The sequence below is a fragment of the Ranitomeya imitator genome, chromosome 8 (genome assembly GCF_032444005.1).
Source record: "Ranitomeya imitator isolate aRanImi1 chromosome 8, aRanImi1.pri, whole genome shotgun sequence".
In the NCBI taxonomy this organism is placed as follows: Eukaryota; Metazoa; Chordata; class Amphibia; order Anura; family Dendrobatidae; genus Ranitomeya; species Ranitomeya imitator.
The window spans coordinates 8,485,333-8,557,214 of NC_091289.1; the positions used below are offsets into that span (position 1 = coordinate 8,485,333).

Sequence of the window (71,882 nt, forward strand, 5' to 3'; positions counted from 1 at the left end):
GTACTCCAGAGCTGCACTCACTATTCTGCTGGTGCATTCACTGTGTACATACAGACACATGTTGCCCCTCTTTTCACGCCTCCTGATATCTGCTCTTCCGCCTTCGTTTAGATCTGGCATCGGTCATCAGAGCTGATATTCCCGCCGGTGGCTGGCGTGGGGTGCGATGTTGCTGCTCTGCCTGTGAGGGCGCTACAGATAAAACAAAAGCCTGATAAAGGCTTCATTGCCAAACCAGAATCATGGGAGCCCAATTAAAGGGCCAGTACACCTAAAATAGTCAGCAGCGTATATATAACTATGGAAGATAAGGGGGTAAATGTCTGAGAAGTGAGGAGAGAATCCAGGACTGTCCGTGCTGATGGGGGACACTGTGCAGGAGGTGAAGCTGCAATATAAGACCCCAGACTGGCAGCCATATTATAATGCCTAATGGGGGGAGGGGTGGAGATAGCAGACGCCAATCCATAACATGGAAGGTATAAAATAATGTTCTGATTGTGATGAATACTGCAGGCGGCACGAATGATCTTCTGTTGACTTGGGGAGACTACATTTCATTTTACATCAAAGGAGAAATCACAGAGACACAAGTGATGACATCACATGAGAAAAGCAATGACATCACAAGGACCAAAGCGATGACATCACAAAATGAAAAGTGATGACATCAGAAGGTGTAAAGCAAAGTATCCACAAAAATAAAAATCAATGCGTCAATCATGGATATAATCTGATGCAATCTTTATTCCATTTATAATAAAGCCGCCGTTCCTCATCTCATCCCAATACGATGGTCGTTTCCAGGTCCCTACTGCCCAACACCAAATGCTACAGTTACAGAATTTATGTAGGTTTTTAGGGAGAGAGTTTAGGATTTTGGTTGCACCCCACCTTCCCTTTATCCCTCCACCCATTGGGTGCCTATAAGTATCTGCAGCAGATTGTTGCTACACTGGCGCCCCCTGCTGGACACATCTGTAATGATCCCACTCAGAGGCCAATTCACCGTTTTTCTGTTTTAAGTCGCTTTTCTGTTGTTCTAGTAACATTTGTTGCATTATTTTACTCCAATTCTTAAAAAACGGTGAACTCTGACTATTGTGCATTGTTAAAGGTGTTCTTTCATTTATGTTTTTTTTAGATAAAAAAAAAAGTCGCACAATCCTTAAAGTGTCGCCTGCTAGTCCTTTGCTGCACAAAAAAAAGAAAATTGTTTGTTTGCAGCAGAATTCTGTTCTAAAATTGCATTAAAGGTCAAAACATGTTTGCACAACTTACGGCACGGCACTAAAACATGCGCTAAATTTGTTAACAGCGCACCCTTCATTATGGCAAATAGATGTAAAACGCGTCGTGTGGAATCGAGGCCAAAAGTCATAAAAGGAAAATCACAAATTTGAAGATACAGGATGCACGAACTGCGCAAATGTTCATCTAACAGTTCAAAAAGTTACAAATGAGGAATTAAACAAAATACATCGGGATAAGGAAAACTACGGCCGTAATGAAAAGAAGAGAAATGACAAAAACAAGCAACAATAGCTTAGAAATGGCGCAAACTAAATAATGAAAAAAATGCATGTGTGTATATACAGTGTGTGTGTATATATATATATATATATATATATATATATATTCTATGTATCACTCCGCCATTGCCCCAGATAAGTGCAGCTATGAGGAATCATCACTTTCCCTCTGTTGTTTGCTTGCAGCGTAGTGGAGCGTTCACACATTACTGAAACTGCAGAACATGAAGGCTTTGTCTGCGAGCGAGTGCAGCCTCCTAGGCGAGTGCAGCCTCCTAGGCGAGTGCAGCCTCCTAGGCGAAGCAATTTATTGGTTCCATGCAAGGCAATGGCTTCTGGACTTCATCATGAATATCTAACTCTCACATAACTGAGCAACCGAGATTATGGAGACGGCGCGGAGAGAAGACTCTGCGCTCCAGGCCGTATACGTGGCATGACAGGTCCTTCTCCCTGTATCTGTACTGGACGTGCGCTACAGGGATCATTTCCACCGTCTGACGCTGGAAAAACAGAATAAAGAGGAAATAAATTCTGTTATTTCTCATTGGAAAAATGTAACTAATTATAAAAGGTCTGTGCAGTAATAATAGGGTTATAATGGATCATGGAGGAAACAGGGGTCTGGCGACATCTTGTGGCCACTCTTCAGTAATGCAGCTTATGAAAAATTGTAGAGCAGCTCAGCAGACAGTATCACACAGGAGAGGCTTAGATACACGGCTCAGAAGACGGTATCACACAGGATAGGATTAGATACACACCTCAGCAGACAGTATCACACAGGATAGGAATAGATACACGGCTCAGAAGACAGTATCACACAGGATAGGATTAGATACACAGCTCAGCAGACAGTATCACACAGGATAGGATTAGATACACAGCTCAGCAGTCAGTATCACACAGGATAGGAATAGATACACGGCTCAGAAGACAGTATCACACAGGAGAGGATTAGATACACGGCTCAGACGCAAGTATCACACAGGAGAGGATTAGATACACAGCTCAGCAGTCAGTATCACACAGGAGAGGATTAGATACACAGCTCAGCAGACAGTATCACACAGGATAGGATTGGATACACGGCTCAGCAGTCAGTATCACACAGGATAGGATTAGATACACGGCTCAGCAGACAGTATCACACAGGAGAGGATTAGATACACGGCTCAGCAGACAGTATCACACAGGAGAGGATTAGATACACGGCTCAGCAGTCAGTATCACACAGGAGAGGATTAGATACACGGCTCAGCAGACAGTATCACACAGGAGAGGATTAGATACACAGCTCAGCAGTCAGTATCACACAGGAGAGGATTAGATACACGGCTCAGCAGACAGTATCACACAGGAGAGGATTAGATACATAGCTCAGCAGTCAGTATCACACAGGAGAGGATTAGATACACAGCTCAGCAGACAGTATCACACAGGAGAGGATTAGATACACGGCTCAGCAGACAGTATCACACAGGAGAGGATTAGATACATAGCTCAGCAGTCAGTATCACACAGGATAGGATTAGATACACGGCTCAGCTCAGTATCACACAGGATAGGATTAGATACACGGCTCAGCAGACAGTATCACACAGGAGAGGATTAGATACACAGCTCAGCAGACAGTGTCAGACAGGAGAGGATTAGATACACAGCTCAGCAGTCAGTATCACACAAGATAGGATTGGATACACGGCTCAGCAGTCAGTATCACACAGGATAGGATTAGATACACGGCTCAGCAGACAGTATCACACAGGAGAGGATTAGATACACAGCTCAGCAGTCAGTATCACACAGGAGAGGATTGGATACACAGCTCAGCAGACAGTGTCAGACAGGAGAGGATTAGATACATGGCTCAGCAGACAGTATCACACAGGAGAGGATTAGATACACAGCTCATCAGACAGTATCACACAGGATAGGATTGGATACACAGCTCAGCAGACAGTGTCAGACAGGAGAGGATTAGATACACGGCTCAGCAGTCAGTATCTCACAGGAGAGGATTAGATACACAGCTCAGCAGACAGTGTCAGACAGGAGAGGATTAGATACACAGCTCAGCAGTCAGTATCACACAGGATAGGATTGGATACACGGCTCAGCAGTCAGTATCACACAGGATAGGATTAGATACACGGCTCAGCAGACAGTATCACACAGGATAGGATTGGATACACAGCTCAGCAGTCAGTATCACACAGGATAGGATTAGATACACAGCTCAGCAGACAGTATCACACAGGATAGGATTAGATACACAGCTCAGCAGACAGTGTCAGACAGGAGAGGATTAGATACACAGCTCAGCAGTCAGTATCACATAGGAGAGGATTAGATACACAGCTCAGCAGACAGTATCACACAGGATAGGATTAGATACACGGCTCAGCAGACAGTATCACACAGGAGAGGATTAAATACACGGCTCAGCAGACAGTATCACACAGGAGAGGATTAGATACACGGCTCTGCAGTCAGTGTCAGACAGGAGAGGATTAGATACACAGCTCAGCAGTCAGTATCACACAGGAGAGGATTAGATACACGGCTCAGCAGACAGTATCACACAGGAGAGGATTAGATACACGGCTCAGCAGACAGTATCACACAGGAGAGGATTAGATACACGGCTCAGCAGACAGTATCACACAGGAGAGGATTAGATACACGGCTCTGCAGTCAGTATCACACAGGATAGGATTGGATACATGGCTCAGCAGACAGTATCACACAGGAGAGGATTAGATACACGGCTCAGCAGACAGTATCACACAGGAGAGGATTAGATACACAGCTCAGCAGTCAGTATCACACAGGAGAGGATTAGATACACAGCTCAGCAGACAGTATCACACAGGAGAGGATTAGATACACGGCTCAGCAGTTAGTATCACACAGGAGAGGATTAGATACACGGCTCAGCAGTCAGTATCACACAGGAGAGGATTAGATACATGGCTCAGCAGACAGTATCACACAGGAGAGGATTAGATACACAGCTCAGCAGTCAGTATCACACAGGAGAGGATTAGATACACGGCTCAGCAGTCAGTATCACACAGGAGAGGATTAGATACACAGCTCAGCAGTCAGTATCACACAGGAGAGGATTAGATACATAGCTCAGCAGACAGTATCACACAGGAGAGGATTAGATACACGGCTCAGCAGTCAGTATCACACAGGAGAGGATTAGATACACGGCTCAGCAGACAGTATCACACATGATAGGATTAGATACACGGCTCAGCAGACAGTATCACACATGATAGGATTAGATACACAGCTCAGCAGACAGTATCACATAGGATAGGATTAGATACACAGCTCAGCAGTCAGTATCACACAGGAGAGGATTAGATACACAGCTCAGCAGTCAGTATCACACAGGAGAGGATTAGATACACGGCTCAGCAGTCAGTATCACACAGGAGAGGATTAGATACACGGCTCAGCAGTCAGTATCACACAGGAGAGGATTAGATACATAGCTTAACAGACAGTAACACATTTTCTGATTGTATTTCTGATTCTGATGAATACATTGAATTTTCGCTTCGTTCTCTGAGTAAATAATGAGGACGCAGATAACATTCCTACAATCCAGCAATTGCTGTGATTAACTCATTGAATTCCGGTTGTACTCGCGCAGTGTGGAAGTCAGACCCAGCGACTGTACAATAACTTCTATATTAATGCTACAATACTCACAATATAACATTACTACTGTGCTCTACGGTAATCTTGTGCTACATTGTTACTACTACCATATTACTACTGAATAATGTAATCATACTTTTATTACTTTATTATTATTGGCACAGCACTAGTCCGCTAATACTACTGCAGTGTTAGTGCTCCTGTTCGCACACTGCTTAGGCTGCGGTCAGTTTCTGCGCTGCACATTACCATGATATTATTACTGTTGATTACTGCTGCAGTACTGGAGTTGTACAAGGTTTCATGATTCCCCCACCAGACCATTGCGGCTACATTAATACCGCACCATGATTACTACATGGCATCAGGAGGGTCTTTACCTGCCTCAGGACGCGGCACGAGGGGCCACAAGTCTTCTGGTGTTCTTGGATCAATCTCCCGGAAGCGCCAGAGATCTCAGGGACGTCCGTGAATCCGGCTAAAGGCTGAACCTGCAATAATGACAAGAATAAGAAAGACAGAAACCCCTTTCTGCGAGTGTTGTACCTCTGCTGCTCCTCCTGTCACTCAGCTTTTCCAGACTCCTGCAGCAAAGCGCGAGCAGGGGGATGAAGAAGAAAACTTTCCCAGAAGTGGATGTTAGTACGAAAAGGCTGCAGAACAGACTATGGGACTGAGATTTACTTCTGAGTCTCCAGCATCCTGCAAACCTTTCATCATCTCTACAGAAGGCGCCGCAGCCTCGTTCCCCGTCATTTAGGCCATAAAGGTTTGTAGCAGAAAAGAATCACAGGCCTCGACGGGAGAACAGTTTCTGACTTTAGCACGAGAAGCCAAAATATTTGCCAAAAGACTATGAATGAATTGGGTGCATCTAATTGGAGCCACCCACAATGGATACATAATTCCTGGGCGAGGAATCAATATTTACATATAATCTACAGAATTAATCTCATCCTTATAGAAGTATCGAATTCTTGTTAAGTAACCCCGGAGTATGTATCTAATCACATAAATCTCTGCATCAGCTACGTACTCCAGGTATACAAGAAATTCAAAAGAATGTATCTAATCAACAGCTGCGTATCTATCTCACGAGTATGTATCTAATTAGCACAGATATGAATTGTTTACGATTTTCAATTCTAAATATTTTAGGATTTTCAGCTCATTTGTATCTAATCCACATGAATTCCATTGATGGAATCTCTTCCGTCACTATGTATCTAGCTGACAGGCAGGCTTCTCACTTTAATGTGTTGTACGTTTCTAATCCAATACTATGTATCTAATTCCACTTCTTACCGTCAAATCATCATCCGTCGTTATCGCCTCCCCCGTCACCTTCTGCAGGAGGACGAGCGGCAAACTGATCTCCTGCTCCAGTGGATCCGAGACGACCTGGGATCGCAGAGTCTTCCTGAGAGAGAGAATGGGAAAGAGCAAGAAAAGTGATGACGGGAGAATCCGTGAAAACTCAGCTCTGAGCTCACATCTTCCCGCAGCTCCTGCTGGTTCAGTGTCCGTAAAGAGCAAATATGCTGCACACAGTCGTCTCCAATCTGCTGCAAAACTGCAACTCCTATCATGTGATGGTGAGGGCATGCTGGGAGTTGTAGTTTTGTAGATGTTGGGGAGCAACAGAAAGCTGATAACCTTTCGAAACACAAACTATAACAGATGAATGCAGCGAAAACCTCCATCAGTAAACTTATTAGCAAGGTGCAATCCTCCCGCCTAGTATATATAGAGTATGGCATGTAAAAGTTTGGGCACCTGCTAAAAATGACTGTTCCTGTTATTGTGAACAGCTGAGCAAGTTGAAGATGAAATGATCTCAAAAGGCCTAAAGTTAAAGAAGCCCCATTTCCTTAGTATTTTAGGCACCCCCCAAAATATTGTCATTTTTTTACATTTTAAAAATTACAAAAAGCAAAATGGGCCGATGCAGAAGTTTGGGCACAAACACACAAACAAAAATACACCGCTCACCATTTCACCGCCAGCTGCTGGTAAAAAAAGAGTCGCCCTTCTCCTTTACATAAGCCACATATTTTTCGACCTCGTCCAGAACATTTGCTGCATCTAAATGGTTAAAAAAAAGTCACAAATTCATAATGGAATTGAGTCCCCCCCTGTCCATCACCGCAACCCTCACTGCTTTCCCCGATTAATTTATAGCACTACAGATATCACCAGAGAAAGAAAGGAAGATACAAATCATAAAAAAAGAGCAAAAGGAGGAAAAACAGTATTATAGCAGTTTATTCTTGTACATAGGAGCAGTATTATAGTAGTTATATTCTTGTACATAGGAGCAGTATTATAGTAGTTTATTCTTGTACATAGGAGCAGTATTATAGCAGTTTATTCTTGTACATAGGAGCAGTATTATAGTAGTTATATTCTTGTAGATAGGAGCAGTATTATAGTAGTTATATTCTTGTATATAGGAGCAGTATTATAGTAGTTATATTCTTGTATATAGGAGCAGTATTATAGTAGTTATATTCTTGTACATAGAAGCAGTATTATAGTAGTTATATTCTTGTACATAGGGGCAGTATTATAGTAGTTATATTCCTGTACATAGGGGCAGTATTATAGTAGTTATATTCTTGTATATAGGAGCAGTATTATAGTAGTTATATTCTTGTACATAGGTGGCAGTATTATAGCAGTTATATTCTTGTACATAGGGGCAGTATTATAGCAATTATATTCTTGTATATAGGATCAGTATTATAGCAGTTATATTCTTATACATGGGGCAGTATTATAGTAGTTATATTCTTGTACATAGAGGCAGTATTATAGTAGTTATATTCTTGTATATAGGGGCAGTATTATAGTAGTTATATTCTTGTATATAGGAGCAGTATTATAATAGTTATATTCTTGTACATAGGAGCAGTATTATAGTAGTTATATTCTTGTACATAGGAGGCAGTATTATAGTAGTTATATTCTTGTACATAGGAGCAGTATTATAGTAGTTATATTCTTGTACATAGGAGCAGTATTATAGTAGTTATATTCTTGTACATAGGGGCAGTATTATAGTAGTTATATTCTTGTACATAGGAGCAGTATTATAATAGTTATATTCTTATACATAGGGGCAGTATTATAGTAGTTATATTCTTGTACATAGGGGGCAGTATTATAGCAGTTATATTCTTGTACATTGGAGCAGTATTATAGTAGTTATATTCTTATACATAGGGGCAGTATTATAGTAGTTATATTCTTGTACATAGGAGCAGTATTATAGTAGATATATTATTGTACATAGGAGCAGTATTATAGTAGTTATATTCTTGTACATAGGAGCAGTATTATAATAGTTATATTCTTGTACATAGGGGCAGTATTATAGTAGTTATATTCTTGTACATAGGAGCAGTATTATAGTAGTTATATTCTTGTACATAGGGAGCAGTATTATAGTAGTTATATTCTTGTACATAGGGAGCAGTATTATAGTAGTTATATTCTTGTACATAGGGAGCAGTATTATAGTAGTTATATTCTTGTACATAGGGTCAGTATTATAGTAGTTATATTCTTATACATAGGGGAAGAATTATAGTAGTTATATTCTTGTATATAGAGGCAGTATTATAGTAGTTATATTCTTGTACATAGGAGCAGTTTTATAGTAGTTATATTCTTGTACATAGGGGCAGTATTATAGTAGTTATATTCTTGTACATAGGAGCAGAATTATAGTAGTTATATTCTTGTACATAGGGGCAGTATTATAGTAGTTATATTCTTGTACATAGGAGCAGTATTATAGTAGTTATATTCTTGTACATAGGGGCAGTATTATAATAGTTATATTCTTGTACATAGGAGCAGTATTATAATAGTTATATTCTTGTACATAGGAGCAGTATTATAATAGTTATATTCTTGTACATAGGGGCAGTATTATAATAGTTATATTCTTGTACATAGGAGCAGTATTATAGTAGTTATATTCTTGTACATAGGAGCAGTATTATAGTAGTTATATTCTTGTACATAGGAGCAGTATTATAGTAGTTATATTCCTGTACATAGGAGCAGTATTATAGTAGTTATATTCTTGTACATAGGGGCAGTATTATAGTAGTTATATTCTTGTACATAGGAGCAGTATTATAATAGTTATATTCTTGTACATAGGAGCAGTATTATAGTAGTTATATTCTTGTACATAGGAGCAGTATTATAGTAGTTATATTCTTGTACATAGGAGCAGTATTATAATAGTTATATTCTTGTACATAGGGGCAGTATTATAGTAGTTATATTCTTGTACATAGGAGCAGTTTTATAGTAGTTATATTCTTGTACATAGGAGCAGTATTATAGTAGTTATATTCTTGTACATAGGAGCAGTATTATAATAGTTATATTCTTGTACATAGGGGCAGTATTATAGTAGTTATATTCTTGTACATAGGAGCAGAATTATAGTAGTTATATTCTTGTACATAGAGGCAGTATTATAGTAGTTATATTCTTGTACATAGGAGCAGTATTATAGTAGTTATATTCTTGTACATAGGGGCAGTATTATAGTAGTTATATTCTTGTACATAGGAGCAGTATTATAATAGTTATATTCTTGTACATAGGAGCAGTATTATAGTAGTTATATTCTTGTACATAGGAGCAGTATTATAGTAGTTATATTCTTGTACATAGGAGCAGTATTATAGTAGTTATATTCTTGTACATAGGAGCAGTATTATAGTAGTTATATTCTTGTATATAGGGACAGTATTATAGTAGTTATATTCTTGTACATAGGGGCAGTATTATAGTAGTTATATTGTTGTACATAGGAGCAGTATTATAGTAGTTATATTCTTGTACATAGGGGCAGTATTATAGTAGTTATATTCTTGTACATAGGAGCAGTATTATAATAGTTATATTCTTGTACATAGGAGCAGTATTATAGTAGTTATATTCTTATACATAGGGAGCAGTATTATAGTAGTTATATTCTTGTACATAGGAGCAGTATTATAGTAGTTATATTATTGTATATAGAGGCAGTATTATAGTAGTTATATTCTTGTACATAGGAGCAGTTTTATAGTAGTTATATTCTTGTACATAGGGGCAGTATTATAGTAGTTATATTCTTGTATATAGGAAGCAGTATTATAGTAGTTATATTCTTGTACATAGGAGCAGTATTATAGTAGTTATATTCTTGTACATAGGGGCAGTATTATAGTAGTTATATTCTTATACATAGGAGCAGTATTATAGTAGCTTTATTCTTGCACATAGGGGCAGTATTATAGTAGTTATATTATTGTACATAGGAGCAGTATTATAATAGTTATATTCTTGTACATAGGGGCAGTATTATAGTAGTTATATTCTTATACATAGGGGCAGTATTATAGTAGTTATATTCTTGTACATAGGGAGCAGTATTATAGTAGTTATATTCTTGTACATGATAGGGAGCAGTATTATAATAGTTATATTCTTGTACATAGGAGCAGTATTATAATAGTTATATTCTTGTACATAGGAGCAGTATTATAGTAGTTATATTCTTGTACATAGGGGCAGTATTATAGTAGTTATATTCTTGTACATAGGGAGCAGTATTATAGTAGTTATATTCTTGTACATAGGGAGCAGTATTATAATAGTTATATTCTTGTACATAGGAGCAGTATTATAGTAGTTATATTCTTGTACATAGGGAGCAGTATTATAATAGTTATATTCTTGTACATAGGAGCAGTATTATAGTAGTTATATTCTTGTACATAGGGGCAGTATTATAGTAGTTATATTCTTGTACATAGGGAGCAGTATTATAATAGTTATATTCTTGTACATAGGAGCAGTATTATAGTAGTTATATTCTTGTACATAGGGGCAGTATTATAGTAGTTAGATTCTTGTACATAGGGAGCAGTATTATAGTAGTTATATTCTTGTACATAGGGGCAGTATTATAGTAGTTATGTTCTTGTACATAGGGGCAGTATTATAGTAGTTAGATTCTTGTACATAGGGAGCAGTATTATAGTAGTTATATTCTTGTACATAGGGAGCAGTATTATAGTAGTTATATTCTTGTATATAGGAGTAGTATTATAGTAGTTATATTCTTGTACATAGGAGCAGTATTATAGTAGTTATATTCTTGTATATAGGAGTAGTATTATAGTAGTTATATTCTTGTACATAGGAGCAGTATTATAGTAGTTATATTCTTGTACATAGGGGCAGTATTATAGTAGTTATATTCTTGTACATAGGGGCAGTATTATAGTAGTTATATTCTTGTACATAGGGAGCAGTATTATAATAGTTATATTCTTGTACATAGGAGCAGTATTATAGTAGTTATATTCTTGTACATAGGGGCAGTATTATAGTAGTTAGATTCTTGTACATAGGGAGCAGTATTATAGTAGTTATATTCCTGTACATAGGGGCAGTATTATAGTAGTTATGTTCTTGTACATAGGAGCAGTATTATAATAGTTATATTCTTGTACATAGGAGCAGTATTATAGTAGTTATATTCTTGTACATAGGGGCAGTATTATAGTAGTTAGATTCTTGTACATAGGGAGCAGTATTATAGTAGTTATATTCTTGTACATAGGGAGCAGTATTATAGTAGTTATATTCTTGTATATAGGAGTAGTATTATAGTAGTTATATTCTTGTACATAGGAGCAGTATTATAGTAGTTATATTCTTGTATATAGGAGTAGTATTATAGTAGTTATATTCTTGTACATAGGAGCAGTATTATAGTAGTTATATTCTTGTACATAGGGGCAGTATTATAGTAGTTATATTCTTGTACATAGGGAGCAGTATTATAGTAGTTATATTCTTGTACATAGGGAGCAGTATTATAATAGTTATATTCTTGTACATAGGAGCAGTATTATAGTAGTTATATTCTTGTACATAGGGGCAGTATTATAGTAGTTAGATTCTTGTACATAGGGAGCAGTATTATAGTAGTTATATTCCTGTACATAGGGGCAGTATTATAGTAGTTATGTTCTTGTACATAGGAGCAGTATTATAGTAGTTATATTCCTGTACATAGGGGCAGTATTATAGTAGTTATGTTCTTGTACAATACTCTGTAATTACTCCATCATTCACCTTTTTCTGCCACTCCCTGAACACGCTGGACACCTCTTGTTTCTGGATTTTTGGCGGCTGCTGCAGGAACATCGACATCTGAACTGTGGAGGAATTGAGAGCTTTTATAAGATAATCAATAAAAATAGAAATAAAAGTGCTAACATTTTGGACCTTACCTGTCCCGATCCCCCACATCTTGAGCATTTACAGCGTCCACGACCTCCACATTTGTGACATGTCTGCAACAATTTATCACAAAGTCACAGATTCAACGTTTAGAACCAATAATTCTTAAAGGGCCCATTGGAATCTTCCTTTCCCCATTTGTTACACGGTATCATTATTCCACACATCCCCCAATAGTCACACGTCACTTTCTGACTATACAGTTAGGGATCCTGCTGTTTCTGTCTTTATAGTGTTTTTTGTTACAGGAAATAAATTATAACTTTTGTATTCTGACATCATCGATGACACGAGCGGCTTTAATGGAAAACTTGTAATTCATTATATATAGAAATACTCAGCACAACGTCCGTTCACCTTTATTTCTCCAGATCGAGGAAGCGGAAGTTTCTTTGACCCTTCATGAAACATTTTTGGGGCACAGACATCAATATCCCAGAGCTGCGGGACGAGTTCTCTGTGTGGAGCGTCGATCCGCTGACCTGCAGGTGTAAGGACTGTGAAATGTAACCTGCGCCTGCAACATGTGCGCGACATAATCACGGCTGGCGCTAGGAGCACGCACCGGTGTACGGCCTGCAGAGCTTCTCGATGTGTCTGGTCTCAGCGAACGTCTCCAGTCTGTACTGAAATAAGGGGAAATAGAACCGATCAACTAATGGAAGGAGAGGTCCAAGGCTGTGTGCACACCTTCCGGATTTTTCACTTTTTTTTGCTATAAAAATGCGCTAAAAATGCATAAAAAACGGATACATATGCATCCTATCATTTATAATGCATTCCGCAATTTTTTTTGCACATGTTGCGCTTTTTTTTTCCGTGAAAAAATCGCATCGCGGTAAAAAACGTACCATGTTCATTAATTTTGCGGATTTTTTGTGGATTTCCCACTATATTATTGCATTGGGAACCTCCGAAAAAATCCGCAAAAAATCTGCAAAAAAAACGTGCAAAAAAACACATGCGGATTTCTTACAGAAAATGTCCAGTTTTGTACAGGAAATTTCTGCAAGAAATCCTGACCTGTGCACATAACCTAAGAGGTCCATACACATCCAGAGCTGCATGTTTATGCTCTACTCACAACCAGAGCTGCATGTTTATGCTCTACTCACAACCAGAGCTGCATATTTATGCTCTACTCACATCCAGAGCTGCATGTTTATGCTCTACTCACAACCAGAGCTGCATGTTTATGCTCTACTCACATCCAGAGCTGCATGTTTATGCTCTACTCACAACCAGAGCTGCATGTTTATGCTCTACTCACATCCAGAGCTGCATGCTCATGCTCTACTCACATCCAGAGCTGCATGTTTATGCTCTACTCACATCCCAAGCTGCATGTTTATGCTCTAGTCACATCCCTAGCTGCATGTTTATGCTCTAGTCACATCACGAGCTGCATATTTATGCTCTGGATGTGACTGGAGGATCACTGTTGTTTTGCTGATTTTGGACTCACTCTGTAGACCGGCATTTGTGTTAACCTCTCGACCACCGGCTCTTCTCTTCTGGGTCTGCAGCAGCAGAATGAGGACCAGACATATTTCCGCACAGCGTCCCTCGCTGCTTCCTTTGGGATCAACACGACATTTCTAGATAAGAAGGAGACAGGTCGTCGGGTTCTGGATTCGGAAGAGACTAAGTAATCGTGAGGGACCAGATAGAGGACAACCAAGGAGACCCTCACCTGTAATCCTGGCGGTCTCTGGGAGATGTGTCACGTGGGGCACAAGAGTCACTAAAGTCAGAGGTTCCTATAGAAAGAGAACATAGAAGATCAATGTCAGACTCCGGGCCACGACATAGCGACATGAACGGATTCACCTCTGCCTCTATATAATGATACACCGGGAAGGTCAGTAACTGAATAATCAGGAGTGGCTTCTATCTGGGCATAGAAAACTAGTGTATAGCTCCAAACATAGACATATAGGAAGTGCGGCCCACCGGGGAATTCTCCTGTTACCCTATGGGCCAGTCCGAGTCTGTATAAGACAACTAGGATATGGGAGGATATGAGAGGATAGCTGTGCACAATTTCCACTCTGCTGAATAGGCTGAGATGTAGATCCAGGTAGGATATGACAGAAAAGTGGTGGTCGCAGTCTATTCAGCAACGCGGAAATTGTCCACAGATATCCTCTGACCTTTATGCTAAACGGTCACTTGCTGACCCGTGGATCGGTTGATACCCATAATCTGTGCCTTAATAACGAATACATCAGGTTACTGTAATCTGATAACAACTACACTGTGTCTATCGGATAAGACCATATTTGCGCTATTTTCTCAAGGACTGAGATGTATGATTTACAGAGAATTATCGATTCTACGCAGACAGGATCTTATCATGTATCTCTGTATCCAGGGAGCTCCCCCTAGTGGTGACTGCAGACAGGATCTTATCATGTATCTCTGTATACAGGGAGCTCCCCCTAGTGGTGACTGCAGACAGGATCTTATCATGTATCTCTGTATACAGGGAGCTCCCCCTAGTGGTGACTGCAGACAGGATATTATCATGTATCTCTGTATACAGGGAGCTCCCCCTAGTGGTGGCTGCAGACAGGATCTTATCATATATCTCTATATACAGGGAGCTCCCCCTAGTGGTGGCTGCAGACAGGATCTTATCATGTATCTCTGTATACAGGGAGCTCCCCCTAGTGGTGGCTGCAGACAGGATCTTATCATGTGTCTCTGTATACAGGGAGCTCCCCCTAGTGGTGGCTGCAGACAGGATCTTATCATGTATCTCTATATACAGCGAGCTCCCCCTAGTGGTGGCTGCAGACAGGATCTTATGTATCTCTGTATACAGGGAGCTCCCCCTAGTGGTGGCTGCAGACAGGATCTTATCATGTATCTCTGTATACAGGGAGCTCCCCCTAGTGGTGGCTGCAGACAGGATCTTATGTATCTCTGTATACAGGGAGCTCCCCCTAGTGGTGGCTGCAGACAGAATCTTATCATGTATCTCTGTATACAGGGAGCTCCCCCTAGTGGTGGCTGCAGACAGGATCTTATCATGTATCTCTGTATACAGGGAGCTCCCCCTAGTGGTGGCTGCAGACAGGATCTTATCATGTATCTCTGTATACAGGAAGCTCCCCCTAGTGGTGGCTGCAGACAGGATCTTATGTATCTCTGTATACAGGGAGCTCCCCCTAGTGGTGGCTGCAGACAGAATCTTATCATGTATCTCTGTATACAGGGAGCTCCCCCTAGTGGTGGCTGCAGACAGGATCTTATCATGTATCTCTGTATACAGGGAGCTCCCCCTAGTGGTGGCTGCAGACAGGATCTTATCATGTATCTCTATATACAGCGAGCTCCCCCTAGTGGTGGCTGCAGACAGGATCTTATGTATCTCTGTATACAGGGAGCTCCCCCTAGTGGTGGCTGCAGACAGGATTTTATCATGTATCTCTGTATACAGGGAGCTCCCCCTAGTGGTGGCTGCAGACAGGATCTTATGTATCTCTGTATACAGGGAGCTCCCCCTAGTGGTGGCTGCAGACAGAATCTTATCATGTATCTCTATATACAGGGAGCTCCCCCTAGTGGTGGCTGCAGACAGGATCTTATCATGTATCTCTGTATACAGGGAGCTCCCCCTAGTGGTGGCTGCAGACAGGATCTTATCATGTATCTCTGTATACAGGGAGCTCCCCCTAGTGGTGGCTGCAGACAGGATCTTATCATGTATCTCTATATACAGGGAGCTCCCCCTAGTGGTGGCTGCAGACAGGATCTTATCATGTATCTCTGTATACAGGGAGCTTCCCCTAGTGGTGGCTGTAGACAGGATCTTATCATGTATCTCTGTATACAGGGAGCTCCCCCTAGTGGTGGCTGCAGACAGTATCTTATGTATCTCTGTATACAGGGAGCTCCCCCTAGTGGTGGCTGCAGACAGGATCTTATCATGTGTCTCTGTATACAGGGAGCTCCCCCTAGTGGTGACTGCAGACAGGATCTTATCATGTATCTCTGTATACAGGGAGCTCCCCCTAGTGGTGGCTGCAGACAGGATCTTATCATGTATCTCTGTATACAGGGAGCTCCCCCTAGTGGTGGCTGCAGACAGGATCTTATCATGTATCTCTGTATACAGGGAGCTCCCCCTAGTGGTGACTGCAGACAGGATCTTATCATGTATCTCTGTATACAGGGAGCTCGCCCTAATGGTGGCTGCAGACAGGATCTTATCATGTATCTCTGTATACAGGGAGCTCCCCCTAGTGGGGGCTGCAGACACAATCTGATCCTGTATCTCTGTATACAGGGAGCTCCCCCTAGTGGTGGCTGCAGACAGGATCTTATCATGTATCTCTGTATACAGGGAGCTCCCCCTAGTGGTGGCTGCAGACAGGATCTTATCATGTATCTCTGTATACAATGAGCTCCCCCTAGTGGTGACTGCAGACAGGATCTTATCATGTATCTCTATATACAGGGAGCTCCCCCTAGTGATTGCTGCAGACAGGATCTTATCATGTATCTCTGTATACAGGGAGCTCCCCCTAGTGGTGACTGCAGACAGGATCTTATCATGTATCTCTGTATACAGGGAGCTCCCCCTAGTGGTGACTGCAGACAGGATCTTATCATGTATCTCTGTATACAGGGAGCTCCCTCTAGTGGTGGCTGCAGACAGGATCTTATCATGTATCTCTGTATACAGGGAGCTCCCCCTAGTGGTGGCTGCAGACAGGCTCTTATCATGTATCTGTATACAGGGAACTCCCCCTAGTGGTGGCTGCAGACAGGATCTTATCATGTATCTCTATATACAGGGAGCTCCCCTTAGTGGTGGCTGCAGACAGGATCTTATGTATCTCTGTATACAGGGAGCTCCCCCTAGTGGTGGCTGCAGACAGGATCTTATCATGTATCTCTATATACAGGGAGCTCCCCCTAGTGGTGACTGCAGACAGGATCTTATCATGTATCTCTGTATACAGGGAGCTCCCCCTAGTGGTGGCTGCAGACAGCATCTTATCATGTATCTCTATATACAGGGCGCTCCCCCTAGTGGTGGCTGCAGTCAGGATCTTATCATGTACCTCTGTATACAGGGAGCTCCCCCTAGTGGTGACTGCAGACAGGATCTTATCATGTATCTCTGTATACAGGGAGCTCCCCCTAGTGGTGTCTGCAGACAGGATCATATCATGTATCTCTGTATACAGGGAGCTCCCCCTAGTGGTGACTGCAGACAGGATCATATCATGTATCTCTGTATATAGGGAGCTCCCCCTAGTGGTGGCTGCAGACAGGATCTTATCATGTACCTCTGTATACAGGGAGCTCCCCCCAGTGGTGGGTGCAGACAGGAACTTATCATGTATCTCTGTATACAGGGAGCTCCCCCTAGTGGTGACTGCAGACAGGATCATATCATGTATCTCTGTATATAGGGAGCTCCCCCTAGTGGTGGCTGCAGACAGGATCTTATCATGTATCTCTGTATACAGGGAGCTCCCCCTAGTGGTGACTGTAGACAGGATCTTATCATGTATCTCTGTATGCAGGGAGCTCCCCCTAGTGGTGACTGTAGACAGGATCTTATCATGTATCTTTGTATACAGGGAGCTCCCCCTAGTGGTGACTGTAGACAGGATATTATCATGTATCTCTGTATACCCTAGTGGTGGCTGCAGACAGGATCTTATCATGTATCTCTGTATACAGGGAGCTCCCCCTAGTGGTGGCTGCAGACAGGATCTTATCATGTATCTCTATATACAGCGAGCTCCCCCTAGTGGTGGCTGCAGACAGGATCTTATGTATCTCTGTATACAGGGAGCTCCCCCTAGTGGTGGCTGCAGACAGGATTTTATCATGTATCTCTGTATACAGGGAGCTCCCCCTAGTGGTGGCTGCAGACAGGATCTTATGTATCTCTGTATACAGGGAGCTCCCCCTAGTGGTGGCTGCAGACAGAATCTTATCATGTATCTCTGTATACAGGGAGCTCCCCCTAGTGGTGGCTGCAGACAGGATCTTATCATGTATCTCTGTATACAGGGAGCTCCTCCTAGTGGTGGCTGCAGACAGGATCTTATCATGTATCTCTGTATACAGGGAGCTCCCCCTAGTGGTGGCTGCAGACAGGATCTTATCATGTATCTCTATATACAGGGAGCTCCCCCTAGTGGTGGCTGCAGACAGGATCTTATCATGTATCTCTGTATACAGGGAGCTTCCCCTAGTGGTGGCTGTAGACAGGATCTTATCATGTATCTCTGTATACAGGGAGCTCCCCCTAGTGGTGGCTGCAGACAGTATCTTATGTATCTCTGTATACAGGGAGCTCCCCCTAGTGGTGGCTGCAGACAGGATCTTATCATGTGTCTCTGTATACAGGGAGCTCCCCCTAGTGGTGACTGCAGACAGGATCTTATCATGTATCTCTGTATACAGGGAGCTCCCCCTAGTGGTGGCTGCAGACAGGATCTTATCATGTATCTCTGTATACAGGGAGCTCCCCCTAGTGGTGGCTGCAGACAGGATCTTATCATGTATCTCTGTATACAGGGAGCTCCCCCTAGTGGTGACTGCAGACAGGATCTTATCATGTATCTCTGTATACAGGGAGCTCCCCCTAATGGTGGCTGCAGAGAGGATCTTATCATGTATCTCTGTATACAGGGAGCTCCCCCTAGTGGGGGCTGCAGACACAATCTGATCCTGTATCTCTGTATACAGGGAGCTCCCCCTAGTGGTGGCTGCAGACAGGATCTTATCATGTATCTCTGTATACAGGGAGCTCCCCCTAGTGGTGGCTGCAGACAGGATCTTATCATGTATCTCTGTATACAATGAGCTCCCCCTAGTGGTGACTGCAGACAGGATCTTATCATGTATCTCTATATACAGGGAGCTCCCCCTAGTGGTGACTGCAGACAGGATCTTATCATGTATCTCTGTATACAGGGAGCTCCCCCTAGTGGTGACTGCAGACAGGATCTTATCATGTATCTCTGTATACAGGGAGCTCCCCCTAGTGGTGACTGCAGACAGGATCTTATCATGTATCTCTGTATACAGGGAGCTCCCTCTAGTGGTGGCTGCAGACAGGATCTTATCATGTATCTCTGTATACAGGGAGCTCCCCCTAGTGGTGGCTGCAGACAGGCTCTTATCATGTATCTGTATACAGGGAACTCCCCCTAGTGGTGGCTGCAGACAGGATCTTATCATGTATCTCTATATACAGGGAGCTCCCCTTAGTGGTGGCTGCAGACAGGATCTTATGTATCTCTGTATACAGGGAGCTCCCCCTAGTGGTGGCTGCAGACAGGATCTTATCATGTATCTCTATATACAGGGAGCTCCCCCTAGTGGTGACTGCAGACAGGATCTTATCATGTATCTCTGTATACAGGGAGCTCCCCCTAGTGGTGGCTGCAGACAGCATCTTATCATGTATCTCTATATACAGGGCGCTCCCCCTAGTGGTGGCTGCAGTCAGGATCTTATCATGTACCTCTGTATACAGGGAGCTCCCCCCAGTGGTGGGTGCAGACAGGAACTTATCATGTATCTCTGTATACAGGGAGCTCCCCCTAGTGGTGACTGCAGACAGGATCATATCATGTATCTCTGTATATAGGGAGCTCCCCCTAGTGGTGGCTGCAGACAGGATCTTATCATGTATCTCTGTATACAGGGAGCTCCCCCTAGTGGTGACTGTAGACAGGATCTTATCATGTATCTCTGTATGCAGGGAGCTCCCCCTAGTGGTGACTGTAGACAGGATCTTATCATGTATCTTTGTATACAGGGAGCTCCCCCTAGTGGTGACTGTAGACAGGATATTATCATGTATCTCTGTATACCCTAGTGGTGGCTGCAGACAGGATCTTATCATGTATCTCTGTGTACAGGGAGCTCCCCCTAGTGGTGACTGCAGACAGGATTTCATCATGTATCTCTATACAGGGAGCTCCCCCTAGTGGTGACTGCAGACAGGATCTTATCATGTATCTCTGTATACAGGGAGCTTCCCCTAGTGGTGGCTGCAGACAGGATCTCATCATGCATCTCTGTATACAGGGAGCTCCCCCTAGTGGTGACTGCAGACAGGATCTCATCATGTTTCTCTATACAGGGAGCTCCCCCTAGTGGTGGCTGCAGACAGGATCTTATCATGTATCTCTGTATACAGGGAGCTCCCCCTAGTGGTGGCTGCAGACAGGATCTTATCATGTATCTCTGTATACAGGGAGCTCCCCCTAGTGGTGGCTGCAGACAGGATCTTATCATGTATCTCTGTATACAGGGAGCTCCCCCTAGTGGTGGCTGCAGACAGGATCTTATCATGTATCTCTGTATACAGGGAGCTCCCCCTAGTGGTGGCTGCAGACAGGATCTTATGTATCTCTGTATACAGGGAGCTCCCCCTAGTGGTGGCTGCAGACAGGATCTTATGTATCTCTGTATACAGGGAGCTCCCCCTAGTGGTGACTGCAGACAGTTGTGTCACAGAACAGATGGGAAGCAGTTCAGTTCCGTATTCTTTCCCTCCATGGACCCCATAGCAGTCACATTTTATGGCTCTATAGTAAGTCAATATTCTTCTATGTAGCACAGGGATACAAGAGAATGTAGCTATAAGAGCTTTGCCCCCGTTACCCACCTTGCTCCATGCAGATGTTTCCGGGGTCACATCCAGGAGGTCAGTAACGGGTTGTCGGCTCCTGAGGCTGCGCCATTATTAGAACAAACACTGAGAGTTGTGGATCCTTCAGACATTGTGCGACACCACAGCCGGCTCCACAGGTAGCGCAGAGAGTCAGGTCATGTCCCGCTTGGAGCCTGGACACAGTGCTCGGGGGGAACCACGCGGCCGGCACCTCTATGGGGCATGCCCCGGGGATGGGGCGCAGTATTAAGGCCCCTTGGGACGGGCAGACAATGGCGTGTAAAATCTGCTCCGATTGTGATAAGAGGAGCGCGGCGCGGCCTCACGGAGATGGATTGTACTGCGCTAAATATAGGGCGGCTGAAGTAACCGCTCCATTGTTAGGGGGCGTCACTTACACTACAGCAATAGATAAGATCGAGGGGCCGGCAGGACCTGAGCGGCCGCTATTTATGTGTCTGGGAAAGCTGGGTATCGAATCCTGGGAAAGCTGGGACTTCTCTGCATTCATAGCGGTGTGACAACAGTAATATTAGCATTCAGCTTATAATTAGACAATTAATATTTTAGATCCAGATGTAGAAGTGTTCAGTATTTCCCTATGTATTATCAGGGCAAGCTGGGACTTGTAGTTCCACTGGAGAGCACTGGCCACACCGCACAAGTCTCCAGGGTCATCTGCACACAATGAAGCAGTGGGTGGCGGCACATGTTATTGTGCGGTGCTGGGTGTGGCGGTTGTATTGTGTCCATTACTTCTTGTTATGACAAATATTAAAAGTGAAGGAAACAAAACTAAACTAAGAAAATACTCAGGAAGCCCCGACCGCTCCGCCTCTGTCCCCCGCACTAATTATGGGGGCAATGCGTCCATGGCACAAGTGATGGCGCGCACTGTTTTCACACTATAGGTTGTGTACATTGTTACTTTATGGACAGATGTAGCAGAGCAGAGTTTGTCACTTGGCATTGTCAGCTGCACTTTCTCTCTTAAAAACTTGCATCTCATATTGAGGCGAGTGCGGGGCTTGTTTTGGCAGGATGAACAATGTTGCATGTGAACACAGCCCAATGGGGAACCAATGTAACACCACCTGCCACCTTGTGGTCATTGTCTAAACTACGGGCAAATTATATATTTATTTTTAATATAAACCCACATATAACAGGAAGAATACAAACTTTAATAATTATGTAATTTACCATTACAGAGAACAGTATAAAAACACATTTATAAAATTAAGCTTTTTAAGAACACAACTCTTTGCACACTTTCTCGGGTTGTGGATTTTCTCTTCTCTTTGCTCAGGTGAGTGAAAAATTATTTAACTATTAAGTTATTACAAAAGATGGTGTTTAGGGGGGTGTAACAACGTGATTGATCCAGGGAGGTCACATGACCGCGCAGCAGCACTTCTGGGGGTAATTCTGTGCAAACACCTTGTTTTCCATTCCATAAATAAAGTAGCTTAATTTCTTCCCTTTCCAGACATATTGCACCTTGGTGAGAGGAATTAATTCAACGCTCTGCCTCTGCCGGGAGGAAATAAAATATGTTGACTGTAGGAAGAGTACATTTTTATATTTAATTTATTTTTCATTAAATGAACTCAAAGAAGAAAAAAAAAAAAAATAGTAATTTGAGATCTGATACCAGTTACCACCACTAGGGGGCAATCTGTGTGCAGCTCTTTTTCATGTGCATAGGATTCAATTACAGCTGTGTAGTGCTCGCCCTCTAGTGGCAGAAACCAGTATCTGCATTTTTTTTTTTTTTTTCAAAATGGTCTTAAATTAAAGCAGAATGCAAGCTGGGAATTTTAGTTCTCAACAAAATATGATATTATGGGAATCATTTATGCAACAATATATAAAATAATCCCTTCCCTCAACAGGAAGCAGATACAGCGCGCTGACACATACCTGTCTAAGAACACGACACGAGGAGGAGAACTGCAGACGATGCTGCTCCAAAGCATTCTGGGAAGCCCAAATTATGGAGGAATCCGGGAAATCTGACAGTGGAGTCGCCTTTATGTGAATTAAAAAAGGAATTAAATCTAGTGTTAACATTTAATGTCCCGACCTTATACTGTTCCGCATACAGTACATCACTTCTGAAATCCTCTGTGCTCCTGATAACCCTGCCCCTTTCATCTGTGACATCCCATATGATAAGCATGCTCTGCTCCTGAAATACTCTGTGCTGCTTGTACCATCACTATGCAATTTTAAGTTAAGTCTGGATAGCTGACCGACAACTGCTCGACTGTATGGATCCTCTCTCCGTGCACAGCCTGGAAGAGATCCGCAGAGAATTCAGAGTGATGATCCGATATGAACTGATATTTATTATTTTTCCTGCAAAAGAAAAACAGATCTGATTAATGCAGGAAATATATAAGCAGCAGACAGATGAGCGGCGAGTGTCAGACCATGAAGAGTTAATCAGATTAGCTTCCAGTCTAGAATATAAATATTTATCTTTATAGTTTGCTACAATGTATCAGTGCGATCACAGAATTGTCTGGATACTATTGTAGCAAACCTTCAGGTGCAGGACCATTCACTCCTGACAGGTTTTCCTCCTCTACGGGTAAAGGCGAGTGCTCCCAACCCAGAAGGCTGAGATATTGAAAATGGTGAAGAAGTGAAGCGGTATAGCAGTGCCGCTATATTCTCTGTTATCAGCTCCTCACCAGGTGATGCTCAGCTGCAGGTAGGTCAGGACTTGGCCCTTCCCGGCACAGGTGACGCAGGTCTGGATGTTGCTGATGGTACACATCCTGCAGCTGCAGAATACACAAAAAACCTGATGTAGCCCAAGACCACAAAAAAAAAAAAAAGAGGGAGAAAGAGAGAACGGGAGAAAGGGAGAAAGACCCCAGAAGGGAAAATCTGCATGATTTCAATGGAAAATGCTTTGAAAACCAATCCGGAATCATTGTTTCACATCTCCGTTTCATGCGTTTTTGGCCGGTTCCGTCACTGTGCGCTTTTTTCGCCGCACAAAAAAAAAAAAAAAGTTCCTCCGGACGTTTTCTCCGTCTGCCGGAAATGACTATTTGGATGGATCCGGAAAAAAAACGGATGAAACGTGAGGCCATCAGGCACAATCCAGCGCTAATACAACTCTATGAGAAAAAAAAAACGGATCCTTTTTTTTTTTTTCCCAAAACTTGCCGGAATGTGCCTGAAACAAAAAACCTGATGTGTGAAAGTAGCCGAATAAGTCAGATTCCAATCATTGTGTGACTACAACTCCCAGCATGCTCCGATAGCCTTCAGCGGGCGCATGGATCGTCCCATCAGTCACCTCTCGGTCCCGACCCCGTAGCACTGCTGACACATCTCCATCTGCAGCCGTCTCCCGGTGCCGCTGCACCACATGCACTGGACCTGCAGGAACAGGAATATCACCGTACAGAAGAGCAGGGGGCTGCGGACCCCCAAGGCCTCACTTATAGTATTATATGATCATTACTACCACCCTATAACTGAACATCACAAAATACATCCAATGTCGCCCTTTTACTTACATAGTCCTCCAGTCACACCCAAAGCAGCATTCAAGCCTCTGCTGCATCCCCTGCACAGATTATACATTGCTAGGAATTGTGGGAGATTATCCCCTTAATTTACTGCTTTGTGCATTGCAGCAGCTCAGTTAAAGGGAGTGTCAGCACAAACAGAGCATGCACTAAGCACCCCCCCGCCTTGTAGAGGATATCACGCCCCTGTAAATACGGCGCCATCATTGCTCTGTAATTGCTGCCTTCTCTGCAGAATCTGACGTTTAAGCACCTATGCTAATAAGGTGCTTGGTGCACACTGGGTGTGGCCAAGAGGCTCAGCACACTGTTCCACCCACTGGTTTTGCATGTCCCCGCCTCCCTCACTGATGATTGACAGCGCTGGAGCTTTCTCTGCAGACAGAGCTCACTCCAGGCAAGTCTGCGCTGTCAGTCACTGGTGAAGGAGGCGGGACATGCACAACCAGTGGGTGGAGCCGCACACCGAGCCTCTTGGCCACACCCAGCCTCTTGGCCACACCCAGAGTGCACCAAGCACTGAATTAGCATCAGTTTCTGTAGATCGGAGGCAGCGATTAGAGCAATGATGGTGCGATATCTATAGGGTCGATATCCCCTACAGGGTCGAGAGCTTCGTCTATACAATCCTTTTGGGCCGACACTCCCTTTTGCGCCCACAGATTTTCCTGCGCCTGCTGTAACAATAGTTGGTGCAGCTCTGGATGTGAATGGAGGAGATTGCACCTGACTGCTACATGCGGCTTCTTGTCCCCTTCACAGGTCACCACTTCCCGGCATCTTCTCAGTGACTGGTCGGTCGGACTCACCCGGCCGCTCCCGTGACACTTCAGACACGTGTTTCGTCCCATCCCTTTACAATGTGAACACGTCTGGAAAAAAGGAAAAGAAGACGAGGAAAAGGTCAGGAAGAAATGAGGACCCCTGGACGGGGGCAACACGCGGGGTCCGGAGACATAGATAACGTGCATAGTGACCGGACTGTCCGTGCCCACCAGTGCCGCACAGTGACCGGACTGTCCGTGCCCACCAGTGCCGCACAGTGACCGGACTGTCCGTGCCCACCAGTGCCGCACAGTGACCGGACTGTCCGTGCCCACCAGTGCCGCACAGGGACTGGACTGTCCGTGCCCATCAGTGCCGCACAGTGGCCTGACTGTCCGTGCCCATCAGTGCCACACAGAGGCCGGACTGTCCGTGCCCATCAGTGCCGCACAGTGGCCTGACTGTCCGTGCCCATCAGTGCCACACAGAGGCCGGACTGTCCGTGCCCATCAGTGCCACACAGTGGCCTGACTGTCCGTGCCCATCAGTGCCGCACAGAGACCGGACTGTCCGTGCCCATCAGTGCCGCACAGAGACCGGACTGTCCGTGCCCATCAGTGCCGCACAGTGACCGGACTGTCCGTGCCCATCAGTGCCGCACAGTGACCGGACTGTCCGTGCCCATCAGTGCCGCCCGCCTCTCCTTCACTTTGGGCTATTGTCCCCTTTTATCAGCCAGTCGCTCCTGACTGCTTCTCCCAAGATCCAAAAAGTAGCCATACTGACAAGGTCCAATAATTAGCAGCTATGAACCGGCGGATTCTCCCAGGCGTCAGGGTTCTGCACGGACCCCGATTGCCAAACCTGCTGTACATGAGTGGGGTCATGGGGTGGCACAGGAATCTTTGTGAATCCACCCTACAGCGCGGGATCCCGTCTCCCGTCCTCCATAGTCGGCCTCTTATTAATGGTGGCGCTATACACAGAGATTCTGGACTAATGGGCGCCGGATTATCGGAATCTTATAGGTGTCCCACCCTCCCCCGGCTCGGTACCTTCACACAGGTCGTATTAGGAACCTTCATTGTCTGCGATCCATCCTTGAACATATCGGGGACAACAACCGGGATCTCCCAGGGCTGCAGGACCGATCCAGCATCGGGGGCGTCCACATGCTGACCTAGGGACCAACAGAGGGATCGGACATTTAATGACCATAATAAGCGTACCCCCAAAACCGACCCTAGAGAGTCATCAGCCGGGTCAGTACCCTTTATCCCCAAAGTGACACCGCCCCTTTAAAAGCAATTCCCTATTATAATAAGATTCCACTAATCTTCAGCCAATGAGGAGTGTTCTCATCTGTCATAGGCTCCGCCCATATTGCCATCGCCCCGCCTCTTGGGTAATCTCAGTAAATGTGGCCCCTGAGGGCCCTGCATAAGATCTGACCCCAGCGGCACTGACCCGAATATTGTTCCGTTTTCCAGACACTGATCCGCGACTCCGTGAAGGTCTCCAGGGAATACTGAAAACAAAAATCTATAGATGTGGACGTACAGTAACGAGATCTGATCATTGTCCTTATTTCTGTCCTTCCACATCTCTCAGAGCTGCAGTGTAAAGCATGGGGGAGGATAGACCATGTAAAGAGACATAAGACCACCCAAGACCCCAACATACAGAGCACCTAGAGGGGCTATGACTCCTGGCTGTGCACTGGGGGAGCAGAGCTGCAGGGTAAAGTATGGGGGAGGATAGAGAAGAAGTAGTGTGACCATGTAAAGAGACATAAGACCACCCAAGACCCCAACATACAGAGCACCTAGAGGGGCTATGACTCCTGGCTGTGCACTGGGGGAGCAGAGCTGCAGTGTAAAGCATGGGGGAGGATAGAGAAGAAGTAGTGTGACCATGTAAAGAGACATAAGACCACCCAAGACCCCAACATACAGAGCACCTAGAGGGGCTATGACTCCTGGCTGTGCACTGGGGGAGCAGAGCTGCAGTGTAAAGCATGGGGGAGGATAGAGAAGAAGTAGTGTGACCATGTAAAGAGACATAAGACCACCCAAGACCCCAACATACAGAGCACCTAGAGGGGCTATGACTCCTAGCTATGCACTGGGGGAGCAGAGCTGCAGTGTAAAGCATGGTGGAGGATAGAGAAGAAGTAGTGTGACCATGTAAAGAGACATAAGACCACCCAAGACCCCAACATACAGAGCACCTAGAGGGGCTATGACTCCTGGCTGTGCACTGGGGGAGCAGAGCTGCAGTGTAAAGCATGGGGGAGGATAGAGAAGAAGTAGTGTGACCATGTAAAGAGACATAAGACCACCCAAGACCCCAACATAAAGTGCAGCTAGGCCGGAGTCCTACAGGAGAAGAGCTGCAGGGTAAAGCATGGGGGAGGATAGAGAAGAAGTGTGACCATGTAAAGAGACATAAGACCACCCAAGACCCCAACATATAATGCAGCTCGGCCGGAGCCCTACAGGAGCAGAGCTGCAGGGTAAAGCATGGCGGAGAGCAGTCTGCGCCGCTCACCCTGTACGTGTTACATGGCCGCAGCTCCTCGGTCGTCATGTCTTCGGCCAGAGATCTCTCGTGGCAACATTTGCCGTTACCGTACTCCTGAAACGCTTGTTTGGCTGCAGCTTCGGTGATCAGCAGGGCCCTGCAGAGGAGGCAGCCATTGATCAGGGTTAAGAGGGTCTGTCCCTTTAATATCATTTAACCCTTGCAGGCCCCCAGGTCAGGTAACACGGGGCTTCTTACCTGCGGTCTGGATGTGTTGGGCAGGAGGTCTCTGCAGACCCCAGAGTTAGGTCTAAGGGAGAAGAAAGAGAACCTGAGAAATGAGGAGGATCTGGGGATTAACAGGTTAATTTATTATGAATTCACATTGCAGCCACATGAGAGAATCGCATATATAGCAAAATATAACAGAGGTCAACCTACAGCTCCAGGTGTGGGGAAAACTACTACTCCCAGCATGCTCCAATGGGAGACCCCGGCCTCAGGAGGCGACACAGACAGAAGAGGCCCCTGTGCAAGAACAATACATGGGCCCTCGGCGGCCTCCGACCCAGAGGGGGGGAGAGCGGCCCCAGACCCAGAGGGGGGGGGGGGATAGCGGCCTCAGACCCAGAGGGGGGGGGGGGGGGATAGCGGCCTCAGACCCAGAGGGGGAAATAGCGGCCCCAGACCCAGAGGGGGGGGAGATAGCGGCCTCAGACCCAGAGGGGGGGGGGGGGATAGCGGCCTCAGACCCAGAGGGGGAAATAGCTGCCCCAGACCCAGAGGAGGGAGAGCGGCCCCAGACCCAGAGGGGGGGGGGGGGGATAGCGGCCTCAGACCCAGAGGGGGAAATAGCGGCCCCAGACCCAGAGGGGGAGAGCGGCCCCAGACCCAGAGGGGGGGGGGGATAGCGGCCTCAGACCCAGAGGGGGGGGGGGATAGCGGCCTCAGACCCAGAGGGGGGGATAGCGGCCCCAGACCCAGAGGGGGGAGAGCGGCCCCAGACCCAGAGGGGGGGGGGATAGCGGCCTCAGACCCAGAGGGGGGGGGGGGATAGCGGCCTCAGACCCAGAGGGGGAAATAGCGGCCCCAGACCCAGAGGGGGGAGAGCGGCCCCAGACCCAGAGGGGGGAGAGCGGCCCCAGACCCAGAGGGGGGGGGGGATAGCGGCCTCAGACCCAGAGGGGGGGGATAGCGGCCCCAGACCCAGAGGGGGGATAGCGGCCTCAGACCCAGAGGGGGGGGGATAGCGGCCCCAGACCCAGAGGGGGGGGATAGCGGCCCCAGACCCAGAGGGGGGGGGATAGCGGCCCCAGACCCAGAGGGGGGGGGATAGCGGCCCCAGACCCAGAGGGGGGGGGGATAGCGGCCCCAGACCCAGAGGGGGGGGATAGCGGCCCCCCTAACCTCTTGGACCCCTGAGTGGCTGCACCAGTGGTCTGTCCGCCCCTCACATGTCAATTACATCCTGATGGTTTGTTACAATGTATCAGTCTGTCGTCCGGCTGTTTAGCGCACAGAGAATCCTCTAGACTGGATACAAATGTAGCAAACCCTGAGCTGTGATCGAGGAGGTCAGAGGGCAGGACGTGACTCGGGGATCCCTCATTCCCTGCACTACCTCCGCTTGGACCATTCCTTTAATTTAATGGCCTACGCCAGGGGTGTCAAACTGCATTCCTCAAGGGCCGCAAACAGGTCATGTTTTCAGGATTTCCTTAGCATTGAACAAGGTGCTGTAATCATTATGTGTGTAGGTGATTAAATTATCACCTGGCTGTGCAATACAAGGAAATCCTGAAAACATGACCTGTTTGCGGCCCTTGAGGAATGCAGTTTGACACCCCTGGCCTACGCCAAGACAAGACCCCCGACATGTACTCACCAGCAGTAATAGCCCCCGAGTATCCAGAACTAGGACCACTGCGGCAGCTTTGGTTAGCCCTTACTGGGACTGGCGGGCGGCTCGGGGCACCCACAGTTGTAACCGGTGGTCCGCGAATGGCTTTCATACCAACTGGTGGGTTGGATGAAGACCCCATCGTGCCCCAGCTCCCACTGATCACGGTTGGGCTTAGTGGATGATGCTGCTCGGTGCCAGGGTTCAATGACGCGAGGGGCAGAGCGGGTACAAGGCCACCCTGTGGGGCACGCGGGGAGGACAGATCAGCAGCGGAGCCCATGGATGGGGCAACCAGAACGTCGTCCGTCGGGGAGGATCTCGGAGTGCTCAAGTCAACGTCATCAAAATCCAGAGTGCAGCGAGAAGACGTCAGCGCCATCATCACCGATTCTGGGAAGCAAAGAGTTAACCCATAAAGTCAGATGATTCCAATAGACAATTACACTATAGCAATGCCATAAAGTGGCCAGGAACATTGGCTCCTCCATTGGAAGGAAACTACAACTCCCAGCATGCTGTGACCGCTGCAGGAATTGCGCAATCACAACAGATGGAGACCAAGACACTAATGTGTTAAATCAGCTGATAAGTAACGATCCCAGCGCAAAATAGTTACTCCAAAATGTAGTAGTCTGTACCCCGAGCACAGAGTGCAGGCCGCAACTGTAGCAAACCCTCAGCTGTGACGTCTACAAGTCTCGGGGAGGGAGAATCTGACCATACACGATTCATCAGATATATATATACTGCTCCGGCTGATGTGGGCTGTTGCTATGTGTTATCAGCCATAGTTGATACCTACAGGGAACTCCGAGGCAGGAACAGGACAGGAAGCGCAGAGGGAAATATTTCCCATAAATCAGATTTCCTCTAGTTACAAACTTGTGAGATCTACAGAAATGGAAACATTTGTATATTATTTTGTAACAAGGCAGAAATCTACATACCGTGTTCCCTCTGCAGACAGCTGACATTCGCTACAATGTGACAGAGATTAATCTTACCCCTGAAGTCAGACAATATTCACATCCCACTTACACTGGATCCACAGACAAAGCGACTGTGGGGGGCGGCGATCCCACCACAATGAGGGTCCACACCTGGTGCTGGAAGAAATCACAGGTGTAACCCTTCACCTGCCAGGACAGATCTTAACAAGGGCAATCATTCTGACCAGGTGACCATATTGGGCCTCTCATCTTAAAGGGGATGTCGACCGCAGGACGGCCACGTGCTACATGATAGCGTGGCCACAATAAAGTAAACAACATATCGATACCGCCCAACTTTTGCGGAAGAGAAAGAAGGACACATTTTGACTATTCCCCAATCTTCACACATTTAACATTTAAAATTGCATTTTTTACCTGCTTTTTTAGGCTCCATATAGAAGCCTCAAGAGAAGGGAAAAAAGCACCAAAACCGCAGCGTTCAGCGGCGTCTTTGGACCACAGGGGGGCGCAGTTTTCATGAAATCGCATCCGCTTTGCTTGGACAGGTAAACTGCAGAATTGCTGCGCAAAACAAGCAGCAGAAAAATCCGCAGCATTTACCCTACATGTGAACACGGCCTAATGTCCGAGCAAAGTGGCTGCGATTCCATGAAATCTCCGCTGCGTCTACAGTCGCTGCTGAACGCTGCGGTTTTGGTGCATCCTTTTCTCTGTAGGCTTCTATGTGGAACCTGAAAAAAAATACACAATAAAAACCATGTTGCATTTTTAAGTGCAAAATCCAAGATTTTCTGTACTATTAAAAAACATTAAAATGCGGCTTCACATCTGCACCAAAAACGCATCAAACATGGGGGACAAGACCGAAAAGAAATGCAGCAAGCGTAAAATAATCGGAGAAGATTGTTATTGTATCGTGTGGTGTGAAAAAACGCAGCATTCACGCTACGTGTGAACACAGTCTCAGCATTACATATTTATTACTTTTATTACTTTGTTTATGGGTTTAATGGAGAAAACAACAAATCACACCATTCATCTTACATTTACTGATCCCTGTAAATAATCTGACTGCTTTGTTGTGCGGCTCGTTGCGATTACAGGGACTCAAAATTTGTTATTTTCTGATTTGTGACGTTTATTTATTTTTTAAAAGTGCAGTAAATATGACATTATTGTTATTGCTTTTTTATCATTTTTTTTGTAATTTTAGATGAAGAAAATATCTTCCCTCTAGACTGAAGGGACATAGAAATACACTGCTATGTACAGATTTATCTCTGTGCATCAGTATTATCTGCCTGTGGACTCAAGTATCTACTATCCTCCCACTGATGTCAGTGTCAGGTCTGGCTGGTGGCTTTAGCTGCTGTCTGCAATGGTAGAAGTCATGGGCTCCATTCCCAGGGATACCGAAGCACAAGAAAAGAATTGTTTATTAGTGATGAGTGAATGTGATCAGATAAGGCTACTTTCACACTGGCGTTTTTTTTAATACGTCGCAATGCGTCGTTTAGGGGAAAAAACGCATCCTGCAAAGTTGTTTGCAGGATGCGTTTTTGCCCCATAGAGTAACATTACTGACGCATTGCAACGTATTGACACACGTCGCAACTGTCGTGCGACGGTTGCACCGTGTTGTGGCCGGGAGCAAAATACGTTAAATGTAACGTTTTTTGCTCCAGACGGATGACTTTTTCCGACCGCGCATGCACAGCCGGAACTCCGCCCCCACCTCCCCGCACCTTACAATGGGGCAGCGAATGCGTCAGAGAAATGCATCCGCTGCACTAGTTGTGCGGCGCTAACAACGCTAGCGTCAGAATCTCGGCCCGACGCAATGCGACGGGCCAAATTCCAACGCTAGTGTGAAAGTAGCCTAAGGTGTTATATGAGCATGCTCAGGTGCTAACCAAGGGCCTTCAGCATGCTAAAATAATATGTTCGAGTCCCCGTGTCTGCAGGTCTCATGGCTGTTCGACAACCGCAACACCTGCATGGATTGTCTAGCACACAAGCAACCCCCGCCATGATGCCGTCTGCCTTTACTACCGTGTGACAGATCGGCCGGTGGTGCTGAGCTCCCTGATACCAGCGCGGTCCTGTGATAGGAGCCACCGGGGGAACAAGTCCATCCATGACATTTCCTCCTCCTGTGAGGGACATTACTGAGAAGTGGAAGAAACTGCAGCAACTCAGCCACAAAGTGGGGACCCCGTAATGTTACAGAGCAGGGGGGGGGGGGGCAGAAAAGTTACCACCGCTCTGCTGACCCCATAAGTCAAGACCTCTTCTGGTATACCATCGGCACAAACCCTGTGCCCCCGCCTGGAGCTTCATGGCCGAGCAGTTGCAGGCAGCCGTACATCACCAAGCACAATGCCGAGCGTTGGATGGAGTGGTGTAAAGCCGCCACCACTGGACTCTGGAGGAGACGTGTTCTGTGCAGTGACGGATCGCACTATCTGCGTCTCATGGAGGAGTCTAGGTTTGGTGATTGCAGGAGGACGTTACCCCCCTGACTGCATTGTGCCCCCTATACAGATGGCGGAGGAGGATAATGCTAGGGGCTGTTATCAGGGGGCGGCCGCGGACCCTCAGCTCCTGTGATGGGAAATCTTATAGAACAGATTGTGAGCCCAGACTCAGTCCCATCCAACACCTGTAATGCAGATTGTGAGCCCGGCCTCCCCCCAACATCACGGTCTGACCCCACAAATGCTTTTGTGTATGAAGGGGAAAAAATTCCCCAAAACGCCTCCAAAATCTTGTAGAAATCAGTCCCAGAAGACAACATGCGTTTAATAAATACTAATGGAAGAGGAAATGAATGACATCAAACATGAAGCCTGCGTGCTGTCCCATCACGGTGCGTGCCAGCCTGGTGGTCTCCGCTATTCCTGGGTGCTGACCGCACGCTCTCTTCTGCTGTAGCCGCCTTTAGTAATCCAAGGTCCGCACACTGTACTCTGCTACATTTAGTGTTCCCAGTGCTCGGACCCCCATGCCGCCCTGCATATCCGGATCTACGAGTCCTCACCGCGCATCGATGCTTCCCGTCTGTGCGGCTCACCCTGACTTGCCGCTTATTTAGCCCCCTCACAAGTGAGGCTCAACCATCGCCGTTCATCAGATAACATAACATTCTCTCAATAAACAATAACAACTGACATTAAGCTAAAACTGGGACAAAAGCAGCTTTTATTCACACTCGGTGCAGAAAATGTGAATATATCCCAAGTAACAAAACCATAACGATAATGACACCGGGATGAAACAGGGATCAGTTTTCTCCTGCAGCTTTGTTACAATGTAACCCCCTGGATTATCACTCTGAAGTTCAGTCATGTGACCTGTGACATCACTTGTCCCGCCCATGAGGAGCCTGGTCCTGGAAGCAGGAGACATTAGCAGATGATCTCTGTCACATGACGACGCAGCATCCGCACTTCTGAGGATAGTTCTCAGTATACACTTTGTTCTCTTTTCCGTATACAAAGTAATTATAGCGGTTCTCCCTCCACACGTACTCCACCTTGGTGAGTGGCAGCAATTGGATGCTGTGCCTCTGCAGGAACAGGGAAAAGAATCATTAAACTTTGCACAGGTTCACCTCGCCCTCGGGTAAAGGATGGCCCCCCGCATGGACCCCGCCGCCCACCGCTGCCATGTTGTAATCCCTATTAGTATCACAATTATTAATTTCCATTAGTAACGCACCTGTCTGAGCACCCGGCCGGTAGAAAAAAACTCGGTACGGTGCTGCTGCAAGGCAAACTGGGAAGACTGGTTTATGGAAGGAACTGGAAAAGCAACGAGCGGAGACAACTGCAAGAAGGAAAGAGAAAGATCAAGATCCAATCTCTGTTTATTAATCTCCAATCACAAATACCTGCCCCTCCCTCCTTTATTAAATTCCATTTATTATCAAAATGAAGAAATTAATATCCTTGTAGATATCACCGAGCCTTCGCCGTGCTTCACTGTAGACATCACCGATCTGCAGTGACATTTTGTGATGTATTTGTTATAATATTGTTATTATTTGTGCCCAGTTATTTATAGTTTTCTTGTTTCAATGGTTTATTGCCAAAAAAAAATCATGGCTGGGTCTCGGTGATGTCTACGGTGAATCATGGCGGGGGCTTGGTGATGTCTACGGTGAATCATGGCGGGGGCTTGGTGATGTCTACAGTGAACCACGGCAGAGGCTTGGTGATGTCAACAATGAATCATGGCGGGGGCTCGGTGATGTCTACAGTGAAACATTGTGGAGGCTTGATGATGTCTACAGTGAATCATGGTTGGGGCTCGGTGAAGTCTACAGTGAAGCATGGCGGGGGCTTGGTGATGTCTACAGTGAACCACGGCAGAGGCTTGGTCATGTCAACAATGAATCATGGCTGGGGCTCGGTGAAGTCTACAGTGAAGCATGGCGGGGGCTTGGTGATGTCTACAGTGAACCACGGCAGAGGCTTGGTCATGTCAACAATGAATCATGGCTGGGGCTCGGGATGTCTACAGTGAAACATGGTGGAGGCTTGATGATGTCTACAGTGAAGCATGGCGGGGTCTTGGCGATGTCTACAGTGAACCACAGCAAAGGCTTGGTGATGTCTACAGTGAATCATGGCTGGGGCTCGGTGATGTGTAAAGTGAAGCATGGTAAAGGCTTGGTGTTGTCTACAGTGAAGCATGGTGGGGGCTTTGTGATGTCTACGGTGAATCATGGCAGAGGCTTGGTGATGTCTACAGTGAAGCATGGCAGGGGCTTGGTGATGTCTACAGTGAACATGGTGGAGGCTTGGTGATGTCTACAGTGAAGCATGGCTGGGGCTCGGTGATGTCTACAGTGAAGCATGGCTGGGGCTCGGTGATGTCTACAGTGAAACTTGGTGATGTATCTGTTCATTTTTGGGTTATTCATCCATTTATCTTTCCAACATACATAACCATAGTTTTCTCACCAGCAATTTCTCATCCATGAATATTTTCTCTCCCGTCACCTTTTCGAACAGCTCAGTAGGAAAATCTGAATTGTGATCGGCTACAAACTCATAAATGTGATTTTTCCTGGAATCAGAAGAGACAATATTATAATGACACAAAAATCACTCTTACCTCCTAACCTTCCAGTACTGGTGTATCCTTCACCCAGAGAGGAAGACTCCCCGGGGGCCGGCTTCGATATATGTAAATCCTCCACATCACTACAGATGGAGGATCCTGCCTGCTGCAGTGTGTGCAATTAGGGACGGGGACCTCCTGGAGGAGCTCAGGATCTATCTGGCACCTGTCTCCCACCCTCCCCTATTTAACTGGCTATGTAACAACAATGACAAATTTTCTAATTCTTTGAACTTTTTAAAAAATAAAACTTCAGTGAAACCCAGAGTTCTCACCAGCCAATAGTAGTGATTAATGACTGCCTCTGTGGACGACCACTGCAGATTATAATAATTATTACTCCCGTCCTCACCACGTGACGGTCAGCTGGATGAAGTTCAGGATCTGTCCGTGTCCAGAGCATCCCTCGCACCTCACGAATTTGCTGCTGTTACAGACCGTGCACCTGTGATTGCGGGGATGGAGAGTTACTGACGGCCGGCACTTTATGTAGAGCATAGACATCGTACGTAACATTGACAAAGTAACAACTTTGCAAATAGTCTTTATAAATATTGGATGTACACAGCTCCCCTGCAGAAGTATGGCCCTGATTTATTACTGCATGTGGCTTATTTTTTGTATCATTTTTCCTATTTTTCGCTTTGTTCTTTATCAAGTTACTTCTGTCTTGAAGTCGATTTTCTACTTATTCGTCTGTTTTTATCTCTGTTCATCATTGTGGACGCTGTTTTTGAAATCCAGATGTTTGCAGAAGATTCATGATTCCCCTTGGATGTGAATTAGGAGAGGACAGTGAAGTGGCCGTAGACTGGCCACAGGGTTCCTATGACATAATGTCAAGAGAGCTCCGGGAAGAGCCAAGTGCAGGCAGCGGAGGTGATCGCAGGTGTTATTATTTTACTGGGGGAAACATAGTTTTATCCTTCCCTTCTTTCCAGAGATATGGCTTTTTTTTATTCTTCTATCCCCATAGTCGTATCATGGCAATTTTTAGCGTAACAAGTTACAGGTTTTAATGACGCCATTCAATTTACCGTATAAAGCCGTTATCAATGCCATATACCAGATGTGTTTTATTTTTTGCCAAAACGTTAAAATCACTTTACTGAAAAAAAAAAAATCTGTTTTTGCATTTGGATGAGCTACAGTCTTTATTGCTATTATTTGGGGTCACATACGATTTTTTTGATCACTTTTTATTCATTTTTTTTATGGCACTGCAGAAACTGAAACATTTTCTGATGATTTGTTGCAGCATTAAGCACACAGGATTAATAATAAGCTGATAGTTTTCAGATTCGGTTCCCTATGATACTAATATGAATATTACTTTTTGAAGAAAAAAATTGCCTTGAATGTTTTTTTTTCTTTACAGGTAAAGTAATTTTTTTAATATATATTTTAATGTGACAATTTTAGCCTCACTGTATGATTGTTTGTTCTTTATTGCAGTGTGTTATAATTATGGCACAGTCTTATGGATGTACTAAGATTTCTGACCTGGGAGCCTATATTCGGCCCCTCACCACCATAAAGACCATCTGTACCCCTTGTTTTCATAGTAAGGGTAGTAATCGAGTGACAGATACTGGTCCTTCCCTCTGTACCGAGGACACTTCCAGGGCCCTGGGGAAGGTTTTATGGAAGAGTCCTTGGGACTTAGAAAAAAATCAGAAAATTTCTGACTTTTGTGCAAAAATCACATTTCCCTTTCTCCCACCCCAGAGGGGCTTCAGTATGTGGTTGAGCCCCGCAAAAAAGTCTCCAAAGTGGGGGCGAAGTTTGGGTTTGATGGATGGAAAATGGCATCTAATGGGGTTAAACGGCCGGAATTAGAGGGGGCTGTGATCGTGGCAGGTTGTCAGCCATAACTTGTAGCTGACAATTTTTGCCAATGTCACTGGCTCAGTGTTAAAGCTCCATATATCCCTACGGTGGAGCGTTTTCTTTAGAGCCTCCCTTTGTTCTGGGTCTTTCTATGACATCTGTGGGTCCCTGACATAACGTATGGGCAGGGGTTGTGCTTACGAGACCCCTGTGGGTAGTGCCGGTGATCTCTGACCGTTGGCCGATCCAACATGGGGCATTTAGCGAGAAGTGAAGTGGAGAACGGGCTTGGGCTAAAGGAGAAAAGGGGCACGGTGGGTCATTTTTTTTGTTGTTCTGCCCGACTGTCCGCCAAGTCTCTTAATAGTCTTTGTACCTTCAAACAGGATGCCATCATGCTCTGAGACGTTCCACTCACCTTTCCGTTCCTCGTCCCCTGCAGTGATGACAAGTGTTCTCAAATTGGCTCCCTCTCCCATGACAAACCCAACACTGCACCTATAAGAGAGCAAAAAGTGACCCATGAATAATGGACGAGCCCCTGATATCAATGTATCACTCAACTTCAGGATGAGATCAAAATGCTTCTATCCAGCGGCAACAATGTAAATCACCAGAATTAGGAAATTCTAGGAAAATGTCATCTCTGTGCTGTGCACCCACAACATCCGGCATTTATCCTGTCACTTCCACAAAGACAATTAATAACAGATCTGTGGAGGGAAGTTACAGCATAAAACTCTCTGTAGACCTGACACAAGACTGTAAGCAGCAAAATCCATCTTGTGCATTTACTCGGTATAACTAATCTTATATTACACAAAAATGGCAGAAACTGCTAAAGCAGCAAGTTCTATGTCCAGAGACAGGATGAAGGCAGAGGATGAAAACATTTTTCCTTATTGAAAGGTAGGTGGAGTCATAACTGGCTCAGTGATCGTACTCAAAGAGTGCTAATAAATGGCTGCACATCCAATTGGAAGAGTGTTACAAGTGGGGACCACAAGGCTCTGTCCTGGCCCCAGTGATACAAGTGGGGACCACAAGGCACTGTCCTGGCCCCAGTGATACAAGTGGAGTACCACAAGGCTCTGTCCTGGCCCCAGTGATACAAGTGGAGTACCACAAGGCTCTGTCCTGGCCCCAGTGATACAAGTGGGGACCACAAGGCTCTGTCCTGGCCCCAGTGTTACAAGTGGGGACCACAAGGCTCTGTCCTGGCCCCAGTGTTACAAGTGAGATACCACAAGGCTCTGTCCTGGCCCCAGTGATACAAGTGGGGTACCACAAGGCTCTGTCCTGGCCCCAGTGTTACAAGTGAGATACCACAAGGCTCTGTCCTGGCCCCAGTGATACAAGTGGGGACCACAAGGCTCTGTCCTGGCCCCAGTGTTACAAGTGATGTACCACAAGGCTCTGTCCTGGCCCCAGTGTTACAAGTGGGGACCACAAGGCTCTGTCCTGGCCCCAGTGTTACAAGTGGGGACCACAAGGCTCTGTCCTGGCCTCAGTGTTACAAGTGGGGACCACAAGGCTCTGTCCTGGCCTCAGTGTTACAAGTGGGGACCACAAGGCTCTGTCCTGGCCCCAGTGTTACAAGTGGGGACCACAAGGTGCTGTCCTGGCCCCAGTGTTACAAGTGATGTACCACAAGGCTCTGTCCTGGCCCCAGTGTTACAAGTGGGGTACCACAAGGCTCTGTCCTGGCCCCAGTGTTACATGTGGGGACCACGAGGCTCTGTCCTGGCCCTAGTGTTACATGTGGGGTACCACAAGTCTCTGTTCTGGCCCCAGTGTTACAAGTGGGGACCACAAGGCTTTGTCCTGGCACCAGTTTTACAAGTGGGCACCACAAAGCTCTGACCTGGCCCCAGTGTTACAAGTGGGGACCACAAGGCTCTGTCCTGGCCCCAGTGTTACAGGTGGGGGACCACAAGGCTTTGTCCTGGCACCAGTTTTACAAGTGGGCACCACAAAGCTCTGACCTGGCCCCAGTGTTACAAGTGGGGACCACAAGGCTCTGTCCTGGCCCCAGTGTTACAGGTGGGGTACCACAAGGCTCTGTCCTGGCCCCAGTGTTACAAGTGGGGTACCACAAGGCTCTGTCCTGGCCCCAGTGTTACAAGTGGGGTACCACAAGGCTTTGTCCTGGCCAAAGTATTACATGTGGGGTCTACAAGGCTCTGTCCTGGCCAAAGTATTACAAGTGAGATACCACAAGGCTCTGTCCTGGGCCCAGTGTTATAAGTGGGGACCACAAGGCTCTGTCCTGGCCCCAGTGTTATAAGTGGGGACCACAAGGCCCTGTCCTGGCCCCAGTGTTACATGTTGGGTACCACAAGGCTCTGTCCTGGCCCCAGTGTTACATGTGGGGTACCACACAAGGTTCTGTCCTGGCCCTAGTGTTACAAGTGGGGATCACAAGGCTCTGTCCTGGCCCCAGTTTTACAAGTGGGCACCACAAAGCTCTGACCTGGCCCCAGTGTTACAAGTGGGGACCACAAGGCTCTGTCTTGGCCCCAGTGTTACAAGTGGGGCACCACAAGGCTCTGTCCTGGCACCAGTGTTACAAGTGGGGACCACAAAGATCTGTCCTGGCCCCAGTGTTACATGTGGGGTCTACAAGGCTCTGTCCTGGCCCCAGTGTTGTTCAACATTTTTATAAATTATCAAGATAAGGGAACTGAAGGTAAACTGATAAAATCTGCAGATGATGTTAAGGTACCGTCTCACAGTGGCACTTTGGTCGCTACGACGGCACGATCCGTGACGCTCCAGCATCGCTCCAATATCGCTCCAGCGTCGTAGACTGCGGTCACACTTCGCAATGCACGACGCTGGAGCGATAACTTCACGACGTATTTGCGATGTAGAAGCTGTTGGTTACTATGCGCACATCGTATACAATATCGTGCACACCTTTGTTACACCATGCGATCATGCCGCCACAGCGGGACACTAGACGACGAAAGAAAGTTTCAAACGATCTGCTACGACGTACGATTCTCAGCGGGGTCCCTGATCGCAGGAGTGTGTCAGACACTGCGAGATCGTAAGGATATCGCTGGAACGTCACGAATCGTGCCGTCGTAGCGATCAAAATGCCACTGTGTGACGGTACCCTTAGTTAAGGAGGGATAGCTAACACCAGAGAAAGGATTCAGAAGGATCTAGATAAGCTTGAACAATGGGCAGCGACTAATAGAATGGTATTTAACAGGGTGAAATGCCAGATTCTACATCTGGGCAAGAAAAACAAAAATGACATCTACAGAATGGGAGGAATAGAACTAAGCAGCAGGACGTGTGAAAAAGACTCGGGTATACTAATAGATCACAGAATGCACATGAGTCAACAGTGTGATGCAGCAGCAAAAAAAGGCAAACCCAGTTTTAGGATGTATTAAGAGAAGTATAGAGTCTGGATCACATGAAGTAATTATCCCCCTCCACTCCTCCTTTGTCAGGCCTCATCTATATACTGTGTCCAGTTCTGGACTCACATTGTAAAAAATACATTGAAAAAAATGGAGCAAGTTCAGAGAAGAGCGATCAGGATGGTGAGTGGACTGTAAAGTATGTCCTACGAGGAACGATTATAGGATCTGGGAAGGTTTAGTTGCAAAAAAGAAGACTGAGAGGAGACTTATTAGGTGACTACAAATATCTGAAGGGATTTCACCGTGTAGAGGGGTCATCATCATTATTCTCATTTGCACATGGAAACACGAGAAGCAATGGTAGGAAACTGAAAGGGAGAAGATACAGATTAGAAATTAGAAGAAACCTTTTGATAGTGAGGGTGATCAATGAGTGGAACAGACGGTCAAGAGAGGTGGTGAGTTCTCCTTCAATGGAAGTCTGGACAGACATCTGTCTGAGATGGTTTAGTGACTCCTGCATTGAGCAGGGGGTTGGACACGAGGACCCCGGAGATCCCTTCCAACTCTCACATTCTTTGGTTTTATGACTTTTCCCATCATCTGTCCATAAATTTCCACCAGATTCAATGATTCCTACAGTTTCACACCAGGTCAAACATTATCCAGCTCAGCATCGCAGAAGAGGCAAGGGTCACATCCAGAGGAGCGGAGGGTCTAAAGTCAGCGGATGATGTGACTTCCTGTAAGAAAATAACATATTCTTCATACTGAGCACTTACCCCTCCGGTCCCGTGACATTTCTTGCAGACGGTTCTGCAGGTTCCTAGACACTGGGGACAAGTCTGAAACAACAGAGGGACGATTGTCTCTTATTATTATGCAGAGCTGAAAAATTAAATCTAATGCAGAAACATAATGGAGACCCCCAAGATGACGTCTGAGCACAGGGACAGTATTTATTCGTTCCTCCACCTATTTCATGAGCAATAACTTTTTTATTTTGCCTTTGATGTAGCGGTGTGGGGGTCTTTTTTTCCTGCGGGCCGAGCTCTAGTTTTTATTGCTGCCATTGTGGGGACTCTGCAACATTTGCTTTTTTGGGGATAGGTGCAGCAGGTTCCGTGGTGAGGAAGGGTCTTCGCTCCCATAAATTGGCAGCTTACCTTCAAGGAAGACGTATGAGGGACGGGCATCTTAGTTTCTCCATCTTTGAATAAAGCTGGGATGTTGATGGGGATATCCCACGGCTGAGGGGGGACCCCAAAAAGTGCAGAGTCCACAGGCTGACCTGTCAGCAAGGACAAAAGAAATGAAATGTTGCAGTTTATTGGGAGTTTTCTGTTGCACAATTAACAGTAAATCACTGAAGCCTTTACTCAGAGGGAGAGAATAGTCGCCATTTTCCATTCCCCTGACGGGCACGTGTGGTTGGCACTAACTACTTAAACCTTCCGATCTGTCACCAGGGTCTGGAGCTAGCTGGATTCATAAAATGGAAAAACGCAAAAAAAAAATGTTACAGCCATGCTTCACAGGATCCTAAAGTCAGTACACCGACCTCGGCAGGTCTAAAACATCTTTTAATGTATGCAACTTTTATTGTGAAATCTGGTGATAGATTCCTTGTAAATGCACAAAACACTGGAGGACGACGCACTGCAATAACGCAACAATGCCGGGAGACATGGTGGGAATGATGCAACTGGGACAGGACTTTGTACTAATCAGTACATTTACTGAGCATGGAAGGAAGCACGTGCAAACAGAAGAAAAAACCCCGAAATCCATGCAACAGGAAGAAAACACCAAAAATCCATGAAACAGAAGCAAAACACCAAAAATCCATGTAAACAGAAGGAAAACACCAACAATCCATGTAAACAGAAGGAAAACACCAAAAATCCATGAAACAGAAGGAAAACAAAAAATCCATGCAAACAGAAGGAAAACACCAGAAATCCATGCAAACAGAAGGAAAACACCAGAAATCCATGCAAACGGAAGGAAAACACCAGAAATCCATGCAAACGGAAGGAAAACACCAGAAATCCATGCAAACGGAAGGAAAACACCAGAAATCCATGCAAACAGAAGGAAAATATCAAAAGTCCAAGCAACAGAAGGAAAACACCAAAAATCCATGAAACAGAAGGAAAACACAAAAAATCCAAGCAACAGAAGGAAAACACCAAAAATCCATGCAAACAGAAGGAAAACACCCAAAATCCATGCAAACAGAAGGAAAACACCAAAAATCCATGATACAGAAGGAAAACACCCTCACTCCATGCAACAGAGGGAAAACACCAAAAATCCATGCAAACAGAAGGAAAACACCCAAAATCCATGCAAACAGAAGGAAAACACCCAAAATCCATGCAAACAGAAGGAAAACACCAAAAATCCATGCAAACAGAAGGAAAACACCCAAAATCCATGCAAACAGAAGGAAAACACCCAAAATCCATGCAAACAGAAGGAAAACACCCAAAATCCATGCAAACAGAAGGAAAACACCCAAAATCCATGCAAACAGAAGGAAAACACCAAAAATCCATGCAAACAGAAGGAAAACACCCAAAATCCATGCAAACAGAAGGAAAACACCCAAAATCCATGCAAACAGAAGGAAAACACCAAAAATCCATGCAAACAGAAGGAAAACACCAAAAATCCATGCAACAGAAGGAAAACATCAAAAATCTATGCAACAGAAGGAAAACACCAGAAATCCATGCAAACAGAAGGAAAACACAAAAAAATCCATGTAAACAGAAGGAAAACACCAAAAATCCATGCAACAGAAGGAAAACATCAAAAATCCATGCAACAGAAGGAAAACACCAGAAATCCATGCAAACAGAAGGAAAACACAAAAAAATCCATGTAAACAGAAGGAAAACACCCAAAATCCATGCAACAGAAAGAAAACACCAAAAATCCATGCAACAGAAGGAAAACACCAAAAATCCATGCAACAGAAGGAAAACAACAAAAATCCATGCAACAGAAAGAAAACACCAAAAATCCATGCAAACAGAAGGAAAACACCCTCACTCCATGCAAACTAAACACCCAGAATCCATGCAAGCAGGAGGAAGACCCCAAAGCCAATTTCAGAGAACCCTATGACTCCAGGACAATGCTGCGGCCCCTGAAGCCTAATTATACACTTCATTTATTGCATTTTAACCATAGGCAGCGCTGGCTTCTCCCCTCTTTTGCTCTAATTATACACTGACCAGTGAAGGGCGCAGTCACCCAGTCGCACGCCCGCAATTCTGTGAAGGTCTCCAGTCGATACTAGACATAAATAATGAAGTGATATCAGACACATATAGATCAGACGACAGATTATTGTAAAATGCGACTTCACCAAAAATAGAAATACAAAAAATAATACTGTAAAAGAGAGAAAATGCAAGAGAAGCAAAATATACAGCAGGACAAGATCTATGAAATGCGATCCTTTCCCTTTAAGGGGACGTATTCCGATGTGCATGATGGTGACGCACCCGGTACGTATTGAAAGCCTGCAGCTCCTGGAAGTCCATCTCCTCTGCGGGGCTGGAGCCGTAGCAGCATTTCCCGTTGGAATACTCCACCAGCGCTCGTCTCGCATCATCTTCTGAGATAGACGGGATCCTGAAAATATGGAGACACCAAAGCGACCAGTGACCGGGGTACAGCTGCACAATGTATTACAGGGACGCTCCACTCGGACGGCGGGGATTGCTATCAGTGTTTTTATTAGAGAAAAACTCTAATGGAAGGACTGCCACCTGCTCTGTGTTTTGGAGACTCTCAAATACTGATGGAAAATCCCTGCAGTCGGAATGAGGCCTTACACTGCTATGTGCTATGGTCGGCGCAGGCTCTGCGGGGGCGGGCATGGCACAGAGATTGTCTCTGGGCGTGGCTTGTGTCATGCTCCACCCCCGAGGTACGATAGTAGACAAGATATTGGTCCTGCAACAAAAGGAAAGCGCCACGATGGAGTCCACCACTACTTCACGGGTCTGCAGTCTGCAGACCCCGCGTGTGCTCCATACTGATACATATATTACAGCAGAGGTTCTCTTACAACCAGTTGGTGCTCGCAGGTGTCGGCCCAACGTCAGGCATCGGTGGTGGAGGCAGCAATTTACCTGTGAACGGCAGAAAGTTCCACATTAGACCAATGGTGACGAGAATAATGTAATGGGAAGTTTGTTTTATATTTTTGTTTTCATGAAAATAATTTTCATTCGATAATAAAAAGTTCTGCAACTTTGTAACAAGCTCCGTGCCACCATTCCACAGCTCTCTGCTTACTTTTGGTGTTCAGTCTTAGGCTACATTCACATGTTGCGTTTTTGATGCAGTTTTTTTCTGGACTCAAAACCTGCTCTTTTGGCAATAAAGAAGCTGCTTACAAAAAGGAGGCTTTGCTGCATTTTGGGGAGTTTTGTGGTGCAGATTACATGTGTCATTTGTCTACAGTACATGTCTAATAAAGTTAGTTTTATTCACCAAAAAAAGCAGCAAATCGCGACAAAAAAGGAGGGCTGCGCTTTTTCACAGCATTTTTGCACTTTCTCATTGCTTTCTATTTTGAAAAAAAAAACAAAAACAAAGCAAAAACGTAACAAAAATGGTGAAAGAATTTACATCCTCCAGATTTAAAAAAACAAAGTCAGCAGTTTTCCAATAAAGTCACAAAAAAAGCAACGTGTGCATGGGATTTCTGCATTCTTTGCGGGTTCTGTAAAAAGCTACTTTTAATTTGTATAAAAAAAGCAAAGCAAAAAAAAAAAACAGCAAAAACGCAACAATGTGAACATAGCTTTACTGAAAATCTGTAGAGACTTAATACTTCTCACAGCTGAGGGTTTGTTACAATTGTATCCAGTCTGGACAATCCTCTAAGAGCAGCACACATCGCCCTCCGGTCCTGAGTTTGTTACAATGTATCACTGCAGGTAAATGGATCCGTTCAAGCTGCTTCCCTTACCGCCATGATGGCCGCTCATCCCTTCGTACCCCGGAATATTCGCCCAGTCAGAGGGTGGCGCTGTTGGACCTTCGATGATGACGGCAGGGTTAGTAAGTGAAGCCGCTTCTGACATCACTGCTGAAGCCAGAGCCGGGTTCATTGGCGCAGAAGTCTCTGGATAGTGCGATAATCCGGGGAGCAGAGGAGCCCGATCATAGTCTGAAGGAAATCGAGGGCGAAATCATTCACACAAAAAAAATCAATATGGGGATGGAGTCATCGTCGGCGTCCTCCCTCTGTCCCTCCTCACGACCCCCAGATCAGACTACACACAGGTGGTTTGTAGTCTGTTACCATAGAGACGCATAGCTCTGCATTGGAGCTGTGTGCACAAAAGATAAAATCGTATTTAAAAGTTGCTTAATATTTTTTTTTCTTTTCAATACAATAGTAAAATTGTAAGAATAGAGAAATGTATATTTTACAGTAGTGCTGTGAGGCGATTTTATCACAGTTTTGGAAAGACGTGGCAAAAAATGCAGCAGGATTGCATCATGTGAACAAGGCCTTACGGTTCCTGGAATGTGAATGTCTGATCGCCCCGTACATGATGCCGTTTACCTGCACGCGTGACTGTTAGCAGCATGATCTATGCCGAGTGCGGAGGATTGTTGCACCATTTTATACATGGGGGGGGGCACTATGACCGGACCGACGCTTCATGCATTCGCTTTTTCACTCTATTCCCCCATTTCATGGCTGTTTTGATGAGTCTTACAAAAAATTAGTGGCAACTGATATTGTCTGCTGAAGATTTGTTACAATGTGTCAGGCAATCCTCAGAACTGAACGAATCTCTCTCTTGCTCTAGATCTGATCTGATACATTGTAGCACGAGATTCCCAGTGCTGATGTGAGGGCAGGAGAAGCTCTGTGGGTGGAAGTAAGAATGTCCTCATTCACTGACAGCAAACAGGGGTAAGAAAGTACGAGAGAACGTTAATCAGACTAGACGAGTCCCGTAATGTGTCGTACCTGGGTAATTGGGCTCGTACGGCGGCGCCATCGCTCCATACGTCGCCATGCTTGGTGCTCTGGTTGACAAAAAGGAAATGGATTAATAAATAAAAAAAGAGTAAAAAAATGAAAGAATGAAGCAGATAAAACTATTGGCAGCGGTCAGTGATGGCGCAGAGGTGGCCCCTCTCCCTGGGAGACCCCGGCACTGTGGGAGGGGGGGTTCGGCCCAGACTTTTTACCTGTGTCTTTAAGCTTCTCCTCCAGACGAGTTAGAACATAACATAATTTCCTGTCCTAGTTACGATAGAGCAGATTTTCACCATGTGACTGGGACGTTCCCCTCCGCCCTCCACTTTAATGCCTATCTATATAACGCTCAGGCTTAGACCAGTTTTCTAGCTCTTTCTGCCCCAATAATAGACCAGGAAGGGGAAGATGTGGCAATGACCAAAGCATTCCCTGCAGAGTTGTCATAGGGCCGTCACCTGCCCCTCTTCATATCTAATAAATACTAAGTCTGGAGGCTCCGCAGCTCAATCACTGAACCCTCGATCCTATGATCTACCCAATTCCAGACCCCACTTGCAGATTTGGGTGGAGGTGTTCTTTACGGTACATGTACTGTTATCATATATGCATCTATCTCCACCCAGCTTTCCCAGACTCCAGAAAGGTAAACCTGCCCAGCATTTGCTATTTCATTTGGGTCCGCTGCACCCTGCTTGTGCATTTGTATTGAGGCCCATTTAGACAGGTAAGCATCTCTGCCTGTTTTTGGTGTGTTTTCTTGAATTTTTCCTTTTTGGTGTTTTTCAGCTATAGGTATCAACCAATGCTAAAAAAACAAAGTAAGGCGTGGCTGATAACAGAAAGTAATAGAGGGTAAAAATGTATCCTATAGTCAGTCACTTCCCAGCCCCAAGTGACTGATAATAGGGAACAATAGATTGCATTGAAGAGAGGACACTTGAGATTTCGCGCCCCCCTGAGACCCCACGTCACTGACCTGAACCCCCTGCGCTCGTCCATGGCTCCTGAGTGACACCGGAGATCACACGCTCCGCTCACTTCCTCTTCCTTGTGAATCATTACATGGGGACAATTCTCCGCCCGTGGGGTCACTTTGTGCAGGAAGGAGAACACTTTCTGTTTCAGTTCTTCAATTTCTGCCTCATATCCCAGCACTGAGCCGTTACCGTCCGCCGTGACGCCTAAACTTCATTATTTATTATCGTAAAAAAAAAAATTCATTTCTGATTGTTGTCAGTGAATGAGAAAATTAAATTCCAAAGAAATGAAAAGATCTAAGATCAGTCACAGCTGAGAACTTGCTACAAATGTATCCAATAAAGTCCTCAAAAGCCACAAAATCTCTCTGCAGTCCTCAGTTGTTACAATGTATCAGTGCAGAGAAAATGTATCAGTCTGAGATCCACAGGGGACTGTTCAGACACAGGATGACACAACCCACTCCTGATCATGTCCCCTCACCACTCACCTATGAGCACAAAAAGTGGAAGTGGAAACCGCCTCAGGAACTGAGTCTCCTCTGTCGAGTTTTTGGAGAAGTTTTTCCTTTTTGTGAAGGTTTTTTTTAACTCTTTTGGGCAAAAAAAAAAAAATTTTTGCAGCCTTTTGATTGTATTTTCCATCAGGATCTTCTTACAAAAGAAACATGATACAGGAAAGATATATATCTTGGTACCGTGTTAGCCAGTAAACAAAAAATATTTAGAATTGAGAGTCCTCAGTGGTTGATACCTTTTAATGGCTAAATGAAAAGAAGATAAATTGCAGCTTTCGAGACTACACAGGTCTCTTCATCAGGCACAGACTAAAGCAAATTCTGAAGAATCACATATTTATGCACAATACAGCCCAGAAATAATGTCATGGATAAGACAGGTGACATGAAGCAGAACTACCATTATGTGAGAGTGATAAACAGTTGTGTCCATAAATATTGGAACAGTCCATAGATAAGGAGTGTGAATGTTTTATTTTCCTCTGATTAGGGTCTGGTTCTGTGTTGTGATGCCCCCACACGGTCTGAGGAGCAAATTCCTTAATTGATGTAAAAAGACATAAATCCATGCGACACATTCATTCCTGCACTGAGAGCATCAAAGTAATCTCCTGTCCATGGTGCTGTGATCCGGCATTAAAAAAATGTTTTGCTACAGGTAGATCACAGCACCATGGACATGAGATTACTTGTATTAAAGGGTAATTTCAAATCTCAGAGAGACAGAAGAGTTTGGGAGCATAAACTGATGATGACCTTGGACACTCTCAGTGCAGGAATGAATGTATCGCATGGATTTATGTCTTTTTACATCAATGAAGGAATTTGCTCCTCAGACCTTGTGGGGGCATCACAACACAGAACCAGACCCCAATCAGAGGACAATAAAACATTTACACTTCTTATCTATGAACTGTTCCAATATTTATGGACACAACTGTTTATCACTCTCACATAATGGTAGTTCTGCTTCACGTCACCTGTCTTATCTATGGCATTGTTTCTGGGCTGTATTGTGCATAAATATGTGACTCTTCAGAATTTGTATTAGTCTGTGCCTGATGAAGGGACCTGAGTAGTCTCGAAAGCTGCAATTTGTTACCATCTTTTCAGTTCGCCATTGAAAGGTATCAACCACTGAGGACTCTCAATTCTAAATATTGTTTTACAGAAGAAACAGGCACTCTATTTTATTTCCACCAGACGTTTTTCAAATCAAGAAGCAGAAAAAAAAAACTCTCAAAGCGCAAAACATGTAATCTGCAGAGAAGTTTCACATGAATAGGAAGAGGCTTTCAAGTGATTACTTTTTATTTGCAAAATTCTTGCACCAGCGCCAGTGCGCACGTGTAGAGCTGGCAGGAGCACAATCAGTGAGCGGATTTGTATCAGTAGTGCGATATGAGCATATAATAAAGCTTCTAACCGCAAGACACATCAGTGATATATCCGCTGACACTCCCGATAATTGTATCCATGGAGATCGCGTGATGGGAATCCGGCTCTACACCAATAAATGGAGAATTCTCATCTCAGACCTTTATGGAATAACAGGACAATCCTTAAATGTCTGACGTAGCTGTGATAGGAGCAATAGTCACAGGAACCTGGCTCACTCCATTCACTTCAATGAGAGCTTGAAAAATATGGTTTTAGGGGTTTTAGAAACAGAAAAAAAAGAGACCATCTCCTGTTAAAACTATAAATCAGAATTAAATACTCCACACTACATAAATAATGGTGAATAAATAGGGCACACGTTGTCATCAGTCAGTGGTATAGATAAGGGAGGAATGCGATAGATAGTGAATGTATCCAGATGGACTGAAAGATCCTTCTCCCCAGGAGTCAAAAAGCGTAATAGTATCCAAAAACTCAACACTAGATAGGAGAAGTATTTCAGAGCTAAACTAGATAACGTGATTATCTAATAATGTGCTTACTGACATGGAATTAATACTTCGTATAAAAGCCTGTCTAGGTGATGAAGCTTCAGGACGCCTGCTGTATGGAGAAACTAGTCGCAGGCATTGCTCAGGTGGGATTTTGGCCAATTCTTCCACATAAACACTTTTCACATCCTGAAGTTTTCGTGGCTCCTTGTTTGATCTCTGGACTTTAGTTCCTTCCATATATGTTCTATTAGACTCAGGTTCGGTGATCGGCTTGGCCATTCTAGCAGTTTTATGTTTTTTTATCTGAAACCAGTTGAGAGTTTCCTTGGTTCTGTGTTTGGGATCATTGTCTTGCTGAACTGTCCACCTTCATTTCATCTTCATCATCCCGGTAGATGGCAGCAGAATTTTATCAGCAATGTCTTGGTATATTTGTCCATTCATCGTTCCTTCAAGTATATGAAGTTTGCCATTGCCGTATGCTGAAAATCCGCCCCACACTATAATGTTCCCAGCTCCTAACGTCACTGTTGTATGGTGTTGTTGGGTGATATATACAGTGCCTTTTCGTATCAATACTTGGGGTGATATTGGGATTATGTATGGACAATTTATTGTGACGGATTTTGATTACCATATTGATTTGGAATGCTACTATTGTTTGGCTGCTAGGATTATGGTTATTACAAAGTATATTTTTGGATTAATTTGAATAGTCCAATAGTTTGGATGCTTTTTAAGTGTTTTTAACTTTGTTTGCTCTCTAAATAAAATGAATTAATATTTGGTGATCCTTTGCTCGTGTGCATATATTCTTCTTTCTCTCTGTATTTTAGTTCTCATGAAGCACCTGAAGGGTTAATAAACATCTTGAACGTGGTTTCGTGCACCTTGAGGGGTGTAGTTTTTAGAATGGTGCCACTTTTGGGTATTTTCTGTTATATTGACCCCCCAAACTGACTTCAAATGTAAGGTGGTCCCCAAAAAAATGGTTTTGTAAATTTGGTTGTAAAAATGAGAAATCGCTGGTCAAATTTTAACCCTTATAACGTCCTAACAAAAAAAAATTAAGTTTCCAAATTATGCTGATGTAAAGTAGACATGTGGGAAATGTTATTTATTCACTATTTTGTGTGCCATATCTCTGTGATTTAAGGGTACTATTATGTTTGTAACATTTGTCCCCATTATGTGTTATCAGGTGCCACATAATGAGCACTTTACTCCCGATGGCAGACACGTGATTTTCAGTGGACCTTATTTATTGATGGAATTTTCAGCAATACTTGAACCATGGTTAGGACTTTGCAGCTGAAACGCGCAGGTTTGTTCTCATGATGGAGGCGCCGCCAGTTTTTTTAATGCTGAAATAAATGTGATGTTTTAAATCCACAATTTGTGTCATCGCCGGAGGATTTCCTTTCTCTTTCTTCATGGGTTCAATACATTTCCCTGTGACATTATTCATTATTACACATAATTTATGGACATGTCTGGTGATTTCTTTCCTGTGTGGATTGGGTGGGTTGTTTCTGACATCTGGGGAGAATTTCTTGTCAATAGCAGCTTTAGAAAGAGATTTACATAGAAAACTGGTGATGTGATCAATCCTGATTTCACCCATCATATACATTGTATCAGCTCATAAATCAATACAGCCGGATGTATCTTCTGTAAGTGCTACCTAGTAAGGCACACTGGAAACATCTGCCCCTTATTAACTCCCTGTGTATTTCCAGGGCTAGCACCCTAGTATAATGATATAGGGCCACACTCACCATTGCCTTGCACAGTTATGTCCCAATAAATCCTTTACTTAAAGACTAAGTAACCTTTAACAACTTTGTCCAGGGTGGAAAGTTATAAAACTTTGCAAATCAATTGATTAAAAAATTTATCTTCATTCATGTAAAAAAAAAGCACATCAGTGACTTCTAAACTCCAGCTTTTCTTAGTGTATTTGCCTTCATTCATTGATCTCTTAACATCCAATATTGGATCAGCACTGGTCTCCTCCTCGAGAGCAATCAGCCACGGCGTCCTATTCCCAGAGTGGCACCCGGGTGCAGAGCCGTCACTGCCATCATCAGTCCTCCTAATGACTACATTGTGATATCAAAGCAGCAGGAAAAATCAAGGATTGGAAGCTGTTTACAAGTATTTGTATTTACAGAATCTACTATATAATTGTCTAAGGGTCACTTCCATCTTTCTGTCTGTCTGTAACGGAAATCCCAAGTCGCTGATTGGTCGTGGCAAAACGCCCACGACCAATCAGCGACGGGCAGTCCGGCGGCAAAATGGCCGCTCCTTCCTCTCCTCCCTGCAGTCAGTGCCCGCTCCATAATCCCCTCCAGTCAGCCCTCACATAGGGTTAATGGCAGCGTTAACGGACCGCGTTATGCCGCACTCCATTAACGCTGCTATTAACCCTGTGTGACCAACTTTTTTACTATTGATGCTGCTTATGCAGCATCAATAGTAAAAGATCTAATGTTACAAATAATAATAATTTTTTTTTAAAAAGAAAAAAAAAGGTTATTCTCACCTTCCGAGGTTGCGCGCTGTCCTCGGCAGTGCAAGCGGCAGGTTCCGGTGCTAAGGATGCTATGCGAGAAGGACCTGCCATGATGTCACGGTCATGTGACTGCGACATCATCACAGGTCCTGCACTCATATCAACCCTGAGACCGGAAGCTGCCGCGTGCACTGCACAGGGCCAGGACTGCAAGGCGCTCTCGGAAGGTGAGTATATGTTTATTTTTTATTTTATGTCTTTTTTAACCACGCATATACTACGTGGGCTGTGCTACATACTGCGTGGGCTCTGTTATATACTATATCTCTGTGCTATATACTATGTAGCTGGGCAATATACTACGTGGCTGTGCAATATACTATGTGGCTGTGTCGGTTCTGTTATATACTACATCGACTGTGCAATATACTACGTGGCTCTGTTATATAATACGTGGCTCTGTTATATACTACGTCGACTGTGCAAAATACTACGTGGCTCTGTTATATACTACGTGGGCTGTGCAATATACTACTTAGCTGTGCAATATACTATGTGGCTGTGTCGGTTCTGTTATATACTACATCGACTGTGCAATATACTACGTAGCTATGCAATATGCTACGTGCCTCTACAATATACTATGTGGCTCTGCTATATACTACGTCGCTGACCAATACACTACATAGCTGTGCAATACACTACGTGATGGTGCAATATACTACGTTGCTGTGCAATATACTACGTGGCTCTGCTATATACTACGTGCCTGTGCAATACACTACGTAGCTATGTTATATACCATGTGGCTGTGTTATATACTACGTCGCTGACCAATATACTACATAGCTGTGCAATACACTACGTGACTGGGCAATATACTACATAGCTCTGCTATACACTACGTGACTGGGCAATACACTACGTGGCTATGTTATATACCATGTGGCTGTGTTATATACTACGTAGCTCTGCTATATACTACGTACGTTGTGTTACATACTATGTAGCTCTGTTATATACTACGTCGGTTGTGTTATATACTACGTCACTGTGCAATATAGTACGTAGCCTGTGCTATATACTACCCACATATTCTAGAATACCGATATGTTAGAACCGGGCCACCATCTAGTTATATAATAATCTTTATTTTTTTATATAGCGCTAACATATTCCGCAGCGCTTTACAGTTTGAACACTGGAGGTTAATCCTCAAATAAAGTGATTTGCTACATTTCGTAACTTTTCATCCTGGACAGAATTACAAACATATAAGTTGTTACTGTTAAGAAGCAATCGATGAAATGATATCAAGTATCTTCCCACTATCGCTGTATCCATAATGCTGCATCTATCACAGTGTGACCACAGGTCTAATGACGGAAGGCAAAACTAAACAGATGATGCAAAAAGGAAACAATGTCAGCAGTGATGCCTGTGTGAATAGTGTGTAATTATCTCTGGTTATTAGAGAACACAAATATCCGGGCGGATTGTAAGATCTGGGTCTCTAAACTCAATATTACATATCTGTACCCCAAACCCTCCAGAGACTGTCAGGGACGATGGGATAATGCCCAGTGATAATACACCGCAGTGATCAGTCACCAGCTGCCATCTTCCCTATACATCAGTAATAATGTGTACTGTAAGAAGACCTCTGTCTCTGGCATCACTCAAACAAGTCTACTGATTCATGAAAATCCCCCGCGGCATCAGTCTGCGGTGTGTGCGGACCCCCATAAACAGTGAAGTGTACAGGAGAAGCTTCAATGTTTACCTTTTATTCAGACATGGCTACTTTCCTCTAAAACAGCTCCTCTCCTGTGCGCAGGTCATGTGTGGTACTACAGCTCCACTCCATTCACTTCAATAGGGCTGAAATGCAACATCCGAGAGCCCATACATAGATGTAACAACCATTTTTTTCTAATACTTGGCTAGAAAAACCCTAAATCACTTATTTGACCAAAGCCTCCAGGACCCCTAAACGACGCAAAGAAAAATTGTATAAAGGAAACAATGGGGAAGGGGGGGGGGGCGGGGGAGTTTGGCATCTTCATCATCGGCACAAGTTTACTTGGGTTCTACCAGGAACAAAAGACAGAAGTGATGATATGATAAAAAAAATGTACATTTATTATAAGATGTAAGAAAACAAAGTATAGAAAACATCGGCTTCCGGCCGTAGATGCAGGATACAGTAACCGGTGATGACGCCATCATACAGTCATGCAACAAGCACAAACTAGAAACAACCGACAGTGATAAGTCTAATCATATATCCAGCGAGATACAATTATAGAATATTACATCCCTGCATGAACCCGGAAAATCCCTGTAAGTTACAAGGCACTTCCCAAAAAATAAAAAAATATTCCAGCAAAACTCAATGAGTGCCATTATGTCGTGTTGTCACAATGATATTTTGCAATTTCTTTGTTACAATTGTTTCTGCAAAAACTAGGAATCCGGCACTGATATTAACCATTCAGGACTCTAGAAAAGTGTTGTGACAAGCAGAGAACAAGGTAAATCCAGTCACAGCGGAGGACGGACATCACCGCTGTCTCCCATAGAAGTTACCAACTGCCTGGAAATACAATGTAGCAATAAAAGCCGAAACAGTAAAAAGTATAATACACACTGTGCACAAGAGGTCACATATAATAACATCTGTATACCTGTCAGAACACTACAGAGTATACAGCAGTGCCTGCTAACAGAGAGGCAATAACGGGACGACTGATCACAGTCCTACATTCTCAGATTCTTCATTAAGAGATTAAAAATAAAGTAAAAGTTCTCGTTCACAGAATGACGCAGCAGCAAGTGGCCGGATAATCCTTAGTCTCCACTTTATTCTCTCGCCCATATACAAAGTAGCTGCAGTTATTCCCCTTCCAGCTGTACTCGACCTTAGTGAGCGGCAGCAACTCGATGACCTGTCTCTGAGGGGAAACAGAACATTGTAACAGCAAGACACAGCACAGACCGCAGTATTATAGTAGTTATATTCTTGTACATAGGGGCAGTATTATAGTAGTTATATTCTTGTACATAGGGGGCAGTATTATAGTAGTTATATTCTTGTATATAGGGGCAGTATTATAGTAGTTATATTCTTGTACATAGGAGCAGTATTATAGTAGTTATATTCTTGTATATAGGAGCAGTATTATAGTAGTTATATTCTTGTACATAGGGGGCAGTATTATAGTAGTTATATTCTTGTACATAGGGGGCAGTATGATAGTAGTTATATTCTTGTATATAGGGGCAGTATTATAGTAGTTATATTCTTGTACATAGGGGGCAGTATTATAGTAGTTATATTCTTGTATATAGGAGCAATATTATAGTAGTTATATTCTTGTACATAGGGGCAGTATTATAGTAGTTATATTCCTGTACATAAGGGCGATATTATAGTAGTTATATTCTTGTACATAGGGGGCAGTATTATAGTAGTTATATTCTTGTATATAGGAGCAGTATTATAGTAGTTATATTCTTGTACATAGGGGGCAGTATTATAGTAGTTATATTCTTGTATATAGGGGCAGTATTATAGTAGTTATATTCTTGTACATAGGAGCAGTATTATAGTAGTTATATTCTTGTATATAGGAGCAGTATTATAGTAGTTATATTCTTGTACATAGGGGGCAGTATTATAGTAGTTATATTCTTGTACATAGGGGGCAGTATGATAGTAGTTATATTCTTGTATATAGGGGCAGTATTATAGTAGTTATATTCTTGTACATAGGGGGCAGTATTATAGTAGTTATATTCTTGTACATAGGGGGCAGTATTATAGTAGTTATATTCTTGTACATAGGGGGCAGTATTATAGTAGTTATATTCTTGTACATAGGAGCAGTATTATAGTAGTTATATTCTTGTACATAGGGGGCAGTATTATAGTAGTTATATTCTTGTATATAGGGGCAGTATTATAGTAGTTATATTCTTGTACATAGGGGGCAGTATTATAGTAGTTATATTCTTATACATAGGGGGCAGTATTATAGTAGTTATATCCTTGTACATAGGAGCAGTATTATAGTAGTTATATTCTTGTACATAGGAGCAGTATTATAGTAGTTATATTCCTGTACATAGGGGGCAGTATTATAGTAGTTATATTCTTGTACATAGGGGCAGTATTATGGTAGTTATATTCTTATACATAGGGGGCAGTATTATAGTAGTTATATCCTTGTACATAGGAGCAGTATTATAGTAGTTATATTCTTGTACATAGGAGCAGTATTATAGTAGTTATATTCTTGTACATAGGGGACAGTATTATAGTAGTTATATTCTTGTACATAGGGGCAGTATTATGATAGTTATATTCTTATACATAGGGGGCAGTATTATAGTAGTTATATTCTTGTACATAGGAGCAGTATTCTAGTAGTTATATTCTTGTACATAGGGGCAGTATTGTAGTAGTTATATTCTTGTATATGGGGCAGTATTATAGTAGTTATATTCTTGTACATAGGGGGCAGTATTATAGTAGTTATATTCTTGTACATAGGGGACAGTATTATAGTAGTTATATTCTTGTATATGGGGCAGTATTATAGTAGTTATATTCTTGTACATAGGGGCAGTATTATAGTAGTTATTTTCTTGCACATAGGAGCAGTATTATATTAGTTATGTTCCTGTACATAGGGGCAGTATTATAGTAGTTATATTCTTGTACATAGGGGCAGTATTGTAGTAGTTATATTCTTGTACATAGGAGCAGTATTATAGTAGTTATATTCTTGTACATAGGGGCAGTATTATAGTAGTTATTTTCTTGCACATAGGGGCAGTATGTGATTAATCCTGTATTGATCCCTTTCTTTGTCGCGCAGTTCTCACCTGTTTCAGGATACGACATGTGGCCATATACTGGGAGTAATGCTGCTGCACGGCGGTCTGAGAGGCCTGGTTTATGGACAGGTCAGGGAAATTCACGATCGGCGGCACCTGCGCAGAACACAGAGATTTACCATTGGTCTAACAGAGAACACTCACAGATCCGTCCTCCGGTTTGCGCTGCTCACCAGCGTCTGCTCGTCTGCGTACATCTTCTCTCCGGTCACTTTCTTGAAGAGATCGGTCGGGAATTCTGATCGATGATCGGGGATGAACTCGTAAAGATTGTTCTTCCTGCAATTACAATGAGACTCCATGGTGAACTCCGATCTGCTCCTTCTTCACCAGTCCTCTCTCTTCAGCAGAATGTGATCTATTGTCCCCTGTTATCGGCCATTTAAGTTTAGGGAGATGTTGATTCTACACAGAGCTATTGTCCGCTGTTATCAGCTTTGTAAGCTTGGCGTAAACCTGGTCATTTAGCAGCGGCAGTGTTATAAGCCGTGCTCCGCCGGCCATGTCCTCACCACGTCACTGTCAGCTCGATGAACGTCATCACTTGTCCTTTCCCGTTGCAGCACGGACACGTCTGGACGTTGCTCTGGTTGCAGGTTTTGCATCTGCAAATTGATAAACATCAAGTAAGTGGATGTAAAAATGAAATATTGCATAATATGGTCTGACATGCACTATATGGGGAAAGTGTGTGACCCCCCAGGGGCCATAAGAGCACAGGACCCCTCACAATTATGGTGGTGGAGGAGGGGGGGACTAATGGGAATCTGATTTGGGCTGAGGGGCACGGGAACAGTTTATATAGAATTTAATCGGGGGGTAACGGGAACGTCCGGTATCAGAGGACCCACCACAGACACTACGGAAACTCCAGCAGCAAAACCTCGAGGTTCTCGTTTCTTCATATGGATCAGATCGGGGGGGGGGGGGGGGGGGGCACATACTTTTGTCATAGAGTATATTTATCAAACGAGCTCACAAGAAAAAAAAAAATGAGTTGAATCCCAGGTGGGCACTAGGACCCCGCGTGGGTGATCCAGACACGTCCTGGCCCGGATCGCACACATCATCGGTCAGGGTGGATGGGATTTATTAGATTCAGTAAATGTAGGGACGTTACGGTCACTGTGGGGTGAATGTGAGAGGATGGGGGGGTATTGTGTGAGCAGAAATGGGGGAGGAAAAGCGGGGAGACATGATCTCCGTGCACTACTGCCCTCCGTCTTGTAGACCGCTGGTCGCTTTAAGCCTCTGGTCTGCAGGACGACCGCCGTGGCGCCAGAGCAGAACGTCAGCGTCCCGACATGATGACTTCCACGCAATGCGTCGCCCGGACATGAGCCTGGGGATTAGGCGACCAGACCAGGGCTTTATTTCAGTTAAAACTTGTGATGTGACTGTGGGGACTTCATACGTTGTAGGGACTTTTGTAGGGGGCCCTCATAGTGTGGAGGCCATTAAACAGCTTAAGAGCCAATATGGTGGTCATTATATAATGTGGGTGCTTGTGTGGACCCATCATACTGTGTATAGGGGAGCTGCGGGCTCATCATACTGTGTATAGGGGAGCTGTGGACCCATCATACTGTGTATAAGGGAGCTGCAAGCCCATCATACTGTGTATAGGGGAGCTGTGGACCCATCATACTGTGTATAGGGGAGCACTGGACCCATCATACCGTGTATAGGGGAGCTGTGGACCCATCATACGGTGTCTAGGGGAGCAGTGGGCCCATCATACTGTATATAGGGGAGCTGTGGGCCCATCATACTGTATATAGGGGAGCTGTGGGCCCATTATACTGTGTATAGGGGAGCTGTGGGTCCATCATACTGTGTATAGGGGAGCTGTGGGCCCATCATACTGTATATAGGGGAGCTGTGGACCCATCATACTGTATACAGGGGAGCTGTGGGACCATTATACTGTGCATAGGGGAGGTGTGGACCCATCATACTGTGTATTTCTAGGGCAGCTGCACAGGGCACTAATATTTTCTAGGGGGCAATTTTATCATCTAGAAAGCACAAAGAAGGCATTTGTCCTATGTAAGGGGCACAGTGGTGGGCATTACTATATGGGGCAGCGGCTCAAGATTAGGGTATCAGAAGGATGGGGATAGATGGTTACGGGGTCAGAAATGTAGAAGTCAAATGTGTCTTTGTTATAATCTCTCTAGAACAGTCCTGGCTGGAGAAGTTGTCATATCGGTCTGGGCCACATGGAAAAGACGGGAAAAGTGAATGATTCCATAAGAAAGAACGTCAGCGGTAAGTCACCATCTATAACATGTTCTGCAGGACGGGTATCTTTATCCATTGCATACCCGATAGATCCTGTCCCGCTGCAGTTCATACATTCCTCCGCCGAGCGCTTCCCAGATCCATTACAGTCGTCACATTTCACCTAAAAGCAGAGGAAACACATAATATTCATTATACTCAGCCTGAATCCGCTCTATTCTGATACATTGTAACAACACTGCTCCATATAAAGAAGACACTTTCCAGAACAATACAGAGGGGCCTAACAATAACAAACATCCCTGGGGCAGATGTCTCCCTATTTCTGCCCCTAAACACCCCCCCCCACCCCCTCCTCCCCCCCGCTACCTGTACATGGCAGCGCCCTCTGCTGGCGGTCAGTGGTACTACACCATCACACGCTCACCCGGCTGTTTCCGTTACATTTCTGGCAGATGATTTTGCCTTTTCCGTTGCATTCTTGGCAGGACTGTAAGACAAGACCTGAGGATTAGATTCCTTTATCTCCATTGATTGTTATGTCGGTTTCCTTGCCGGACTGTAATAACCTTCTTGGAAGTCGTGTGAGGAACGGGAAGTTTTTCAGTTTCATCATGGAAAAGGGTTGGAGTCTTCACGTGGATTTCCCAGGGCTGCGGGGTCGGACCTTTGTCAGGAGAGTCGAGGGCGTCCCCTGCAGGAAAATGCAGATTATTATATAGGGGAGAACGTGCAGACTGGAAACTGGCTGACTACCAATATGGCCACCATTATAGCCAACTACAACCAATTATTCCAAACTCTTAAAGGGCAAAGTATTGATCACCTCTACTGATATGTAAGGGGGTGCAGCGCATGCCTCACTCCGCCATGTTATCCTCTGCACTAACCTGCAGTGCTACCTACTGCCACTAGATGTCACTACAGAGCCACAGATTATATAAGCAAGCAGGAAGGCGTCAGTGTGTGGCTGAGACCACCCTCAGGAACTTGGGGGTCCGCGTCCCTGACACTGCACCCCCATACACAGCAACGGTGTAAATGTGGGTGACAATCGCCAATATACAACAAACTCTGGATATCACTAACCAGACACAGGTTTAGACACCCATTCACATGACCGCGACTCTGTGAATGTTTCCAGGCGATACTAGAGGGGAAGGAAACAAAAAAAAGCAATAAGTAAACTGGGAGCAACAAAGTACAAAGAATGTGATCACTCCAAGGGAGCGAGTGCATGGGCAGACAGCTAGGGGGCAGCACTGACCCGGTAGGTGTTGTGGGGGCTGAGCTGAGTAATTTCCATCTCTTCTGCCGGGGAGGACCCATAACAGCACTGATCATTGGCGTAGTCCAGCAGGGCCCGCTTGGCCGTCTCCTGGCTGATGGCTGGAATCCTGCAGACAAAAAAAAAAGCCATCAGCGGTGCAGAGAGGTGACCTCACCGCCATGGGGCTCATGTGTCCCATTCCATCCATGGCCACCTCCGCTGCCGACCGCACAACCTCTCCGCAGAATGCGACCTGGAGATAGAAGTGATACACTGTAACAAAGCAGCCACTTACAACCAGTCCCGGTTTGTAGGAGCGGGTACATTGCCGGGTTCTGGTCCAAAAGGAGGTGGGGGAGGGAGAAATTTGCCATCTGGAAATAAAACAAAAAAAAGAGACAAACCCTGATTACACAAGAAGACATCGAAACTATTGTCCGTAACTAACATCTGCCTGATACTTCTCACAGCTGGGGGAACCCTGGGCAATGACAGTATCTGGGCCCTTCGCCGTACAATCGTGTGTGATAGAAACGGCTTTGGAGGTAGATGTGGCCCTTTGCCTCTTGGGTTGCACTAATATTATGTCCACCTCTGGTTAAAGTTGTATCCACACTAGAGAATCCTCTGTGGCCTAAACAGCGCGGACCTCAGACTGATACAATGTATTCATGCTCAGATATCTGTACTGGAATCAGCATGAAATCTCACCGAATATATTATAGACTGGATACAATTGTAACAAACCCTCAGCTGTGAGAGATGTTAGGTCTGTGTGGGGAATTTATCCTCTAAAGCCTCCGTCCCACAATGAATATTTAGTACGTTTTTGATGTTGTAGATTTTCGAGAAAGTTCAAGTAACCAATTTTACTACATCAAAAACTCACCAAAAAGCTCATCCTGGGAACGTATAAAAGTCCCCGAGAACGATGCCGTTCACTGAGAGTCTGCGGAGGTCTTTAGATAGCAAGGAATTAACATACAAAGGATAGAAGAAGGATGCAGACATTGTTTCCATACATAAAACCTCTAGAGACTTGTGCAATGAAAATACTAGAAAATAGTAAATGAAGTCCCGGTACTCACGGCTGCCGTCTCCGGCCAATCCTTCATAGCCGGGGATGCCGGAAAACTGAGGGTAAGGCGCAATCTGAGGGGCGAGGGCATTTGTGTTCACTGTGGGGTAATAGCCTGGAGCCCCCGCAGGGTTCATAGCGGGCGGGTACGGGCCCCCGGGGGGCATCGCTGCAATGATGGGAAAAGAGAAGGAAGATCTGCAGTCATTTCATAGTTTGTGGAGGATCTTGTATTACACGCTGTGCTACGTTTACAGATGTTTTTATTTATTTTTTTCCCTGTATTGCAAATAAAATAACAAAATAGAAAACTTTACAAAAAGGGTCATAATAAGGGGGTGGTCGCAAACTAGGGTAATAGGTTAAAAAAAATTGCAAAGTGCCGCAGTGCATGTAAAAACAAGCAATGTTGCCATTTACCTCTTAATAAAAACTGGCTCCATTCTTAAGAACAAAGGCATTTTTAATTGCACAGTTTACAGCTCATTGCCTAGGTTACCGGCCAACGCTGCTCAGGAGGTGGCAGGATGGCTGCAGCTTCGGTGTCCCTGTGCTGCTCCGGTGCTGGCGAGCCTGGGAACGCGCTCCGCAACCATACCGCCGGTCCCACCAGTCAAGAGTGCAGCACCTTCCAACAAGCAGGAGGCAGAGGAGCAGTGCACTTCCAAAAAGACTAGGCAACCCCTTGTAACATTTACTGTTTGCGGTATACAGCTCCTATGCAGAGCTACGTGTCTACAGGGTCATTTATCAGTCTGGTTTTACACTTGTAGGTTACTTCACTGCCTGTCTATAGAGTGAAAACTATTGTAACTCATTGAATGTTGTAAAATAACAAAAAAACAAACAAACAACAATCTGCGTTCTGAATTCCTATCATTCATGATGAAAGCCTCCTCATGTATCCTTCAGTTAAGGCATTACCTGGATTCATGGGGTATCCCGGCTGGAAAGGGGGAGCATGTTGTCCATAATTTGGCATATCCATGTTTCTGGTTGAATTAAAACAAGCAAACAAAAAAAAAGTAAATGACTTAATTATTATTTTTCAATGAGGAAAAATGTAATTTATATGTGCATCCAGCAGAGGGCGCACAGCTAAATCAGAAAACTGCTACCAGGGAACAACTTTCTGTTGGGTGACCACAGTTATTAATGGTTACAATGTTATCTTTGTGCAAAAGTTTGTTACATTGTTTCACTGAGGCAGATGTAAGAAGATAGCCCACCAAACCCTCCGTATCCCCCTCTTCTGCACAGGTTTACACATAACGTGTCAATCACGCGCCCCGATGCCGGATCCATTGTCCGGGAAAGCAGCGATATTTGGCAGCTTTCACATTCTCTGCTCTTATTATGACTCTGGCAGGATTTCCCCAGAGACTCATCAGATTTCATATCAGAATTCTGCAAATTGACTGCGCAATGAACTTCATGAAAAGTGTGGATGTGCTCAGACTTGTGAAGCCTCAAGATACAGCGTCAATTATATAGGTCATACGCTAACGGGGTGAACAGGTCACCGTCACCCCCAAGCCCTGCAGTCTGAGGGGCCCCGATGTCCCTGTGCTAAATACAGACATCCCACCATTATACATGGTCTCTGACTCTCTATAGAGATTAGCACTAAATATGACTATAGAGTGTGGGGCCCGTTACTGATTTACTTTTATGGCCGCTGTGAAAAAAATAGGGATTTTTGACCTAGCTTAGGGTCCACACTTGTGAAGCGGTTAATAGGACCCCCTGTTTTTTTATAGATAGATAGATATCTCTATCTCTATAGTTCTTAGGTTACCCTGACGTAATTAATAAAGATAGCAGCAACACACAAGCACCACTAGGGGGAGCTCACTGCATTCAGATTATACAGTTGAATCAATCAGTACATATTGAGCTCCCCCTTGAGGTGACAGTATAAATCTAAATGCAATGAGCTCCCCCTAGTGGTGACTGTATAAATCTGTATGTAGTGAGCTCCCTCTAGTGGTGGCTGTATAGATCTGTATGTAGTGAGCTCCCCCTAGTTGTGGCTGTATAGATCTATATGAAGCGAGTTCCTTCTAGGGGAGGATGTATAAATCTGTATGTAGTGAACTCCCCCAAGTGGTGGCTATATAACTGTATGGAGTGAGCTCCCCCTAGTGGTGTCTGTATAAATCCGTATGTAGTGAGCTACCTCTAGTGGTGACTGTATAAATCTGTATATAGTGAGCTCTCCCTAGTGGTGACTGTATAAATCTATGTAGTGAGCTCCCTCTAGTGGTGACTGTATAAATCTGTATGTAGTGAGCTCCCTCTAGTGGTGGCTGTATAAATCTGTATGTAGTGAGCTCCCTCTAGTGGTGACTGTATAAATCTGTATGTAGTGAGCTCCCTCTAGTGGTGGCTGTATAGATCTGTATGTAGTGAGCTCCCCCTAGTTGTGGCTGTATAGATCTATATGAAGCGAGTTCCTTCTAGGGGAGGATGTATAAATCTGTATGTAGTGAACTCCCCCAAGTGGTGGCTATATAACTGTATGGAGTGAGCTCCCCCTAGTGGTGTCTGTATAAATCCGTATGTAGTGAGCTCCCTCTAGTGGTGACTGTATAAATCTGTATATAGTGAGCTCTCCCTAGTGGTGACTGTATAAATCTATGTAGTGAGCTCCTCCTAGTGGTGACTGTATAAATCTGTATGTAGTGAGCTCCCTCTAGTGGTGGCTGTATAAATCTGTATGTAATGAGCTCCCTCTAGTGGTGGCTGTATAAATCTGTATGTAGCGAGCTCCCTCTAGTGGTGGCTGTATAAATCTGTATGCAGTGAGCTCCCCCTAGGGGTGGCTGTATAAATCTGTATGTAGTGAGCTCCTCCTAGTGGTGGCTGTATAAATCTGTATGTAATGAGCTCCCTCTAGTGGTGACTGTATAAATCTGTATGCAGTGAACTCCTCCTAGTGGTGGCTGCAGTCAGTCAAATCTATTGTACATTATTACATACAAAAATCAGATCAGATATTAGGACATGAATCAGGATTGTGAGCCTAAAGATGGTGAACTGAAGCAAAAATGTAAAGTTTCTCCTGAAATGTTTGTTCATCAATTCATCTTTGTAAAAGTCATGATTCCTCCCCAACCCGGAATCCTGTGCGAGGCCGAGGGATAGAACAAGCGATCAGATAGAGCCGAGGGTGTAATCATCTATACATAGCACTACAGGGGACCAGAGGGTTAACTGTGGTGTTACATAGGACTGCAGGTGACATATACTACATTATATTTACTCAGAGTTATCCCTTGTTACATAGGACTGCAAATGTACAGTCTGCGATTTTGCTGCAGTCTTTCCTAAAGATGAATGGGAACCACACATTCCTGCGCCTGCCGTGGAACTACAACCCCCAGCATCCTCGGAGCAGTGACACATTGGCAGCTTTCTCGACTTTCCTGCATTATGGGATCGGCCATTCGTCTTGTACCGGCTGAGAAGTTGCAGGACACGGACGACCGATGGCAGCGGTGCACTGCGCAGGGGTGCACTGCGCAGGGGTCTGTGTCCGGCCCTTGTGCACGGTGTGTAGTTTCTGTGCCCGGCTATAAATACATAACCTTTACATGAGGCCGATCACGTTACCGTGACCCGATGGCGCAGGCTCCAGTCCTGTCACATTGGGCTCAGCTGTTCTCATGGACCTGGGCGTCAGAGCCGTGTTCTGCGTCTGGTAACGGCGCTACTCTGCTTACGGGTCACAGCGGCCGCACCATTTCTAGTCACTACAATATTCTCCAAGTCACTGTTCATCCTGATCCTCCTGGTCCATGAACCGCTTGCCAGAGCCAATATTGTGCCGGACACGCAGTAAGGCCGTGTTCACACATTGCAGATTCTGTCACGATTTAGGCACGGATTCTTCCGACAACTAATGAAGTTAATCTACGAAATCCGCAGTGGATGTGGCGAGGCGGAAACCGTCAGACTGAACAGTTCTCACAGCTGCAGGATTGTTACAGTTGTATCCAGTCCAGACAATGGGAGCTGAACTGATGAGCACAGATCTCTCCTGTCCTGATACAATGTATCAGCCTGAAGTTTAGAGGATTCCCGGACGGATACAATGTAGCAAACTGATAACCGGTGAATTAATCACTGTATGATCAGGGCGACCGCGGCCATTGGTCATGTGACCAGACATAGATCAATGGCGGCACTGTCACTATCAGTTATTGATGGCCGTACATCTCCATGTACACGAAGGGTTAAAGAACGATCCACTGCAGAGGGGCACACCCAGGAACCACTATAAGGGGCACATAGTACTGGGGGTCCAGCTAAAGATCCTGCAGAGCCAGAGTTTCTCCTTCTGTATCCAATCTGATAACATCCCCATACTATGTCTATCAGGTCTGGTCCTCCAGTCACAGCCAAAGCTGCATTCTCACATTCTCTTACTTTTCCAGAATTGCCGTTAAGCTCCGCTGATTGATATTGGGACATGAGCATTTTTAATGCAGCTTTAGATGTGAGCAGAGCAGACAAAGCAGAATTTACAATGTGTCACAATAATACATGGAGATTGGGAAACTGAAAAATGAACTCATTATAAAGCAAAGTTCAGGAGTCACAGGAAGCATCACACTGACCTGTGTCAGCTCCATGCAGTCTATTGTTCTCTGTTATCAGTCAGTGCTGAGACCCTCCAGAGACATGATTTATTGCTATGCTTGGCTTGTATAGCGCCTTCATATTCCGCAGCGCTGTACAGACATCTTTACTGTCCTGATCATCTACATTCCCCATCAGTCTTTAGGCTATGTGCACACGCTGCGGATTACTCTGCACACGCTGCGGATTACTCTGCAGATTTTTTCGGACTGATTTTTGTAAATCCGCAGGTAATCCACACTGCGGATTTCCTGCGGAATTACCGAGTTTTTTTTTTTGCAAATTCCACCTGTGGTTTTACACCTGCGGATTCCTATTCTGGAGCAGGTGTAAACCGCTGTGGAATCCGCACAAAGAATTGACATGCTGCGGAATAAACAACGCTACGTTTCCCCACGCGTTTTTTTTCCCCGCAGCATATGCACTGCGGATTTTGTTTTCCATAGGTTTACATGGTACTGTACAATGCATGGAAAACTGCTGCGGATCTGCAGCAAAATCTGCAGCGTGTGCACATAGGCTTAGAGTGTGGGAGGAAACCGGAGAACCCGGGGGAAACCCACACAAACACGGGGAGAACATACAAAGTCCTCGCAGATGTCGTCCTTGGTGGGATTTGACATTTACATCTATATAACCTGTACAGGTGCAGAGCTCTCGGCCAACATGGCAGAAGCAGTACCAGCCCCGGCCCACCATGTGTGCAGCAGAGGGGCCCTCAGACACGGGGTCCAGGGGTGACCGCTACCTCTGCGCCCCTATAGCTTCCTTACAAGCTGCCCGCTGAGGGGGTTTCTGCTCCATAGACTATAGCCATCCTGTGCGCCCCCCTGGCATGAGTGTTCCCACCCTAATGTGCCCCCATCATAGAACCATTGCATCTCCAAGGGGGCGTCCTGCAAAACTTATCACTGTGCACAATAGTCTGCAGAGCATCTAAACCCAAAATCTCCATAAGCAGAAATGTTTGACACCAACTTCCCCAGGGTGTAAATACCCAGACAGGAATCTTAGGGGGTGCAAAAAAAAAAAAGAAAAAAGATATGAAGTCCTAAATCATCATTAGGCTATGTTCACACGTTGCATTTTTTTTCTGCAGGAATCCTGCTCTATCGGCAGTAAAGAAGCTGCGTATATTGTCTCTTGTGGATAAAGTTTAGCGCCCCCAAAAGTCATGATACAACTTCCATAAGGTTTTTGCACCAAACACAGAAAACCCCGATACCTGCATTTTTTGTTGTATTTTCGCACTTACTCGTTGCTTTCTATGGGTGAAAAAAACGCTGAAAGAAGGGACAGGCTGCAGTTTGCAAAAACGCAATTTTCTAAATCAGTCAGGAAAAGAAAACCAATGTGTGCATGAGATTTCTGAAGTCTCATAGGCTTTGCTGGTGGATGGCATCAGAGTACAGTCCGGTGCCATCTGTCCATGTTTAACATTGCAAAGTATAGGAGAAACTGTAACACTGAGGCACAACACTGCTGGCAGTCCCATGTAAAACTACAGACAAGGAGATCACCAGGAAATTTACTGTATCTCTACATCAAACCTAATAAAGAGCAACAGATGAGATATCTGAAACTCTCCCCGAGATCCCCCCGGATCCCCCCACTGGAGATCCCCCCGGATCCCCCCACTGTGGGCAGAGGCCTCATGGCCCCTCTCTCCAGAGCTGGAATGTGAGGAAGGTCTGGGGGGGATGGGTGGTGGAAGGGAATGCATTATCTAGATTGGATTCTTTGTATCACTTCATTGTGGAATCAAACAATATCTGATACATCGAGATACAAAATATTCACAGAAAACAGGACGCAAATTGATACAATGTTGCACAAATCAGTAATAATGCTCATAGAGGGGCGGACACCGGGAGAAGGGGTCGGGGTGAGACCACAGGGGTCCGGTGTAGTCATGTGATGCCCCCTGTCTGCGCCTGCCAGGAGCTGGATGTGGCCCCCTATGTTTGTCCGCCCCCGGATCAATTAGGACGTTTCCTTTGCAGTAGATTTTTTGGGGGCTCATTGAACAAATTAACATTAAAAAACAAACAAAAAAAAACCAAACACAACTCTTTGGATTTTCTAGAAATATTGCAGACACGGAATCTGCGACGTTTCACAATAGCAGCAAAGTGGATGAGATTTTACTGAATAATTAAAATAAAAATCAGCGCACAGTCTGAGCAGAAATTACTGGGGGAGCGAAGGTGGGGTCCCCAGAAAGTGTGTAGGGCGCGGTGCACCCATGAGACCACCCGGGACGGTGGGATCTGGTGGGATCCGGCTCCTGGTGACCCATAATATACTGTGATCTGCTCTTACCCCTCAGTGTGGAGGCTCCTCCGGCCCCAGATCCGGATCTGCTGCACTTGTTTTCGCTTTTTTCTTTTCAGGGGGATATTGAGTTAAATGGAGACCCACCCTGTTAACTCTATGAGTGCCAGCACCATTTCCTATCCTAGGAGAGGGGAGGAGTAGATAATATGGTGCAGGACTGTACACCGGCCACACCGAGCGCAGACTGCAGCCGATCGGTTAGGAGACGATAAAATGTTAAAAGTTGAGCAAAAATATTCCCAGGACCCTGGTCCAGCGATGATGGCGGCAGCCTGTGGCTACGAGACCAGAAACGGGGACTCTCCCGTCGTCTCTTCTGATTCGTCGGCCTCCGTGACGTCATGTGTGCAGAGCGCCTATATATAAGTGACATCATGCGCCACTATATAATGACATCATGCGCCACTATATAAGTGACATCATGCGCCACTATATAATGACATCATGCGCCACTATATAAGTGACATCATGCGCCACTATATAAGTGACATCATGCGCCACTATATAATGACATCATGCGCCACTATATAAGTGACATCATGCGCCACTATATAATGACATCATGCGCCACTATATAATGACATCATGCGCCACTATATAATGACATCATGCGCCACTATATAAGTGACATCATGCGCCACTATATAAGTGACATCATGCGCCACTATATAATGACATCATGCGCCACTATATAATGACACCATGCGCCACTATATAATGACATCATGCGCCACTATATAATGACATCATGCGCCACTATATAATGACATCATGCGCCACTATATAAGTGACATCATGCGTCACTACATAAGTGACATCATGCGTCACTATAGAATGACATCATGCGCCACTATATAATGACATCATGCGCCACTATATAATGACATCATGCGCCACTATATAATGACATCATGCGCCACTACATAAGTGACATCATGCGTCACTACATAAGTGACATCATGCGTCACTATAGAATGACATCATGCGCCACTATAGAATGACATCATGCGCCACTATATAATGACATCATGCACCACTATATAATGACATCATGCACCACTATATAATGACATCATGCGCCACTATATAATGACATCATGCGCCACTACATAAGTGACATCATGCGCCACTACATAAGTGACATCATGCGCCACTACATAAGTGACATCATGCATCACTATATAATGACACCATGCGCCACTATATAATGACATCATGCGCCACTATATAATGACATCATGCGCCACTATATAATGACATCATGCACCACTATATGACATCATGCACCACTATATAATGACATCATGTGCCACTATATAATGACATCATGCACCACTATATGACATCATGTGCCACTATATAATGACATCATGTGCCACTATATAATGACATCATGCGCCACTATATAATGACATCATGCGCCACTACATAAGTGACATCATGCGTCACTACATAAGTGACATCATGCGTCACTATAGAATGACATCATGCGCCACTATAGAATGACATCATGCGCCACTATATAATGACATCATGCACCACTATATAATGACATCATGCGCCACTACATAAGTGACATCATGCGCCACTACATAAGTGACATCATGCATCACTATATAATGACACCATGCGCCACTATATAATGACATCATGCGCCACTATAGAATGACATCATGCGCCACTATAGAATGACATCATGCGCCACTATATAATGACATCATGCACCACTATATAATGACATCATGCGCCACTATATAATGACATCATGCGCCACTACATAAGTGACATCATGCGCCACTACATAAGTGACATCATGCGCCACTACATAAGTGACATCATGCATCACTATATAATGACACCATGCGCCACTATATAATGACATCATGCGCCACTATATAATGACATCATGCGCCACTATATAATGACATCATGCACCACTATATGACATCATGCACCACTATATAATGACATCATGTGCCACTATATAATGACATCATGCACCACTATATGACATCATGTGCCACTATATAATGACATCATGTGCCACTATATAATGACATCATGCGCCACTATATAATGACATCATGCGCCACTACATAAGTGACATCATGCGTCACTACATAAGTGACATCATGCGTCACTATAGAATGACATCATGCGCCACTATAGAATGACATCATGCGCCACTATATAATGACATCATGCACCACTATATAATGACATCATGCGCCACTACATAAGTGA

General features: G+C 44.8%; 4 protein-coding genes across 6 annotated transcripts; all 4 read right to left on the reverse strand.

Annotated features, from left to right (window-relative positions):
- Positions 1-736: 736 nt before the first annotated feature.
- Positions 737-21,476, reverse strand: LOC138647289 (protein SSUH2 homolog). Its single transcript, XM_069736200.1, has 11 exons — positions 21,190-21,476; positions 14,230-14,296; positions 14,002-14,134; positions 13,102-13,162; positions 12,894-13,018; positions 12,527-12,589; positions 12,369-12,451; positions 7,203-7,295; positions 6,516-6,630; positions 5,591-5,701; positions 737-2,035 (listed from the first exon to the last, which is right to left on the reverse strand). Exons 1-11 carry the CDS (start codon positions 21,197-21,199, stop codon positions 1,895-1,897), a joined length of 1,002 nt encoding a protein of 333 aa, XP_069592301.1. The 5' UTR covers positions 21,200-21,476; the 3' UTR covers positions 737-1,894.
- A 1,000-nt stretch (positions 21,477-22,476) lies between these two features.
- LOC138647534 (protein SSUH2 homolog) lies at positions 22,477-31,323 on the reverse strand. The gene is made up of 12 exons (XM_069736591.1): positions 31,305-31,323; positions 29,920-30,327; positions 28,293-28,344; positions 28,062-28,191; positions 26,979-27,039; positions 26,567-26,691; positions 25,556-25,618; positions 24,512-24,594; positions 23,895-23,987; positions 23,451-23,556; positions 23,119-23,226; positions 22,477-22,728 (listed from the first exon to the last, which is right to left on the reverse strand). The coding sequence occupies exons 1-12, from the start codon at positions 31,321-31,323 to the stop codon at positions 22,588-22,590; spliced, it is 1,389 nt and encodes a 462-aa protein (XP_069592692.1). The 3' UTR covers positions 22,477-22,587.
- Positions 31,324-34,062: 2,739 nt separating this feature from the next.
- On the reverse strand, positions 34,063-48,438 carry LOC138647287 (protein SSUH2 homolog). Of its 3 annotated transcripts, none has more exons than XM_069736199.1 (13): positions 48,232-48,438; positions 47,241-47,299; positions 46,224-46,424; positions 45,315-45,378; positions 44,746-44,875; positions 44,473-44,533; positions 42,394-42,518; positions 42,010-42,072; positions 38,266-38,345; positions 36,370-36,462; positions 35,858-35,963; positions 34,611-34,718; positions 34,063-34,458 (listed from the first exon to the last, which is right to left on the reverse strand). In XM_069736199.1, exons 1-13 carry the CDS (start codon positions 48,312-48,314, stop codon positions 34,315-34,317), a joined length of 1,317 nt encoding a protein of 438 aa, XP_069592300.1. In that variant the 5' UTR covers positions 48,315-48,438; the 3' UTR covers positions 34,063-34,314. The 3 variants fall into 3 exon arrangements, with proteins under 3 accessions (XP_069592300.1, XP_069592298.1, XP_069592299.1); XM_069736197.1 differs by lacking the exon at positions 48,232-48,438 and adding an exon at positions 47,465-47,553; XM_069736198.1 differs by lacking the exon at positions 47,241-47,299 and having other exon boundaries at positions 48,232-48,297.
- A 6,844-nt stretch (positions 48,439-55,282) lies between these two features.
- On the reverse strand, positions 55,283-69,931 carry LOC138647290 (protein SSUH2 homolog). Its single transcript, XM_069736201.1, has 13 exons — positions 69,624-69,931; positions 63,582-63,649; positions 62,668-62,826; positions 61,875-61,953; positions 61,577-61,706; positions 61,399-61,459; positions 60,879-61,003; positions 60,737-60,799; positions 60,393-60,472; positions 58,578-58,670; positions 58,239-58,344; positions 58,054-58,161; positions 55,283-56,117 (listed from the first exon to the last, which is right to left on the reverse strand). The coding sequence occupies exons 2-13, from the start codon at positions 63,643-63,645 to the stop codon at positions 55,977-55,979; spliced, it is 1,209 nt and encodes a 402-aa protein (XP_069592302.1). The 5' UTR covers positions 63,646-63,649; positions 69,624-69,931; the 3' UTR covers positions 55,283-55,976.
- Between the last annotated feature and the right edge of the window lie 1,951 nt (positions 69,932-71,882).

What these genes read in the sequence shown, in the direction of transcription:
- LOC138647289 (XM_069736200.1), bottom strand. An exon ending in GCTCTGCAGGCCGTACACCG is followed by an intron (nt 13,019 to 13,101) that starts GTGCGTGCTCCT and finishes TTACACCTGCAG; the next exon opens with GTCAGCGGATCGACGCTCCA. An exon ending in CGACGGATGATGATTTGACG is followed by an intron (nt 5,702 to 6,515) that starts GTAAGAAGTGGA and finishes TCATTATTGCAG; the next exon opens with GTTCAGCCTTTAGCCGGATT.
- LOC138647534 (XM_069736591.1), bottom strand. An exon ending in CCAACACATCCAGACCGCAG is followed by an intron (nt 28,192 to 28,292) that starts GTAAGAAGCCCC and finishes CCTCCTCTGCAG; the next exon opens with GGCCCTGCTGATCACCGAAG. An exon ending in CTGCAGCTGAGCATCACCTG is followed by an intron (nt 23,557 to 23,894) that starts GTGAGGAGCTGA and finishes TTTCTTTTGCAG; the next exon opens with GAAAAATAATAAATATCAGT.
- LOC138647287 (XM_069736199.1), bottom strand. Translation starts at nt 48,314, where the DNA reads ATGATTCACAAGGAAGAGGAAGTGAGCGGAGCGTGTGATCTCCGGTGT. An exon ending in CTCATACGTCTTCCTTGAAG is followed by an intron (nt 42,073 to 42,393) that starts GTAAGCTGCCAA and finishes CTGTTGTTTCAG; the next exon opens with ACTTGTCCCCAGTGTCTAGG. An exon ending in CCGGCCGGGTGCTCAGACAG is followed by an intron (nt 34,459 to 34,610) that starts GTGCGTTACTAA and finishes CTGTTCCTGCAG; the next exon opens with AGGCACAGCATCCAATTGCT.
- LOC138647290 (XM_069736201.1), bottom strand. Translation starts at nt 63,645, where the DNA reads ATGGATATGCCAAATTATGGACAACATGCTCCCCCTTTCCAGCCGGGA. An exon ending in AATGTAACGGAAACAGCCGG is followed by an intron (nt 60,473 to 60,736) that starts GTGAGCGTGTGA and finishes CTCTGCTTTTAG; the next exon opens with GTGAAATGTGACGACTGTAA. An exon ending in ATCGAGCTGACAGTGACGTG is followed by an intron (nt 58,345 to 58,577) that starts GTGAGGACATGG and finishes TTGTAATTGCAG; the next exon opens with GAAGAACAATCTTTACGAGT.